Raw genomic sequence first — 72,089 nt, forward strand, 5'->3', positions numbered from 1 at the left:
ATAACTAGTTGGGTTCACACCCATTTCCACTAAAAGGGAAGATGCTTCTATTAACTACTAAGCCATCTCTCGAATGCCGGAATTAATTAAGACAAATCTACTGTCTATTAATATCATATCTATTTCAGGATTTGTTCTGGGAATTTTAAAGTTGACCTTGTGACAGATTAATGGTTTTTTATGGTTTTAATATGGTGCTAATATAGGTCAAAAAGACTGGACAAAACTGGACATAATTATTTATATCTAAAATCCACTAGTTAAATTCTATGGAAAAAATTTATTATTAGCATCATTTCACATTCTCAACAAGTATTAACTGAATTAAATATGGCTTGTAATCCTATAAATCCCTAAATGTAGACTATAACAAGGAGCTATATTGTTCAATATAACTATTAATTATGAGGACAATACCTTAAGAATGTAATCTGTGTACATCTCTTGTGCATGATTTCACCTTCAGCATGTGGATTAAAAAGAGTGGTGAGAACCTCATCGTTAATGCACGCACTTGCCTGTTCCATTGGAAATTTCATTTTCTGGACATGGGACACAATCAAAACAGCAAGCGGCTTTCCCTTCCTGAAGAGATTTTCTGAATCCAGGACAACTTTCACTGCATACAGAGACAGGAATCTGAGGATATTAGAGAAATGAGGACCTAAAGAATTCTCCTGGTAATTACAGGATTGGGTATATTACAGGATTGGGTATATTACAGGATTGGGTAATAATGAATTTAATATTGTGCATGCTCATTCTAGTTATTTATGTTAATTTATGTTACTAAAATACACATTATTTATATAATACTTATATACTTACCAACAGAATAAAGATATATATATATATATAATTAGAATTATGCATAACCCTGGTAAGAATGTGCTAATTCTCGTCAAAGGTAAACACATTAAGAAACACTTGAACATGGAAAGTAAGTTTGTAACTTTATCATTAGATTCATCTTTTAATTTATGAGGAGGCATCAGTCTCACCAAGGCATTTTTCATGATTTTTACCTGTGTTCTCTACAGAATAGTGTAAGATTCCACCCACCTGTTGCTCCACTCCTATGCTCCACTCTATCTTATCCTCAGAAATCGACAATTGTTGACCAGGTGGAAAATATGGAGAAAATGTTCCTCCTTTTACTTTATATGTAAGACCTTGTGGAAAATCCCAGAAGTTCAGAATGTCATAATCTATGTGCAAGCTCTCTGAAGGATTTAAAGATATCAGATCTCCACCAGGATTCATGAATTTAATGTTCTTCAGCAGGGAGTTCAGCTGAGGAAGATTTATGATTCATAATGGTAATTTTATAAGAGTCTGAATTATGTCACATTCACATATTCATTGATCCCAATTAAAAATGAAATAACATTAGGCGTATATGATTGGGAAATTTGTATACTTACATTTAGTTGACATCATAAATACCATAATAGTATTTTAACAGGATAGTTAGATAAATCTACTGTTCCTTATGCATCCTAATGATTTTCAGCACTGGTGAGCATAGTTTGTGATACATGGACATTTTGCATATGAAACTGATAGTCTACAGGCAACTGGTTTTGTGTTATCAGTGTAAAATTGTCTCAGATATTTTGTATTCTGATTATGTCTATGTGAGTTTCTGTCATTTGGGTTAAGTGAGGTGTGAATACCCATCCTTAATTAAAGCAGGTTCATTTCATAATCTGTGGCTGAACTGAATATACTGAAGGAAGCCAGCTGTGCAACAGCATACTCATAGCTTATTGGTCTTGATTATGGAAATTTATGTGGCAAGCTTCATTAAAATTCTGTCAAATTGAGCCCATCCTGATGCTGGTCTATAATGTCTTAGTTGAAGTTAATGAAATCATTTCTCATATATGGCCTTTGTCCACATATTTTATCAGAGCGAATGTAACAAATTTAAGAAATAATCTATAGTTGATTAGTTGATACAATTTAATGAGAAATTTTAAGAATATTTCACTTGCTGGTACTGTACAATTTTTAGGACCTTAAATATGATGTCACTCCTTTTCACATATAAGAACAAGGTGGGAAAAGAGTCAGATTTTACTGGTCAGAACCTTAGAAGGGTATGAGACTGACAGCACTTTTAACAGAAACATTTTTTATCTTGGTTTTTATTTCTATATGATTGGGAAATTGACTCTCAATTTCACCCAGGTATAGATTTTTCTTCCAGTCAGTTAAATAGTCTAGAAAACGTGTCTTCTAGAAAGATCCCCATTGTATTTGTTTAGAGTATGTGTGGGCCAATTTCAAAAAGTTACATTTGTGACAGTCTAGAGAATCAAAAGTAAAACCATTACCTTCAAGGGGGGAAAACCTATGCTTCCTCCGTTTTTCATTCCTTGTAGATCTACTTCTTGAGTAAGCATCTTGTGCATGGTGTGGGCCACAGCATATACAGCATTGTATACATGGTAACTGCCAATACTTACAGCTATGTCAAAGTGGTACCAAGGTAACAATCCCAAGTTACCTCTAGATGAACAATTTTCTAATGATTTACATTGCATTAGATATTGCACAATCAAAGTAAATCTCCCACAGTCTGGCAAGAAAAATGTCATCTGGGTATTTGGAAGGTCTCACTGTCTTTACAAACTCTTTAAAAGTAGAAATATCACCCTGTCGTTGTGAAAAGATGAGAGTCCCATGGAATGAGTCAAGAATTAAATGTCTCATAGAAGTGATGACTTCCCACTGTGAAGTGGTCACCCAGATTCTCCATGGAAGTATATATTCCCATCTTCTAAACAGCACACCTAAGGAAGAGTCAGTGTTAGCGTAAACGATAACAACTTTGGCTGGGTTTCTCATAATCCGAATAGGGTATTCATAAGCGTTATCCAGGTCCATCATGTGAGTAACTGGGATAAATTCCATAAAGGCTACACAGACTGTGTTTCTTTCCATTTGTGGAATCAAGTCTGTGACAAAGTTAACACCATTCTCATCCTGTGAGATGACCAGCCCCACCCAATTCCATTTGAAATGGACAAACAATGAGACCATGCCTAAGGCCAAAGAAGATTCTTTGGCAGCCATCTGATACAAAAAGGAAACTTCCCAGAGTTATTCATACTTGGTTCAAAAGTTCCAATGCTCAGCTGTAAAAATGGAAGCAGGGATAGCCATTAACGAAGAGGTTCTGGAAATCACAGAAACATTGAGTTAAAGTTTAGAAATCCAAATTTTTATTTAAAGTCAAGTCTAGTACTGGGATATGATTCTGGAAAATGAGTTGAAGTACTCCCATTTATTGTAGACACGTGTATATCTTAAGGCCTGTATGTACATTTCAAGCAGAAGAAATGGGAATATAGTCTAGTATCTCAAAGTATGTAGCTTTAAAGCTATGTATTTTAAAGGAATGTTTGAACAGTTGGTTCATTGACTCCCTCTCTCTCTTTCTCTCTCTTTCTCTCTCTCTCTCTTAATCTCTCTCTCTCTCTCTCTCTCTCTCTCTCTCTCTCTGTGTGTGTGTGTGTGTGTGTGCGTGTGTGTGTGTGTATGTTCATGTGCATAAAATTGTGTGTACACAGGTTTCTACAGTTCACACAGCATATGTGTGAACGCCCACATATACATGGATGTTGAACAATGCTCTACTCAATGATAACCTGGTCAAGGAAGAAATGAAGAAAGAAATTAAAGACTTCTTAGAATTTAATGAAAATGCAGGTACAACATAACCAAACTTATGGGACACAATGAAAGCTGTGCTAAGAGCTAAACTCATAGATCTGAGTACCTGCAGAAAGAAACAGGAGAGAGCATATATCAGCAGCTTGACAGCACACCTAAAAGCTCTAGAACAAAAAGAAGCAAATACACCCAGGAGGAGTAGAAGGCAGGAAATAATCAAACTCAGAACTGAAGTCAACCAAGTAGAAACAAAAACGAGTATAGAAAGAATCAACAGAAACAAAAGTTGGTACTTTGAAAAAAATCAACAAGACAGATAAACCCTTAGCCAGACTAATGAGAGGACAAAGGGAGTGTGTACAAATTAACAAAATCAGAAATGAAAAGGAAGACAGAACTACAGAATCAGAGAAAATTCAGAAAAATCATCAGATCTTACTACAAAAGCCTATATTCAAGAAAACTTGAAAATCTGCAGGAAATATACAATTTCCTAGACGGATACCAGGGACCAAAGTTAAGTCAGGAATAGATAAACCATTTAAACAACCTCATAACTCCTAAAGAAATAGAAGCAGTCATTAAAGGTCTCCCAACCGGGGCTGGGGATTTAGCTCAGTGGTAGAGCGCTTGCCTAGGAAGCGCAAAGCCTTGGGTTCGTTCCCCAGCTCCGAAAAAAAGAACCAAAAATAAATAAATAAATAAAGGTCTCCCAACCAAATAGAGCCCAGGTCCAGACAGGTTCAGTGCAGAATTCTATCAGACCTTCATAGAAGACCTCATACCAATACTATCCAAACTATTCCACAAAATTGAAACAGACGGAGCGCTACCGAATTCCTTCAATGAGGCCACAATTATTCTTATACCTAAACCACACAAAGACCTAACAAAGAAAGAAAACTTCAGACCAATTTCCCTTATGAATATCGACGCAAATATACTCAATAAAATTCTTGCAAACCGAATCCAAGAGCACATCAAAACAATCATCCATCATGATCAAGTAGGCTTCATCGCAGGCATGCAGGGATGGTTTAATATATGAAAAACCATCAACATAATCCACTATATAAACAAACTAAAAGATAAAAACCACATGATCATTTCATTAGATGCTGAGAAAGCATTCGACAAAATTCAACACCCCTTCATTATAAAAGTCCTGGAAAGAATAGGAATTCAAGTCCCATAACTAAACATACTAAAAGCCATATACAGCAAACCAGTAGCTAACATTAAACTTAATGGAGAGAAACTTGAAGCAATCCCACTAAAATCAGAGACTACAGAAGACTCCCCACTCTCTCCCTACTTATTCAATATAGTTCTTGAAGTTCTAGCCAGAGCAATCAGACAACAAAAGGAGATCAAATGGATACAGATTGGAAAAGAGGAAGTCAAAATATCACTATTTTCAGATGATATGATAGTATATTTAAGTGATCCCAAAGTTCCACCAGATAACTACTAAACCTGACAAACACCTTCAGCAAAGTGGCTGGGTATAAAATTAACTCAAATAAATCAGTAGCCTTCCTCTACACAAAAGAGAAACAAGCCGAGAAAGAAATTAGGGAAATGACACCCTTCAAAATAGTCCCAAATAATATAAAATACCTTGGTGTGACTTTAACCCAGCAAGTGAAAGATCTGTATGATAAAAACTTCAAGCCTCTGGAGAAAGAAATTGAAGAAGATCTCAGAAGATGGAAAGATCTCCAATGCTCATGGATTGGCAGGATGAATATAGTAAAAATGGCCATTTTACCAAAAGTGATCTACAGATTCAAAGCAATCCCCATCAAAATACCAATCCAATTCTTCAGAGAGTTAGACAGAATAATTTACAAATTTGTCTGGAATAAAAAAACCGAGGATAGCTAAAACTATCCTCAGCAATAATGTGACTTCCAGGGGAATCACTATCCCACAGAGCAATAGTGATAAAACCTTCATGGTATTGGTACAGAGACAGACAGATAGACCAGAGGAATAGAGTTGAAAACCCAGAAATGAACAGACACATGTCTATGGTCACTTGATTTTGGACAAAGAGCCAAAATCATCTAATGGACAAAAGGTAACATTTTCAGCAAATGGTGTTGGTTCAACTGGAGGTCAGCATGTAGAAGAATTCAGATATATCCATGCTTATCACCCTGTACAAACCTTAAGTCCTAGTGGATCAAGGACCTCACATCAAACCAGATACACTCAAACTAATAGAAGAAAATGTGGGGAAGAATCTCAAACACATGGGCAATGGAGAAAATTCCCTGAACAAAACACCAATGGTTTATGCTCTAAGACCAAGAATCGACAAGTGGGATCTCATAAAACTGTAAAGCTTCTGTAAGGCGAAGGACACTGTTGTTAAGACAGAATGGCAACCAGCAGATTGGGAAAATATCTTTACCAATCCTACAACTGATAGAGGGCTTATATCCAAAATATACAAAGAACTCAAGAAGTTAGACTGCAGGGAGACATATAACCCTATTAAAAGATGGGGCTTAGAGCTAAACAAAGAATTCACAGCTGAGGAATGCTGAATTGCTGAGAAACACCTAAAGAAATGTTCAGCATCTTTAGTGATAAGAGAAATGCAAATCAAAACAACCCTGAGATTTCACCTCATACCAGTGAGAATGGTTAAGATCCAAAACTCAGGCATCAGGAAATGCTGGCAAGGATGTGCAGAAAGAGGAAACTCCTCCATTGTTGGTGGGACTGCAGACTGGTACAACAATTCTGTAAATTAGTCTGTAGGTTCATCAGAAAATTAGACATTGCATTACCTGAGGACCCAGCTATACTTCTCTTGGACATATACCTAAAAGATGCTCCAATATACAACAAAGACACATGCTCCACTATGTTCATAGCAGCCATATTTATAACAGCCAGAAGCTGAAAAGAACCCAGATGCCCTTCAACAGAGGAATGGATACAGAAAATATGGTAGATCTACACAATGGAATATTACACAGCTATCAAAAACAATGACTTTATGAAATTCATAGGCAAAGGATGGAACCGGAAAATATCATCCTGAGTGAGGTAATCCAATCACAGATAAACAGACAAGGTATGCACTCATTGATAAGTGGCTATTAGCCCAAATGCTCAAATTACTCTAGATACACAGAAAACATGAAACTCAAAAAGGATGACCAAAATCGTGTGCTTCATTCCTTCTTTAAGAGGAGAACCAGGATTTGCTTGGGAGGGAATAGGGTGGCAATTTTAGAACAGAGGCTGAAGGAATGCCCATTCAGAGCCTGCCCCACATGTGGCCCATACATATACAGCCACCAAACTAGATAAGATGGATGAAGCAAAGAAGTGCAAGCTGACAGGAACTGGATGTGGATTTCTCCTGAGAGACACAGGCAGAATATGGCAAATAAATAGGTGAATGCCAGCAGCAAACCAGTGAACTGTGAATGGGACCCCCGTTGAAGGAATCAGAGAAGGGACTGAAAGAGCTGAAGGGGCTTGAGACCCCATATGAACAACAATGCCAACCAAGCTCTGCTTCCAAGGACTAAGGCACTACTCAAAGACTATACAAGGACTGACCCTGGGCTTCAACTGCATAGGTAGCAATGAATAGCCTAGTAAGGGCACCAGTGGAAGGGGAAGCACTTGGTCCTCTCAAGACTGATCCACCAGTGAACTCGATTGTTGGGGGGAGGGAGGTAATGGGGAGAGGATGGGGAGGGGAACACCAATATAGAAGGGGAGGGGGATGGGTTAGGGGGATGTTTCCCTGGAAACCAGGAAAGTTAATAACAATTGAAATGTAAATAAGAAATACCCAATTTAATAAAGATAGGAAATAAAATTGAAAAATTATTTAGAAAAGTGACAAACACATGTTGAAAAAACATAGCTGAGATTCATCTCATGTCCTGGTAGTATTCTGTAGTATTCTTATGCCATCCAAGTCCAAAAATAAAAAAGAAGTCATCACGAGAATAAAATAAGAATACAATACAAATGGGGAAGATTGTCGGTAAGCTACTGGCATGAACACTATTTGATAAAAGGAAATTAGTATATACCTGAAGATTCAAAGTTAGATGTGTGAAGAAAGGATCCATCTGGGAAGGGTCTCTCTCCATAAATAGGGAACAGTGCCCCACTCTTTGTTCCAGAGAAAGAGGGTCCTGTATAAAATCTTTAGTGGGGATATCCTGCTTTCACCAGGATTTCCAGTATCTTCACAGATTTCACATCGGAAGATCCTCATTGCCTGACGAATATGCATATATACATCATATATATATATATATGTATGTATATATATATGCTATATATACATTTACATCTGTGTGTACATCTACATAGTGTCACCATTTTCGATTAAATACTAAGGCAAGCTGAAACCAGTGTAGTTGTTTATTACTTTGTGATACCTGAGAATGTTTTTTAGGTTAGAAATTGTTGTGGAAGGATTTTGTAGTCCAAACATTTGTTTTCCACCTGATATATGCTGTTGTCTAAACAGTGAATGACATAGTATGTTACCTAACTTTGATACTAGTATGCTATTTTTAAAAATTCTTCTGTGGATCCTGTATAGCACATAGAAATTTCCTCTGAAGTTGTCCTCTGAGCTAAGAACCAAATATTCAATTTTTCCCACATAACATTTTAATAGATTCTCTTTGAGTTTTCCATGATCAACTCCTATCATCATCCCTTTTCAGTCCTTCCACTTTTTTTTCTCTTCCTTGTGACTCACCCTCCCCAAAACCAGCAGGTCCACTGATGTTATCTGTATCTTCACTGGAGCATGATCAAACACTCAGTAACCTGACTGTTTAAATAGTACTGTGTCCTTCCCCTTCCAGAACTCTACCAGAAGCCATCAGTTGATGAGAGCCACTTCTCATTAGTTCCATCACCATCACACTTTTAATAATTATCTCCTGTAGATTCTTGCCTAGTCTCCTATATCTTACAGTTTTATTTAATGTATTTTACTTTAAAAATTCACTTTACATCATCATCACAGCCCCTTTTCCTTCCTCACTTCTCAGTCCCACACGTACAAAAATGTCCACAATTGCCCCTTCTCTAGTTCTCAGAGGTGTCACTCCATCTTATGCCATATGGCCTCACCAGAAGTAGCCACATTCACTCCCACTCAGCCCCAATTAAGCAGTTCAAGTTGGGAGAAGGAGATCCAATGGCAGAGAAGAGAGACAGAGACAGCCTGTGCACTATTTGTTAGGGGACCCACATGACTACCAAGCTTCACATTTGCTACAAATGTGTAGAGGGTATAGGTTCAAGTACTGTATGCCTCCCAGTGGGTGGCCAAGGCACAGTGGGCACCCATGGCCCCAAGCTAATTGACTAGGTGAACAGTGTTGGCCTCACTGATATATTGACTTCTAGGCCCCAAGCTTAGCAAAGAGTCTCCAGACTCTGTCTGTTCTTTGATTTTGGGCTGCTGTATCTGCCTCCTTGGATATATTGTGGGTGATGGATTGATGTTCTTCTCCCTCCTCTAAATTCCTTCCTAACTACAGGAGGTTCCCAGTTCAGTCTCTATATCTCTTTCTGGTAACAATCTAAGATAAAGTCATCCACAAGATTCCCAATATCCTATTCCATCTGAGGCCTTCATAAAGTCACTAGAGATCACCCCAGTTTCTCTTCTTGGACTGATGCTTTGAAGTGTAGGAATTGTTATTAATGTCTTCCGTATTTCTTCCTTTTAACTCATCTGTGTCTCATCAATATCACTTCAAAAGTATCCTCCTTGTTACTCAAAATCAGCAACAGCTCTAATCATGCATCTCCACAGGTATTCTCATGGGAGTAGAGATCATGACCATGACACCTGCTGCAGCAGGATCCCCAACACAGACAAGACCCAGAACCCTGGAAATCAATATGGTCTTAGATAGCAGTGAAGTCTGCCCACATCAATGTGGCACCATGCAGTAGAACTGATTTCGGTGCAGCTTCAGGCAGAATCATACTTTAGGAACATCTGCACAGCTATTAGTAGTAAGATGGGACATAAGAGAACAACACACAACCTGGTTAAAATAACATCATAGACCAAGAAATGACCTTGGAAACACTGACTTGAATATAACCAAGACATGGCTTCAGGTGCAGCACTACTACTCTGCTCAGAATGACCCCAGGTGGCAGCAGGATTTACATACCTTGGAAAACCTTTAAGTGACAACTTAGGCGAGAGGATCCTGAATATCCTCTGGTGAGAATTCACACCTTGGCCATCAACAAAGATCCAGCTACTGTAGGTCCTTTAGCCCAGACATGGTACTTCCTGGCAGTAAGTAATCAGACATCACCGTAAACTCTGGTGGCAGCAGAGGGCACTCACATCAATATGGCCCTTGATGTCTGGAGGACAGTATGGCCTATGAATGTGCCTTTGGCTGAAGAGCAGACCACATATGTCTACATGACCTATTGTGGAATCATTTTCCATGCATACATGCCAATTCCCAGCAGAGTTTGACTGATTGAGTTCTTGGCAAGCTCTGGCCTGACTGTTTGGCCCAGGTGTCCCTACTTATACCAGGGCCTTCAGCGTTTTCTTGGTAGGAGCACAGAGACACAGAAAGGCTAACAGATTCAGTAGGAAAACTGAAGATTTTAATGTATGCTCATGTTACATAGGGTAAAGGAAAGGTTTTTCACCCGGAAGGATGACCCAAAACACAAATATAAATTCAATGATACTTACATTGATCAAAACATAGGGCAATGATGAAAAAAAGAAAAAGTGACACTGATTCCATCTGGGCTTATTCTTTGGATACACACCTCTACTTGCAATCTCAGATCTATGCTCTACTCTCCAGGCCATAGCTCAGCCTGCGTCCTGGGAGGCCTGCTGTCAATGAGTTCAACCAGAGAAGATACCCAAGCTCCAATCCCATGCTAGATGGTTCCAAGGCAAGCCCAGCAGGGTGTAAGAATGCTCCCTCTGCTCTGTGCTCCATCTTCTTGTCCACACCTCCACTTGTTATTGAGGATCTCCATTTCTTATCCAAGAATGACCTTGAAGTCCTACACATCCCCTTCAGTTCTTTGAATGCCAGGCAAGTGAGCATTCAAGAACAGGAACCACATCTTTAGCCTCAGTGATGGCCATGAGGATGCTCTCCTCCAGATTTCCTTTACTGTCTGCCATCTCTAGGTAAAGGTCACCTGCTTGTTAACCTACCTAAGAAGGGGCTGAGACTGACAATATTGTAATATGTCAGATGCTGGATCTAAGCATTTTTACACAATAGGCTCTGGTGAATTCACCAGGATCCTACTTGCCCCTTGTGGCCTTCCACACTGCTGCTATCTGCTGGCTCCTTAGTCCCATGTCATGGTCTCTGTCGTAGTGTCTGAACTCAGTAGAATCTTTTTGGGACCCTGCTCTTGGATATGATTCTGCCCAGTGTTGTTTAATCAGTCTCTGTGACTGCCATCCTGTTTTACCAATAGCAGTGACTCTGCCATGTAGCCATGTTGCTTTCTCAGGGGCAGGGCACTTTCTGTGGAAGTACAGCCTGTGGTTTTGCATGCACAGAGGGAGCTTTTGTGAACCATGTGACCATGGGGTATGTCTAATTGGAATGTGGGAACCCAGACACATGGGTGCCCTGCCTTGCACAGAAGAAATATTAAATGAAATGTAAACAGTTAAACCTATATTGGTCTAGGCATGTTCATGCATGCCCTCAATGGTCATATATGGGAGACAGAGACAAAGGATAGTAGATCCTTTTAAGTTTGATGATAGCCTGGTCTGCAAGGGCTATACAGTGAGATCTTTTCCCCAAAAACCAAAATAAAATTGAAAAGCAAAACAAGCAAACAGAAAAACCCAACCAAACAACAAAAGCTACTAACAAAAATCCAAGATGTCTATTCATGTTCGATGGTGTCCTGAGTAGTAATGCCTGAGGTTGCCCTCTGTCCTCCATATACATGAACACACTCTTGCACATACATGCATCTTCATGCTGACAAGAATCATGCAAGGACCCTTTCACAGCTTTTATGCCACCAAATGTCAACCAGTTTCCATCCTGAGTAACTACGGCCCCTCCCAGGCCAGGATCAGTGATTGTTCAGACTCCAGTGTTCACAGCATTCAGACTATCTGATTTTATACCCAACTTGGTTGTACCATGATAGCAGTGGGATAGAAGAGGCTGAACACTTCCTTTTTGTCTGTGAACCCTCCCATTCCAGAGACATCCCTCAAATACCACATACTGCAGTCTCTGTGGGACCTAACTCAGCAGATATCCTCATTAAGCACCCCGACCATTTTCTATTCTTGTCATCAACTCCATACCCACATGATCAATGATCTCATTTGCTTAGGGACAACACATAGACACAAAGTGGGTTTTTAAATTAAGCCCCCCAGATTGGGGCATGGGGAAAGTAGTGGAGATGCTAGAGAAGGTGGTGGAAGGAGGTAGCTGGTGGTGCAGACAGGAGGCTCAGGCTGAAGTTGAAGCTTTACAATTGCATAGTTGCCCTGCTGCCATCTGACTTCATGTTTCTCCCCTAGGATGATATCATCATCTTCATCTTCCTCATAACCTGCCCACCTCAGCATTAGTACCTGTCTGTACCTCTGTCCAGTGTAGTCCCCAAGAAGGGACTCTACACTGTTTGCTAAAACCCCAGTGAGTGCAAATGTTTCCAGCTCTGTCTCCTCTGGAATGAGGTCTCCCAACTTCTGCTGATTGCCAAGGACATTTACATGAATCATTGTGTTTGTGGTCACAGAAATAAAAAAACTCCCCCTCCCTCCTCATTGTTATGCACGTAGTTTAAAGAGCCAAACTAACACGAAAGAAATGAACAAAAAACAAAGCATATTAATAACCAGGCATGGCTGTCAGGACTTCATCCCATTCTGTCAGATGCAGCAGCGGGGATTCTCTGACTTCCAGGGCCACCTTAGAGACCCCATTCTCACAAACAAAACAAAACAAAACGAATCAAAAAACCAAAAAAAAAAAAACTAAGAAAAACTAAGATATTGACAGTCACCAACATTCTTTTTGTAAATCTGGAGAGATAAGTGTTAGGATCCTCGGTGTCTCCACCTCCAACCAAAAGGGAAATAACAGATGACCATACTCCATGACCTTTTTGATGATTTAGAGATTTGGTTTACTTTGTTGTTGGTTTCATGATGAGGTTTCATGTAATCCAGGCTGGCCTCAAAGAGGTGCTAAGAATAGCCTTCAATTCAGTAATTCTCTGCCTTCCCAATGTAGTGACAACTTTTCCCCATTTGGCTGACTACAATGATAAAATTAATTCATTGTTATTACATAACTGTCATCCATCTACTGTTGTGATCATAGTAGAAACATCTTGCATGCAGGATATCTGATATGCCACTCCTGTTAAAGGGCAGTTCTACCCTGTAAGAGGTTGTAACACACAAGTTGAGAAGCAGTGCTCAACTGATAATCTTCCCATCATTATCTGTTAATAGTTGGGATGGCGGGCATGTTATGATGCCCAATTTCCGCTGGTACCTTTTTCTACTGACTACCTCAGGCCAGGGAACACACATTGTAAACACTGTTTGCCAGTGCAGAAGCCAATAATTTTTCCCAGTTGGACCATAATGTTCACTTGTGGCAGATCAGAGATGCAGTCTCTTTAAGTGTCTTCAACAGGGGTTTAAGTATCTATGTGATTTAAGAATGTTGACTCTGTGTAAGTCTTCACTGTGAGCATTTCTGTGTTTTTCCATTTGAACAATGGGAAAAAACCTGGGAATCTATAAAACCATTTGAGCAATTTCTTTAAGGCACCTTGTTGGTGTGTGCAGATGCCTGTGGCATGGACCTAAAATATGGACTCCTGTAGATGACTGGACAGACCATGATCATGACATCCTGCCTGTGCATTTCATCTGTGCCTGCTGCATTTCCCACTGAGATATCTCACTAGCACATACTATTGTTTTTACAATAATATGTAATTTGAAATACTTCCCTTCAAATAAATTTAGAAAGTATTATGGCCATGATTTATCACCTTGAGTAATCCCCCTTGGTTTTTTTCTTTCCTTTTTGGTTTTTGTTTCATTGGATACTTTTGATTTGCATTTCAAATGTTATCCCCTTTCCTGGTTTCCTGTCCATAAGCCCACTAGCCCATCCCTCTACCCTTCTTCCATAAGATTGTGCTCCCTCCCCAAACACCTCCCATTCCTGCCCCTGTGCCCTGTCTTTTTTCTACACTGGGGTCTAGCCTTGGCAGGAGCAAGGGCTTCCCTTCCCACTGATGCCCCAAAATGCAAATGCTTCACTCCTTCTTTAAAAGGTGATCAAAAATACACATAGGAGGGGATATGCAGGCTAAGCGTAGACCAGAAACTGAAGGAACGGCCATTCAGAGCCTGCACCACATGTGGCCCATACATATACAGCCACCAAAACTAAATAAGATGGATGAAGCTAAGAAGTGCAGGCTGAGAGGAAACTGATGCAGTTCTCTCCTGAGAGACACAGCAAGAATATGTCAAATTTAGAGGCGAACGCCAGCAGCAAATTACTGACCCAAGAACAGGAGCCCATTGGAGGAATCAGAGAAAGGACTGAAAGAGCTGAAGGGGCTTGAGACCCCATAAGAACAACAATATCAACCAACTAGAGGTTCCAGGGACTAAGCCACTAACCAAAGATTATACATGGACTCACCCTGGGCTCCAAATTCTTATAACAATGAATTGCCTTGTAAGGGAACCAGTTAAAGGGGAAGCCCTTGGTCTGGCAAAGTCTGTACCCCCCATTGTACATGATTGATGTGAGGGGGCAGTAAGTGGGGGTGGGTTGGGAGGGGAAAACCCATATAAAGCGTAAGGGGAGGACTTAGGAGGCTGATGGACTGGAAACCAGGAAATGTAATAATATTTGAAATGTAAATAAGAAATATTCAATTTAATGAAAATGGGAGAAAAAAGAAGGAATTGATTTTATTAAATGATCAGTACTCCATTGTGTAGATGTACTACATTTTCTGTATCTATTCCTCTGTTGAAGGGCATCTAAGTTCTTTCCAGCTTCTGGCTATTAAAAATAAGCCTGCTATGAACATAGTGGAGCATGTGTCTTTGTTGTATGCCAGAGCATCATTTAGGTATATGCCCATGGTTCGTATAGCTGGGTCCTCAAATAGTTCTACATTGAAACTTCTGAAGAATCTCTACACTGATTTCCAGAGTGCTTGTAACAGTTTGAGATCCCACCAAAAAAGGAGGACTGTTCCTCTTTCTTCATATCCTTGCCAGCATCTGCTGTCACCTGAGCTTTTGATCTTAGCCATTTTGACTGGTTTGAGGTAGAATCTCAGGGTTGTTTTGATTTGCATTTCCCTTATGACTAAAGATGTTTAACATTTCTTTAGGTGTTTCTCAGCCATTCGATATTCATCAGTTGAAAATTCTTTGTTTATCTGTGTACCCCATTTTTCTCCATCTTTATTAAATTGGGAATTTCTCATTTACATTTTAATTGTTAATACCTTTTCTGGTTTCCAGGACAACATCCCCCTAAACCCTCCCCCTCTTACCATTACCGTCCTCACCCCAACAATCCTGTTCACTGGGGGTTCAATCTTGGCAGGAACAAGGGCTTTCCCTTTCACTAGTGCCCTTACTAGATTATTCATTGCTACCTATGAGGTTGGAGCCCAGGGTCAGTCCATGTATAGTCTTTGGGTAGTGGCTTACTCCCTGGCAGCTCTGATTGGCTGCTATTGTGGTTCATATGGGGTCTCAAGCCTCTTCAAGCTCTTTCAGTCCTTTCTCTGATTCCTTCAACGGGGTTCCCATCCTCAGTTCACTAGTTTGCTGCTGGCATTCGCCTATGAATTTGCCATATTCTAGCTGTGTTTCTCAGGACAGATCTACATCCAGTTCCTGTCAGCCTGTACTTTTTGCTTCATCCATCTTATCTAGTTTGGTGGCTGTATATGTATGGGCCACATGAGGGGCAGGCTCTGAATAGGCATTCCTTCAGCCTCTGTTCTAAACTTTGCCTCCCTATTCCCTCCCAAGTGTATTCTTGTTCGCCATTTAAAGAAGGAGTGAAGCATTTGCATTTTGGTCATCTTGAGTTTCATGTGTTCTGTGCATCTAGGGTAATTTGAGCATTTGGGCTAATATCTACTTATCAATGAGTGCATACCATGTCTGTTTTTTGTGATTGGGTTACCACACTCAGGATATTTTCCAGTCCCATCCATTTGCCTATGAATTTCATAAAGTCATTGTTTTTGATAGCAGAATAACATTCCATTGTATAGATGTACCACATAACATAATGCATTTATATACAAATAAAAACTGTTTAAAATTATATTGAGTTATAGCTGTCTGATTAAATGTCTAAAACAGCTCAAGATAATGTAGTCCTTGACATAAAACCACTGGATAGCTAATCACTCACTCAATCTTCTGGCATGTGTCCAAGATATGCAAGTCTGTAACCTGACAAACTTTATTTAGAGTACTCAAAACTCTAAAACTAATCTGAGGTATTCTAAAACCAGCTTACTTCCAATGAACTCTATTTCGTTGGCATTTCGATGAGTTCATGTCAGGTCTTGCAAGAATAATATAACATTTGGGGATAAAGATACAACCTAGAAGACCTGTGCTGGAGGCCAAGATGGAAAACATTTCCACAGCTACCATGCTCTTTCCTTTAGTACTGTGGTAGACAGGGAGAAATGTGATCCAAACACTGAGGAACACCAGCATGCTGAAGGTCAAGAACTTGGCTTCGTTGAAGGTGTCAGCCAGGTTCCTGGCCATAAAAGCTACTGTGAAGCTCACTAGATATAGAGCTCCAAGGTATCCCAGCACACAGTAGAAGGCTGTTACTGAGCCCTTGTTGCACATAATAATGATATAACCATGTTCAGAGTGTGCATCTCTGTCCACAAATGGAGGAGATATTCCCAGCCTGATTCCGCCGAGGACAATTTGTATTAGTGTACAGATGGGAATGATGAATTTCGATGCTCCTGATATAAGCAACCCCCTCAACCTTCTTCCTGGTGCTGTGCTCTTGAAGGCCAGGATGACTGTAGTGGTTTTTCCCAAGACAGTAGAAACAGCCACTGTGAAAACAACTCCAAATGTGGTCTGCTGCAGGATGCAGGTGACTGTGTTGGGCTGACCAATGAATAGAAATGAGCAAAGAAAGCAGAAGGTGAGGGAGATGAGCAAGATGTAGCTGAGAGTACTGTTATTTGCCTTCACCACAGAAGTGCTTTACAAAAATCCCCAGGACAAATGAGGTGAGGATAGAAAAGCATAGGGCCATGCTGGCGAGTGTCATCCCCAAAGGGGTTTTCATAAGCAAGAAATGTTACAGGTTTTTGGATGCAGAGAGTCCGAACTGTGTTGGCATACTGGTCTTCTGTACATTTCACACACTGATCAATATCTGGCAAGAAATGTATTGTGACATGATACTACAACCTCGACATCTTTCCTCTTTGTACACTACCATGCCTGAATGTTTCTCATTCTGAAATGTAAGCCAAGTACGTTTTTGTGCATAGAAGGAAAGTAGTAACATGTTTCTTCTTTCAAGACTATATCCAATTAATTAAAATCATGTAAAAAAAAGCAAATGTGCTTTCTTTTTCATTTCTAATGTGTATTCATGGCACTTTTTTCTTATCTCCTAATTAAAGCACTATATTTATTCTTATATACGGTATGATATAGTAATTTGTGCTGAGGAATCCATGAAGGGAAATATTATTTACTGTTGCATCTAGAGCATTGAATCTTATGTTCTCTGCAGCATGAAGACACCTGTTGGACAGTATTACTATATTTGTCTCATGTGGGAGAAAGTTAAAGACACAAAAACATGCTGAGGTCTTTGGGAATTCCATTAATTGGTATGAAGCCATAATGAACTAGCAACCATCCAAATTTGTATTTCCAAAATATCATCTCTGGTGCTGGTTATTGTTTTCTTAACTTAGAACAAAACGAAGGCACATTTGAAATGGGAATATCAAATGAGAAAATGCCTCCATCTGGTTGGCCATAGGCAAGTCTGTGAGGTATTTTCTTAATGATTGTAGTTGGTGGTTCTCCCCACTTGTGGCCTTTGCCAACCTTGGAGATTCATCCTCAGTTATTTTAACAAATACATTAAATGGGCTATGGGGAGAAAGGTAGTAAGCAGGTCCATGGGCTCTCCTTTAGTTTCTACATCCAGATTCCTGCCTTGATTTTATTCTATACCTTCCCTTTATGATAAATTGTAAGCTGGAAGGTGAAGTAAATTTTTTTAAGTTGATTTGGTGAAAGACATAATCAAATGTGAATATTGGAACAGTACAAAACACATTTTTTCTTGCACTAAGTTAGATTCCTAAAACCTAGACCCTGTTGGTTTAACTGAGGTACTAGGTAGTCATCTAAGTACCCCTCAGAAAACGATTTTCAGACTACCCGGAAATGAAAGGAAAATACACTATGATAAAATGGGGAGCGTGACTTTCCTTTACATGATTTTTAATTTCTACCACATAATGTTAATTTATTTTTAATTCATAGAAATTATTAATGGAGTGTGTTCATTATTCGAGCTTCCCCATTCCCATTTTATAATTTGGCAAGTTATCAACAGTATTTTGTGTAGTACTGAGACCAATGTGGTGTCTTCTGTCCACTTTAAAATAGCTATTTTACATGTAAAGTGTTTCAGCTTACCTTTGGGTACACATATTGATTAGCCCTTATGTACAGTTTTTGATATTACAGACAGATATATGTTGTACTAAACTTGTTGGTACTATGGCTGTTAAAATATTCCTTCCTCCTCTTTCAAAATGTTTTAGAAACCTTAGGTGTATGATTTCATGTGTGTTTTGTAGATATCTCTACTATTGGGATTGTCTACAGCTCTATATTCTGAGTGGTTGTGGTATTCTGTAATTCTATGGGTTGGAAAGTGATCTTCTTGATGATAAAGGGAGACTAAACTTAGGTGCGGGTATGACTATAATTCAATTTCAAATAAAGATATACTATCTATCTTCACAAGCCTATGTTATGTCCAGATATGGAAATTATGGACTCTATCAAGGTATGTGTAGTGACACAGAACCGACGGGGTCATCCTGGCATGCCAGTTGTTACAATGGTTCATAGGTATCATAGGTAGGTGCGGTTGTTGCTTCTCTTCTTCAGAAGCTTGCATGATGCCTTCTGTTATGAAAGCTTCTACTCAGGAGAAGACATTTATGTCAGTCCTAGCTCAGGAGACTCTGGACTGTTCATGAAGTGCTATGTATATTCAGCAATAGGAGCTTACCTTGCACCTCTGGGCCAGAACCCAGGTCAACAGAAGAGGCTATATACATTGGTAGACTTTTGGATACCCTTCAGCAACTAGTCAAAAGAAGGCTTTTGTGACCTAATATTGGGGTATTGATTAGGTGGTCTTTGACTCGATCATGGACCATGGAGCAACATGTAGAATGTGCTACTTACACTACAAGTCATACCATTAAAAATTGACTTTGCTTTTAATAGTTAGTTGAAAATACTAATAGCTTCTCAGATAATGGGGGCTCTATATCTTAACCGTACCATTGACTTCATTTCTGTTCTTGGTGTCTTGCTATTTGTCTCTGTATGCCTCTGTTTCTACCTTCTCCACCTCTCTCTCTCTCTCTCTCTCTCTCTCTCTCTCTCTCTCTCTCTCTCTCTCTTCCTTTTTCTTCATCTTTCCTGTGATGCCTCTGAATCAGAAGTAGTTTTGAGTGACAGCTAGAACATTGTAGTTTACAATATACTTCCTAGCTCAGCATGATTTTTTGAAGGGAATCTACTATGCTATGAAACTATGAGATGCTAAATAATTTCTTTTATATGCTGTCTTGGAAATCATTTTTGTCACACTACTAGACAAGTATTTGAGACATAATTCATAAACATCCAAAATCACAAGCTCATCTCAAAAGAGGTGATTAAAAAAACCTAGAAACTTGGAGATCATAGCACAGCTTCCTGACAATATCACAGGGTGAATAGTGTCTCCAGAAACCTCACATGTTTCTTGTTGTCTCATGGATCTGGGCTTATCTCTTTTTGCTTCACTGAGCTTTTATTTAAAAACGTTCTAACTTTAACCCTTCCTGCTTCTATTCATGTTGGGAGTGAGTGTTTTAATGGATCTGGACATTTTCACAGAGTCTCTGAAGGCATTAAAAGTGTTACATACTGAGATTAAGGATATTCACTGTGACATTTGTTACTTAAGCTGCTTTAGAGCTTCCTGTATCTTAATGACCTTCCCTCCATATTAGGTGTTTTCTCTCTGAAATTCCCTCTATACCACAATAAGCTTCTTCATATATATTATCCAAAATGTTGTGCTTAGACACCTTCTAATCTTCTGTCCACTAATCAGCAGGAAGAAAACCTTTAACTCAGTTTCTGTATGCTTTCTTGTTCTTTATGTCTCAGATATGTGATTTCTACAACAGCAATAGGAACTTAAGATTAAGTTGTGAGGAATTACCAAATATTTGGGGTTGTCTCTATTACTTCATTGACTAACCCATTGAAAGATTATAGCATATATGTGGCTTGTGGCTTTTTAGTTGAAAGCTAGTGGTGAATCTGCCATGCATTGTCTCTCCATATAGGATTACTCCAGTGAAATTCTGTGTCTGCAAAGTACAGGTTCTGAAGCTTCAGCAGGTGGGTTTATTTAGGACATTGTGAAAAGATATTCGTATTAGTTATGTTCTCCCATTCTTCCTCTTCTACTCTTCTAATCAATTACAGACACGCACTCTCCAAGTCCTTGTTTTTTCATTATTATATTTTTAATCATCTTTTCTCAGCATTATGAACCATTTGTAGTTTTGTGACTCCTATACATACTCAATTTAAAACCATATCTTAAGTTTTAAATGGTACATATACATATATAGATATATAGATAGATATACACACATATATATGATTGTTTATGGCCCTGTTATGTCTTTGTCTGCATTACCTCACGCAATTTTATTTGCATTAACATTCATTTTCCTGGGAGTGTAGTATTTTCATATTCATAGATAAAATATTCTTTTATGTGGATATGTATATAGTTTAATTATCCATTCATTAGTTGATGAATTTGGAAGATATTTCATTTTCTTGGCTCTTGTAAGTAAAAGAGCTATGATCCTGGATGAGCAGGTGTACATAGAATAGGTTATAGATTATGTGTATTGGGTTGCTTTTGGAGAAGATGCATGTGCTTGTTGATTTCTGACAACCTGACACAAATGTATAAACATCTGGAAAAAATAGTCTTACAAAAGGAAAAGCAATCATAAGGTTGACCTGTGGACAACGTTTTGGTGTATTTTCTTGATTGATGATTGATGTGGGATGGGACAGCTCAGTGTGGGTGTGGCTACTACTGGACAATTGATATAACACTGTTTCAGAAAGCATCCTGGCCAAACATGTGAAGCAAGCATGTAAGTTCCATTATCCCATGGGTTCTTTGTAATTTTCTGCCCCCAACTTTCTGCTCTCTATTTTTAGCCTGATTTCCTTAAGTGGTGGAGTTTAAGCTCAGAGCTAAAACATGAAACAAAGAATTTCTTCCCTTAACTACAATTTTAATGTTTTATCAGAGCAATACAGCCCCAACCAAGACACTATTCATTTGGAAGGGAGTTATTTTTAACTTCCAACAGGTTTTTCAATTACTTACTTCAGTGTTGAAATCTTTCCGTGTACTCCAGTTCCACTCCATAGTTTTAATTATTATAAGGTGTATTCAGTTCCCATTATTTACTTCCTGAGGAGTTTGTTTTTATTTAAGAAGCATTTTTCTCAGTTAATATTGTGTCTTGTTACTTTCCTGAATGTGTGCATCAGCTGTAGGATATTTCTGGTAAAGTCTTTAAGGTCTATTAGGCATATATCCTGTCTGTTTAAGTACAGATACTTTGAGTTTGTCTTTCTATTCTGCACCTCCTTTGTCTATTTCATTGCCCTACTTCTCAAGATAAGTTTCAAAAAATTTAGATCAAAAGTAGATATTGAATAATATTTTCTTGTGCCTGATTTAGTAGAACTAGTTACAGTCTCTTTTCTGTGAATATTATGTTAGCAGTAGGATTTATTTGCCTTTATCATGTCTATAAATACCTACATCTAAAGGATAGAGCCAACATTACATGATTGTCATCACATGTCTATTGAATATAATGCACCATTATATTATGTGCACAATTGCATGCATGCATTGTATGTGTGATATATAATGTATATATAATAATAATTGTATATACATGATTGAATTAGACATGGTTTCTATTACTGCACAAACATCAGCAAAAAGAGTCAAGTTGGGGAGGAAAGGGCTTATTCAGCTTACACTTCCACGTTGTTCATCACCAAAGGAAGTCAGGAGTAAAACTCTAGAAGGTCAGGAAGTAGGAGTTGATGCAGAGGCCATGGAGGGATGTTTCTTACTGGCTTGCTTACTCTGGATTCCTCAGTTTGCTCTCTTGTAGAACCCAAGACTTCCAGCCTAGGAATGCTATCACGCACAAGAGGCCCTCCCTCCTTGATCACTAATTAAGAAAATACATTACAGCTGGATCTATGGAGGCATTTCTTCAACTGTGGCTCCTTTCTCTGTGTTAACTCCAGCTTGTGTCAAGTTGACACACAAAACCAGTCAGTACAATGATATTCAAAAATTGATCTATTAAATTTTGGGGTGTGGGTTTTATTCAAGTAATACAATATTTACTGATTTAATAATTATACTCAGTCATATCTGACAATACTAAGAAACAGTTATGATGTCCTTTAGTCATCTTATATCCTGGTTCAAACGTTTTTAAAGAGCCATGATGAAGTCTTACATGTGTGTAGCATCACTTACTTCTTTCTGCCGGAATTTGCACATAACCGTAATTGTGCATCTCCACAGATTTTATTACCTACTTATTTGAACTACAGATATCAGGAAACAGGATTTTACATTGGAAGGATTTTTGCCATATATTGTTATATATGAGACATATGAATCTATTAGTACCCATGCTGTTTGGATTGAATATTTTTAATATATGTTGGTCTGTGCCAGAAATGAGCATGCTATCAAGATTGGTCAAAATGTGGTATCAGATCCTTGGGTATGGAATTACAAAGGGTTTCAAGCCATCATAGAATTAGTGGAGTTCACACCCATTTGCACTAAAAGGGAAGATCGTTCTATTAACTACTAAGCCATCTCTCGAATGCCTGAATTAATTAAGACAAATCTACTGTCTATTAATATCATATCTATTTCAGGATTTGTTCTGGGAATTTTAAAGTTGAACTTGTGACAGATTAATGGTTTTAATATATTGTAAATATAGGTCAAAAAGACTGGACAAAGTTAGATATAATTATTTATATCTAGAATCCATTTTTTTAAATTCTCTGGAAAAAATTTATTCTTAGCATCCTTTCACATTCTTAACAAGTATTAACTGAATTAAATATGGCTTGTAATCCTATAAATCCCTAAATGTAGACTATAACAAGGAGCTATATTGTTGAATATAACTATTAATTATGAGGACAATATCTTAAGAATGTAATCTGTGTACATCTCTTGTGCATGATTTCACCTTCAGTATGTGGATTAAAAACGGTGGTGAGAACCTCACCTTTAATGCATCCACTTGCCTGTTCCATTGGAAATTTCATTTTCTGGACATGGGACAGAATCAAAACAGCAAGCGGCTTTCCCTTCCTGAAGAGATTTTCTGAATCCAGGACCACAATTTTTACTGCATACAGAGACAGGAATCTGAGGATATTACAGAAATGAGGACATAAAGAATTAGCCTGGTAACTATAGTACAGGATTGGGCAATAATGAATTTAATATTGTGCATGCTCACTCTATTTATTTATGTTAATTTATGTTACTAAAATACACATTATCTATATATTATATATACTTATATATTATATATATATTTAGAATCATGCATAACCCTGGTAAGAATGTGCTAATTCTCGGGAAAAGGTAAACACATTAAGAAACACTTGAACATGGAAAGTAAGTTTGTAACTTTATCATTAGATTTATCTTTTAATTTATGAGGAGGCATCAGTCTCACCAAGGCATTTTACATGGTTTTTACCTGTGTTCTCTACAGAATAGTGTAAGATTCCACCCACCTGTTGCTCCACTCCTATGCTCCACTCTATCCTATCCTCAGAAATCGACAATTGTTGACCAGGTGGAAAATATGGAGAAAATGTTCCTACTTTCACTTTATATGTAAGACCTTGTGGAAAATCCCAGAAGTTCAGAATGTCATAATCTATGTGCAATTTCTCTGAAGGATTCAAAGATATTGGATCTCCACCAGGATTCATGAATTTAATGTTCTTCGGCAGGGAGTTCAGCTGAGGAAGATTTATGATTCATAATGGTAATTTTATAAGAGTCTGAATTATGTCACATTCACATATTCATTGATACCAATTAACAATGAAATAATATTAGGCATATATGATTGGGAAATATGTATACTTACATTGACATCATAAATACCGTGTTAGTATTTTAACAGGATATTGAGAAAAATCTACTGTTGCTAATGCATCCTAATGATTTTCAGCACTGGTGAGCACTGGTGAGCATGGACATTTTGCATATATGACTGATAGTCTACAGGCATCTGGTTTTGTGTTATCAGTGTAAAATTGTCTCAGATATTATGTACTCTGATTATGTCTATGTGAGTTTTTGTCATGGGGTTAAGTGAGGTGTGAATACCCATCCTTAATTAAAGCAGGTTCATTTCATAATCTGTTCCTGAACTGAATACACTGAAGGGAGCCAGCTGTTCAACAGCATACTCATAGCTTATTGGTCTTGATTATGGAAATTTATGTGGCAAGCTTCATTAAAATTCTGTCAAATTTAGCCCATCCTGATGCTGGTCTATAATGTCTTAGTTGAAGTAAATGAAACCATTTCTCATATATGGCCTTTGGCCACATATTTTATGAGAGCAAATCTAACAAATTTAAGAAATAATCTACAGTTGATTAGTTGATACAGTTTCATGAGGTATTTTAAGAATATTTCACTTGCTGGTACAATTTTAGGACCTTAAATATGATGTCACTCCTTTTCACATATAAGAACAAGGTGGGAAAAGATTCGGCTTTTACTGTTCAGAACCTTAGAAGTGTATGAGACTGACAGCACCTTTAACAGAAACATTTTTATCTTGGTTTTAATTTCTATATGATTGGGAAGTTGACTCTCAATTTCACCCAGGTATAGATTTTTCTTCCAGTCAGTTAAATAGTCTAGAAAACTTGTCTTCTATAAAGATCCCCATTGTATTTGTTTAGAGTATGTGTGGGCCAATTTCAAAAAGTTACATTGGTGACAGTCTAGAGAATCAAAAGTAAAACCATTACCTTAAAGGGTGGAAAATCCATACTGCCTCTGTTTTTCATTCCTTGTAGATCTACTTCTTGAGTAAGCATCTTGTGCATGGTGTGGGCCACAGCATATACAGCATTGTATACATGGTAACTGCCAGTACTTACAGCTATGTCAAAGTGGTACCAAGGTAACAATCCCAAGTTACCTCTAGATGAACAATTTTCTAATGATTTACATTGCATTAGATATTGCACAATCAAAGTAAATCTCCCACAGTCTGGCAAGAAAAATGTCATCTGGGTATTTGGAAGGTCTCACTGTCTTTACAAACTCTTTAAAAGTAGAAATATCACCCTGGCGTTGTGAAAAGATGAGAGTCCCATGGAATGAGTCAAGAATTAAATGTCTCATAGAAGTGATGACTTCACACTGTGAAGTGGTAACCCAGATTCTCCATGGAAGTATATATTCCCATCTTCTAAACAGCACACCTAAGGAAGAGTCAGTGTTAGCGTAAACGATAACAACTTTGGCTGGGTATCTCATAATCCGAATAGGGTATTCATAGGCGTTATCCAGGTCTATCATGTGAGTAACTGGGATAAATTCCATGAAGGCTACACAGACTGTGTTCTTTCGATTTGTGGAATCAAGTCTGAGACAAAGTTAACCCCATTCTTATCCTCTGAGATGATCAGTCCCACCCTATTCCATTTGAAATGGACAAACAATGAGACCATGCCTAAGGCCAAAGAAGATTCTTTGGCAGCCATCTGATACAAAAAAGGAAACGTCTCAGAGTCATTTATACTTGGTTCAAAAGGTCCAATGCTCAGCTGTAAAAATGAAAGCAGGTATAGACATTAATGAGGAGGTTCTGGATATCATTGCATATGTAACAGTGAGTTAAAGTTTAGAAATCCAAATTTTTACTTAAAGTCAAGTCTAGTACTGGGATATGATTCTGAAAAATGAGTTGAAATACTCACTTTTATTGTAGACACATGTGTATATCTTAAGGCATGTATGTACATTTCAAACAGAAGAAATGTGAATACAGTAATATCTCAAAGTATGTAGCTTTAAAGCTATGTATTTTGAAGGAATGTTTGCTCACTTGGTTCATTGACTCTGTGTGTGTGTGTGTGTGTGTGTGTGTGTGTGTGTGTGTGTGCATAAAAGTGTGTGTGCCCAGCTTTCTACAGTGCATATAGCATACGTATACATGTGAAGGCTAAAAGAGGGCAGCAGGTGTTCTCTACTTTTCTCCACATATTCTTCTGAGGTAGGGTCTCTCTTCATCCCTGGGCTTCATTTCTTTTGCCCTGGAGAGAAGATAAGGTGGACACAGGGATTATCTTTTATCTGGTTTGCTGTCATGAGGGTAAGTGTGAAGTTGGCATCTGAACTTTTATCCTCCTGGTTGCACTGTAATCATTCTTGAATTTTTTGCTGTATTCCAGACCAATACTATTATTTTGAATCATACAAAAATGAATCTTTCCCTTATGATTTTTCATGGTATACAAATTATGGAATCTAATGAGAATATTTTCCTTTCTTCTCATGCATCTAATCTCACCTGTGGATATTCATAAAGACCCAAAAATATTCCAATTAAGGAAGAAATTTCCTATGTTGTTCCTGTGATTGCAGCCAAAGATTTTTCATTGGTTTTGCATGTATAGTTTGGAATGAGTATGTTCTGCCCTGTGAGCCACTTGAGGAAACTTACTACTGTCTCACTTTCAATGGACCCAGCACTGCGTATATTATATCCAAGCGTCATGTTATGTAAAAGAATGGGGTTTCTGTTGATCTCCTCTATGGCAAAAATTAAGGCCATCACATATTGGTAGTTTTGTGGGTTAATCCTGTGTAGAAAACATAGGGATCATTAGAGCATAATCTCAAATCACCATTGTGTCGTTCAACTGAATACATTCACTTTTATGTACTGAATGAACAAACCCTCTCAGAGTTTCAATGTTTGACCTGCATCTTCTCTCTCAAGATTGCTCATGTGTCATTGGCACAGGTTCCTGTCTTGTTTAGCAGCTCCTATGGGGACTAAAGCCTTTGTAAATATTTGAGCGTAGATGAATACGTCTATATTCCTTTCAGGAAACAACCAGCAACTGTGCGTTCATCCTTAACATGGGATGTCTACCTGTTATAAGACTAAAAAATATATTTTATGTGTTTTGAGGGATTGGCAGTGTGTAGTTTGTAGAAGGCCAGACTGAACCAATACATACTAAGAGTTCCTGATGAAAGCTGAAATGAAAAAAGAAAAGTTCTATGCCCTTGTCCAAGGTTGTACTTGTCAAAGCCTGTCTAGGGCTAGAGAGAGTAATTATGAATTAGTGAAATTTGAGGTGTTTGGTGATATTTTCTACCCCTTATACTTCTTGTCTACATCAATGTTTCTGTTTTCAGATTATATAATTTTATAACTTATAAGATCTAAATAGTTTTGTATTTTGTTTTTTAAGTAAGTTGGTCATTTGGTTCATAATTATGAAATTCTATGTATTAAAAATTCTACGTATTCTTTCGTCTACATGCATTTATTTGGTAGTTACTATGTATTCTCATTTATCTTTTTCTATATTTGTATATACAACTAGATGCATAAATGTAAAAAAATTAATCTGCTCTGTTGTATAATGTTACTTGCATGCAATATTCAGAACATGATAAGAAATAGACATGCCAACATCTACAGGTAAAAGGCTGCGATACCTTAGCAAGATAAAATACAGCACATGTGAATGAGAAATACTGAGTTCAGGAGGCATAGTCTTCCCCAGGAAGTGGCTATTGGTTGGGCTTCCAATATCAAATGCTCAGATCTGAAAATGTTAATATGTAAGAGCCTATACAGTTTTTAATCTTTTTCTACCTCAATAGTCCTGATATAGTTTTGTAACTCCATGAGAAAACATTCTGTTTGCTCATTCTGTATCTTGTGTATTGTCCATTACTCAAGTGGGGGCTTAGAAGTTAATTCTGTCCTTTCATATAAAGTGTGTTTTCCTTTGTTTCAGTTAACAGAACTGTATTTCCTTGTGAGACTGATTTTTTTATTTCAAAGTTTTCCTTATTTACAGAGTATGATACCTAAAGAGTTGGTTTGTTACCCAGAACTGATCTTAGAAACCAAGTATTTTACAATTTTACATAAATTTATAAATTTGAATAAAGAGAATTCTGCAAGACAAAAACAAATGAATGAAATTAAGTGAAAACCAGGATACTAAGCAGTATAAAGGACCAAAGAGTTCCAAGAACTAGTTATTTGTAACTTGATTATGAAGAAATTTGAACACTTTGGGGTTCATGTATTTACAGAGAAAGAAATAAATAAAAACATTGAACCTAGCATCATCAAATTGGAAAGGGATTCACAAGGCAATGCAGTTTGTCTGTAGAGGAAATGATGATAAACCAAAGCTTTAAGTTTCATATTGAATAATGTAATATGAAAAACATTGAAGTAAAAATAATCAAACACACATTGTTCACTGCAAAGAAGGAAAGCACACTACACAGGATAATAAACAGAAAAGTCCAAATCAAGGAGGGTAACTACACTCAGAAAGTTATCTTACTGCAACAAACCAAGAAGAAGATAGCCACACAAATATAAATCCTCTTCTAACAAGAAATATAACAGGGGTGTTTACCGGAAGTCCCACACCCGCGGATCCCGGCCCGCAGCAGCTCTCTGCTCCCAGACCCGGTGAGAGAGAGACCCAACCGCCTGGTCAGGTGGGCACTCCTGAGGCTGCAGAGCGGAAGAGACCACCAACACTGCTCACCCCTGCCCACATCCCTGGCCCAAGAGGAAACTGTATAAGGCCTCTGGGCTCCCGTGGGGGAGGGCCCAGGAGCGGCAGGACCCCTGCACCTGAGACACCGCCGGACCCTGAAGGAAACAGACCGGATAAACAGTTCTCTGCACCCAAATCCCGTGGGAGGGAGAGCTAAACCTTCAGAGAGGCAGACAGGCCTGGGAAACCAGAAGAGACTGCTCCCTGCACACACATCTCGGACGCCAGAGGAAAAAGCCAAAGACCATCTGGAACCCTGGTGCACTGAAGCTCCCGGAAGGGGCGGCACAGGTCTTCCTGGTTGCTGCCGCTGCAGAGAGCCCCTGGACAGCACCCCACGAGCAAACCTGAGCCTCGGGACCACAGGTAAGACCAAATTTTCTGCTGCAAGAAAGCTGCCTGGTGAACTCAAGACACAGGCCCACAGGAACAGCTGAAGACCTGTAGAGAGGAAAAACTACACGCCCGAAAGCAGAACACTCTGTCCCCATAACTGACTGAAAGAGAGGAAAACAGGTCTACAGCACTCCTGACACACAGGCTTATAGGACAGTCTAGCCACTGTCAGAAATAGCAGAACAAAGTAACACTAGAGATAATCTGATGGCGAGAGGCAAGCGCAGGAACCCAAGCAACAGAAACCAAGACTACATGCCATCATCGGAGCCCAATTCTCCCACCAAAACAAACATGGAATATCCAAACACACCAGAAAAGCAAGATCTAGTTTCAAAATCATATTTGATCATGAGGCTGGAGGACTTCAGGAAAGACCTGAACACACTTAGGGAAGCACAGGAAAACATTAATAAACAAGTAAAAGCCTACAGAGAGGAATCGCAAAAATCCCTGAAAGAATTCCAGGAAAACACAATCAAACAGTTGAAGGAATTAAAAATGGAAATAGAAGCAATCAAGAAAGAACACATGGAAACAACCCTGGATATAGAAAACCAAAAGAAGAGACAAGGAGCTGTAGATACAAGCTTCACCAACAGAATACAAGAGATGGAAGAGAGAATCTCAGGAGCAGAAGATTCCATAGAAATCATTGACTCAACTGTCAAAGATAATGTAAAGCGGAAAAAGCTACTGGTCCAAAACATACAGGAAATCCAGGACTCAATGAGAAGATCAAACCTAAGGATAATAGGTATAGAAGAGAGTGAAGACTCCCAGCTCAAAGGACCAGTAAATATCTTCAACAAAATCATAGAAGAAAACTTCCCTAACCTAAAAAAAGAGATACCCATAGACATACAGGAAGCCTACAGAACTCCAAATAGATTGGACCAGAAAAGAAACACCTCCCGTCACATAATTGTCAAAACACCAAACGCACAAAATAAAGAAAGAATATTAAAAGCAGTAAGGGAAAAAGGTCAAGTAACATATAAAGGGAGACCTATCAGAATCACACCAGACTTCTCGCCAGAAACTATGAAGGCCAGAAGATCCTGGACTGATGTTATACAGACCCTAAGAGAACACAAATGCCAGCCCAGATTACTGTATCCAGCAAAACTCTCAATTAACATTGATGGAGAAACCAAGATATTCCATGACAAAACCAAATTTACACAATATCTTTCTACAAATCCAGCACTACAAAGGATAATAAATGGTAAAGCCCAACATAAGGAGGCAAGCTATACCCTAGAAGAAGCAAGAAACTAATCGTCTTGGCAACAAAACAAAGAGAATGAAAGCACACAAACATAACCTCACATCAAATATGAATATAACGGGAAGCAATAAGCACTATTCCTTAATATCTCTCAATATCAATGGCCTCAACTCCCCAATAAAAAGACATAGATTAACAAACTGGATACGCAACGAGGACCCTGCATTCTGCTGCCTACAGGAAACACACCTCAGAGACAAAGACAGACACTACCTCAGAGTGAAAGGCTGGAAAACAACTTTATAAGCAAATGGTCAGAAGAAGCAAGCTGGAGTAGCCATTCTAATATCAAATAAAATCAATTTCCAACTAAAAGTCATCAAAAAAGATAAGGAAGGACACTTCATATTCATCAAAGGAAAAATCAACCAAGATGAACTCTCAATCCTAAATATCTATGCCCCAAATACAAGGGCACCTACATATGTAAAAGAAACCTTACTAAAGCTCAAAACACACATTGCACCTCACACAATAATAGTGGGAGATTTCAACACCCCACTCTCATCAATGGACAGATCATGGAAACAGAAATTAAACAGTGATGTAGACAGACTAAGAGAAGTCATGAGCCAAATGGACTTAACGGATATTTATAGAACATTCTATCCTACAGCAAAAGGATATACCTTCTTCTCAGCTCCTCATGGTACTTTCTCCAAAATTGACCATATAATTGGTCAAAAAACGGGCCTCAACAGGTACAGAAAGATAGAAATAATCCCATGCGTGCTATCGGACCACCACGGCCTAAAACTGGTCTTCAATAACAATAAGGGAAGAATGCCCACATATACGTGGAAATTGAACAATGCTCTACTCAATGATAACCTGGTCAAGGAAGAAATAAAGAAAGAAATTAAAAACTTTTTAGAATTTAATGAAAATGAAGATACAACATACTCAAACTTATGGGACACAATGAAAGCTGTGCTAAGAGGAAAACTCATAGCGCTGAGTGCCTGCAGAAAGAAACAGGAAAGAGCATATGTCAGCAGCTTGACAGCACACCTAAAAGCTCTAGAACAAAAAGAAGCAAATACACCCAGGAGGAGTAGAAGGCAGGAAATAATCAAACTCAGAGCTGAAATCAACCAAGTAGAAACAAAAAGGACCATAGAAAGAATCAACAGAACCAAAAGTTGGTTCTTTGAGAAAATCAACAAGATAGATAAACCCTTAGCCAGACTAACGAGAGGACACAGAGAGTGCGTCCAAATTAACAAAATCAGAAATGAAAAGGGAGACATAACTACAGATTCAGAGGAAATTCAAAAAATCATCAGATCTTACTATAAAAACCTATATTCAACAAAATTTGAAAATCTTCAGGAAATGGACAATTTCCTAGACAGATACCAGGTACCGAAGTTAAATCAGGAACAGATAAACCAGTTAAACAACCCCATAACTCCTAAGGAAATAGAAGCAGTCATTAAAGGTCTCCCAACCAAAAAGAGTCCAGGTCCAGACGGGTTTAGTGCAGAATTCTATCAAACCTTCATAGAAGACCTCATACCAATATGATCCAAACTATTCCACAAAATTGAAACAGATGGATCACTCCCGAATTCCTTCTACGAAGCCACAATTACTCTTATACCTAAACCACACAAAGACACAACAAAGAAAGAGAACTTCAGACCAATTTCCCTTATGAATATCGACGCAAAAATACTCAATAAAATTCTGGCAAACCGAATTCAAGAGCACATCAAAACAATCATCCACCATGATCAAGTAGGCTTCATCCCAGGCATGCAGGGATGGTTTAATATACGGAAAACCATCAACGTGATCCATTATATAAACAAACTGAAAGAACAGAACCACATGATCATTTCATTAGATGCTGAGAAAGCATTTGACAAAATTCAACACCCCTTCATGATAAAAGTCCTGGAAAGAATAGGAATTCAAGGCCCATACCTAAACATAGTAAAAGCCATATACAGCAAACCAGTTGCTAACATTAAACTAAATGGAGAGAAACTTGAAGCAATCCCACTAAAATCAGGGACTAGACAAGGCTGCCCACTCTCTCCCTACTTATTCAATATAGTTCTTGAAGTTCTAGCCAGAGCAATCAGACAACAAAAGGAGATCAAAGGGATACAGATCGGAAAAGAAGAGGTCAAAATATCACTATTTGCAGATGACATGATAGTATATTTAAGTGATCCCAAAAGTTCCACCAGAGAACTACTAAAGCTGATAAACAACTTCAGCAAAGTGGCTGGGTATAAAATTAACTCAAATAAATCAGTTGCCTTCCTCTATACAAAAGAGAAACAAGCCGAGAAAGAAATTAGGGAAACGACACCCTTCATAATAGACCCAAATAATATAAAGTACCTCGGTGTGACTTTAACCAAGCAAGTAAAAGATCTGTACAATAAGAACTTCAAGACACTGAGGAAAGAAATTGAAGAAGACCTCAGAAGATGGAAAGATCTCCCATGCTCATGGATTGGCAGGATTAATATGGTAAAAATGGCAATTTTACCAAAAGCAATCTACAGATTCAATGCAATCCCCATCAAAATACCAATCCAATTCTTCAAAGAGTTAGACAGAACAATTTACAAATTCATCTGGAATAACAAAAAACCCAGGATAGCTAAAGCTATCCTCAACAATAAAAGGACTTCAGGGGGAATCACTATCCCTGAACTCAAGCAGTATTACAGAGCAATAGTGATAAAAACTGCATGGTATTGGTACAGAGACAGACAGATAGACCAATGGAATAGAATTGAAGACCCAGAAATGAACCCACACACCTATGGTCACTTGATTTTTGACAAAGGAGCCAAAACCATCCAATGGAATAAAGATAGCATTTTCAGCAAATGGTGCTGGTTCAACTGGAGGGCAACATGTAGAAGAATGCAGATCGATCCATCCTTATCACCCTGTACAAAGCTTAAGTCCAAGTGGATCAAGGACCTCCACATCAAACCAGACACACTCAAACTAATAGAAGAAAAACTAGGGAAGCATCTGGAACACATGGGCACTGGAAAAAATTTCCTGAACAAAACACCAATGGCTTATGCTCTAAGATCAAGAATCGACAAATGGGATCTCATAAAACTGCAAAGCTTCTGTAAGGCAAAGGACACTGTGGTTAGGACAAAACGGCAACCAACAGATTGGGAAAAGATCTTTACCAATCGTACAACAGATAGAGGCCTTATTTCCAAAATATACAAAGAACTCAAGAAGTTAGACCGCAGGGAAACAAATAACCCTATTAAAAAATGGGGTTCAGAGCTAAACAAAGAATTCACAGCTGAGGAATGCCGAATGGCTGAGAAACACCTAAAGAAATGTTCAACATCTTTAGTCATAAAGGAAATGCAAATCAAAACAACCCTGAGATTTCACCTCACACCAGTGCGATTGGCTAAGATCAAAAACTCAGGTGACAGCAGATGCTGGCGAGGATGTGGAGAAAGAGGAACACTCCTCCATTGTTGGTGGGATTGCAGACTGGTAAAACCATTCTGGAAATCAGTCTGGAGGTTCCTCAGAAAATTGGACATTGAACTGCCTGATGATCCAGCTATACCTCTCTTGGGCATATACCCAAAAGATGCCTCAACATATAAAAGAGACACGTGCTCCACTATGTTCATCGCAGCCTTATTTATAATAGCCAGAAGCTGGAAAGAACCCAGATGCCCTTCAACAGAGGAATGGATACAGAAAATGTGGTACATCTACACAATGGAATATTACTCAGCTATCAAAAACAACGAGTTTATGAAATTCGTAGGCAAATGGTTGGAACTGGAAAATATCATCCTGAGTGAGCTAACCCAATCACAGAAAGACATACATGGTATGCACTCATTGATAAGTGGCTATTAGCCCAAATGCTTGAATTACCCTAGTTCCCTAGAACAAACGAAACTCAAGACGGATGATCAAAATGTGAATGCTTCACTCCTTCTTTAAATGAGGAAAAAGAATACCCTTGGCAGGGAAGGGAGAGGCAAAGATTAAAACAGAGACTGAAGGAACACCCATTCAGAGCCTGCCCCACATGTGGCCCATACATATACAGCCACCCAATTAGACAAGATGGATGAAGCAAAGAAGTGCAGACCGACAGGAGCCGGATGTAGATCGCTCCTGAGAGACACAGCCAGAATACAGCAAATACAGAGGCGAATGCCAGCAGCAAACCACTGAACTGAGAATAGGTCCCCTATTGAAGGAATCAGAGAAAGAACTGGAAAAAAAAAAAAGAAAAAAAAAAAAGAAAAAAAAAAAGAAATATAACAGGTAACACAATTCCTTGGACTCAACTTGCCAATAAAAACACAGACACTTTGGCTGCATACTTGTAAAACAAAAATAATCTACAAAGATGGAGTCTCAATTCTGAACATCAATGTTCCAAAAGCAAGGGCACCAACATTTATAAAAGAAAATTTACTACAGCACAAATACAGTGCACCAAAGAAAGGGAGATTTCAACACATCACTCTCATCAATGGACAAATCATGGAAACAGAAATTAAATGGAGAGAAAATGAAGCTAACAGAAATTATGAAACAAATGGATTTAACAGACATCTACAGAACACTTCATCCTAAAACAAAAGAATATACCTTCTTTTCAGCACAGCATGGTACTTTATCAAAAATTGACCGAATAATGGGTCACATAACAGGCCTCAATAGATACAAGGAGATTGAAATATTCCTATGCATTCTGTCAGAACACTATGGACTAATATATTTCTTCAATAACAACAAAAACATCAAAAATCCCACATACACATGGAAACTGAGCAATCCTTAACTCAATGACAACTTGGTCAAAGAAGAAAGAAAGAAATTAATTACTTTTTGAATTTAATGACAATGAAGGCACAATATACCCAAACTTATGGGATACAATGAAAGCAGTGTTAATAACAGTTTGAGTGCCTCAAAAATGGAGAGAGCAGAGACTTACAGTTTGTCAGCACACCTGAAAGCTCTAGAAGAAAAAGAGGCTAATTCACCCAAGAGAGTAGACAGCAGGAAATAATCAAACTCAAAGCTGAAATCAACCAAGTAGAAACAAAAAGAACTATTCACTGGGTCAACAAATCCAGGAGATCGTCCTTTGAGATAAACCCTTAGCAAACCAAACCAGAAAGCAGAGAGACAGTATCCAAATCAACAATATCATAAATGAAAAGGGAGACATAATATAAGAAACTGAGAGAATTCAGAAAATTAAGATCCTACTGCAAAAGACTATACTCAACAAAACTGGTAAATCTGGAAGAAATAGACAATTTTCTGGACAGATACCAAATAACAAAGTATTAAGAGGCTCAGATAAACCAACTAAACAGTCCCAAAACCCTTAAAGAAATAAAAGCAGTCATTAAAAGTCTACCAACAAAAAAGTCCAGGACCAGATGGGCTTAGTGTATAATTTTATCAGACCTTCATAAAAGACCTAATATCAATAGTGTCCAAACAGTCCCACAAAATAGAAACAGAAAAAAACATTACCCAATTCATTCTTTGAAGCCGTAATTTTGCTTATACCTAATCCGCACAAAATCCCAACAAAGAGAAAACTTCAGACAAAGTTTCCTTATGAATATTGATGCAAAATTACACAATAATATACGTGGAAACCTAATCCAAGAACACATCAAATCATTCCTCCATCATGATCAAGTCTGCATCATCCCAGGGAGGCAGAGATATTTCAATATACAGAAATTCATCAATATACTCCACTACTTAAAAAACTCAAAGAACAAAACCACATAATCATCTCATTGGAAGCTGAGAAAGCATTTGACAAAATTCAACACCCCTTCATGTTAGAAGTCTTGGAAAGGTCACGAATTCAAGGTTTACATCTAAACAGTAAAAACAATATACAGCAAACTGGAAGCCAACGTCAAACGAAATAGAGAGAAACTTGAAGCAATTCACTAAAAACAGGGGCTGGACAAGGCTGCCTTCTTTCCCTTTACCTATTCAATATAGTACTTGAAGTTCTATTGAGAGCAAGTAGACAACAAAATCAGGTCAAAGGGATAAATTTGAAAGGAAGAAGTCAAAATATCACTATTTGCAGATGATATGATAGTACACTTAAGGGACCCCAAAAATTCCGTGAGAGAACTACTACAGCTGATAAACATCTTTAACAAAGTGGCTGGTTATAAAATTAAGTCAAACAAATTGGTAGCCATCTTCTACTCAAAGGATAAACAAGCTAAAAAGAAATTAGGGAAATGACACATTTCACAGTAGCCACAAATAGTATAACTATTTGACTCTAACCAAACAAGTGAAAGATCTGTATGAAAAGAACTTCAAGTTTCTGAAAAGAAATCAAAGATCTCAGAAGATGGAACGATCTCCCATGCTCATGGATTGGCTGGTTAATATAGTAGAAATGCCCATTTTGCAAAAAGCAATCTACAAATTCAATGCAATCACCATCAAAATTCCAATGCAATTCTTCATAGAATTAAAAAGAGCAATTTGCAGATTCATTTGGAAAAGGAAAGACACCAGGATAATGAGAACTCTTCTCAACAGTAAAAGCAGTTATGGGGGAATCACAATACCTGACCTAAAGTAGTATTACACATCAATTGTGATAAAAACTGCATTGTATGGGTACAGAGACAGGCAGATAGATCAATGGAATTGAATTGAAGATCCAGAAATGAACCCACACAACTATAGTCACTTGATCTTGGACAAAGGAGCTAAAAATATCCATGCAAAAAGACAGCCTTTTCAATGAATAGTGCTCGTTGAATTGAAGGTCAGCATGTAGAAGAATACAAATTGACCCATTCTTATCACCTTGTACAACGCTCAAGTCCAAGTGGAGCAAAGACCCGATATCAAACCAGATACACTGAAACTAATAGAAGAGAAAATGAGGATGAGCCTCAAACACAAAAGCACAGGGGAAAATTTCCTGAACAGAACACCAACGATGCATGTTCTAATATCAAAAATTGACAAATGGGACCTCATAAAATTGAAAAGCTTCTGTAAGTCAAAGGACACTTTCAATAGAACAAAATGGCAAACAACAGATTTGGAAAATTCTTTAGCAATTCTATATCTGATAGAGAGCTAATATCTAATTTATACAAACAAATCAAGGCAGACTCCAAAGAATCAAATAATCCTATTAAAAATGAGGTAAAGACCTACACAAAGAGTTCTCAGCTGAGGAATATCGAATGGCTGAGAACTGTCTAAATAAATGTTCAACATCCTTAGTCATCAGGGAAATGCAAATCAAAACAACCCTGAGATTCCACTTCACACCTGTCAGAACAGCTAAGATCAATAATGCAGGTGACAACAGATGCTGGTGAGGATGTGGAGAAAGAGGAACACTCCTCCATTGTTGGTGAGATGTGAAGCTGGTACAGCCACTCTGGAAATCAGTCTGGAGGTTCCTCAGAAATATCACCATAGTCCTAACTGAGGACCCAAATATACCAGTCAAGGGCATTCACCCAAAACATGCTCCAACATATCACAAGGACACCTGTTCCCCTATGTTCACAGCAGCCTTATTTAAAATATCTAGAAAATGGAAAGAACCTAAATGCCCTTCAACAGAGGAATGGATACAGAAAGTGTGGTACATCTACACAATGGAGTACTACTCAGCAATCAAAAACAATGTGTCCATGAAATTCATAGGCCAGTGGATGAAACTAGAAAATATCATCCTGAGTGAGGTAATTCATTCACAAAAGAACATGCATGGTATACACTCACTGCTTGGTGGTTATTAGACCAAAAGCCTGGAATACCTGAGAAAAAATTCACAGATCATATGAAGTTCAAGAAGAAGGAAGGCCAAAATGCAGGTGATTCATTCCTTTTTATAAAGGAGCACAAAATACTTTCAGGAAGAAATACAGGGACAAAGATTGGATTAGGGGCTGAAGAAAAGGCAATCCAGAGACTCCACACCTTGGGATTTATCCTATATGCTGCCACCAAATCCAGTCACTCTTGCTGATGCCAAGAACTGCTTTCTGACAGGAGGCAGATATACCTGTCTACTGAGAGGCTCTGGCAGAGCCCTACTGGTACAGATGAGGATGGTTGCTGATAACCATTGAACTTTACATGGGGAACCCAATGAAGGAGTTAGAGAAAATGATTAAGGAGTTGAAGGGGTTTGCAGCACCACAGGAAACAACCATATAAACCAACCAAACCCTACCAGACCTACCAGGGATTAAACCACCAAACAATGAGTAAAAAGGGAGTGAGCCATGACACCAGTCACATATGTGACAGAGGATGGCATTGTCCAATATCATTGGGAGGAAAAGCCCTTGGTCGTGTGAAGGCTTGTTTCCCCAATGTATGGTAATGCCAGTGCGCTGAGGATGGAGTGGGTAGGTGGAAATGGGAGCATCCTCATAGAGGCAGGGGAAGGGTTAAGGAGATATGGGAGAGGGCAGAAAGGGGATAATATTTGAAATGTTAATACATAAAATATCCATGAATAATAAAATTAATAAAAAGTTATATGATCTTGAGGAAGGCTGTATAATAAATGTAAGAAAAACCTTAGAAGAAGAAAAATTAAAAATATAATATCTAAATAATAATCAACACTGAAGCCATTGAAGATTTCACATCATGCAGTATTAAGTATTCAGGTTACATTTCACATTTTGTATATGAAACTAAGCACTCCAGCTTCAAAAGGATTTATAACTTATTTCTTTTCTTCTCTTTTTTCATTCTTTTTTTCTTCATCTTTATTAAAGTGGGTATTTCTTATTTACATTTCAATTGTTATGCACTCTCCCGGTTTCCAGGCCAACATCCCCTTAACCCTTCATCCTCCTCTTATATATGGCTGTTCCCCTCCCCATCCTCCACCCATTACTGCCCTCCCCCCCAACAATCCTGTTCACTGTGGGTTCAGTCTTGGCAGGACAAGGACTTCCCCTTCCACTGGTGCCCTTACTAGGCTATTCATTGCTACCTAGGCAGTTGGAGCCCAGGGTCAGTCCATGTACAGTCCATGTACGGGCTTAGGCCCTGGAAGCTCTAGTTCGTTGGCATTGTTCATATGGGGTCTCAAACCCCCTCAAGATCTTTCACTCATGTTCTGAATCCTTGAACCGGGATCAGATTACAGTTCCGAGGTTTGGTGCTTGCATTCACCTATGTCTTTGCCATATTCTGGTTGGGTCTCTCAGGAGAGATCTACATCCAGTTCCTGTCAGCCTGCACTTCTTACCCTCATCCATCTTATTTAGTTTGGTGCGTGTATATGTATGGGCCATATGTGGGGCAGGCTGCGAATGGGTGTTACTTCTGCCTCTGTTTTAAATATTGCCTCCCTATTCCCTGTGAAGGGTATCTTGGTCCCCTATTAAAGAAGGAGCGAAACATTCGCATTTTGATCATCCTTGTTGATTTTCATGTGTTCTGTGCATCTAGGGTAATTCAAGCATTTGGGCTAATAGCCACTTATCAATGAATGCATACCGTGTGTATTTTTCTGTGATTGGGTTACCTCACTCAGGATGATATTTTCCAGTCCCATCCATTGGCCTATGAATTTCATAAAGTCACTGTTTTTGATAGCTGAGTAGTATTTCATTTTGTAGATGTACCACATTTTCTGTATCCATTCTTTTGTTGAAGGGCATCTGGCTATTATAAATTAGGCTGCTATGAACACAGTGGAGCACGTGTCTTTGTTATATGTTGGGGCATCTTTTAGGTATATGTCCAAGAGAGGTATACCTGGGTCCTCAGGTAGTTCAATGTCCAATTTTCTGAGGAAGCTCCAGACTGATTTCCAGAATGGTTCTACCCAATCTGCAATCTGCAATCCCAGCAACAATGGAGGAGTGTTCCTCTTTCTCCACATCCTAGCCAGCATTTTCTGTCACCTGAGTTTTTGATCTTAGCCATTCTCACTGGTGTGAGGTGAAATCTCAGGGTTGTTTTGATTTGCATTTCCCTTATGACTAAAGATGTTGAACATTTCTTTACGTGTTTCTCTGCCATTCGGCATTCCTCAGCTGTGAATTATTTGTTTAGCTCCTAACCCCAATTTTTAATAGGGTTATATGTCTCCCTACAGTCTAACTTCTTGAGTTCTTTGTATATTTTGGATATAAGCCCTCTATCAGTTGTAGGATTGGTAAAGATCTTTTTGGTTCCGTTTTGTCCTAACCACAGTGTCCTTTGCCTTACAGAAGCTTTGCAGTTTTATGAGAGCCCATTTGTCGATTCTTGATCTTAGAGCATAAGCCATTAGTGTTCTGTTGAGGAAATTTTCTCCAGTGCCCATGTGTTCGAGATGCTTCCCCACTTTTTATTCTATTAGTTTGAGTGTATCTGGTTTGATGTGGAGGTCCTTGATCTACTTGGACTTAAGCTTTCAACAGGGTGATAAGAATGGATCGATATCCATTCTTCTACATATTGGCCTCCAGTTGAACCAGCACCATTTGCTCAAAATGCTACCTTTTTTCCACTGGATGATTTTGGCCCCTTTGTGAAAAATCAAGTGACCATAGGTGCATGGGTTTATTACTGGGTCTTCAATTCTATTCCACTGGTCTATCTGCCTGTCTCAGTACCAATACTATGCAGTTTTTATCACTATTGCTCTGTAATACTGCTTGAGTTCAGGGATAGTGATTCCCCCAGAAGTCTTTTTATTGTTGAGGATACTTTTAGCTATCCTGGGTTTTTGTTATTACAGATGAATTTGAAAATTGTTCTGTCTAACTCTCTGAAGAATTTCATTGGTATTTTGATGGGGATTGCATTGAATCTGTAGATCGTTTTTGGTAAAATGGCCATTTATTCTATATTAATCCTGCCAATCCATGAGCATGGGAGATCTTTCCAACTTCTGAGGTCTTCAATTTCTTTCTTCAGAGGCTTGAAGTTCTTATCATACAGATCTTTCACTTGCTTGGATAAAGTCACACTGACGTATTTTATATTATTTGGAACTATTATGAAAGGTGTCGTTTCCCTAATTTCTTTCTTGTCTTGTTTCTCTTTTTTGTACAGGAAAGCTATTGAATTATTTGACTTACTTTTATACCCAGCCACTTTGATGAAGTTGTTTATCAGGTTTAGTAGTTCTTTGGTGGAACTCTTGGGATCACTTATATGTACTATCATGTCATCTGCAAATAGTGATATTTTGACTTCTTCTTTTCCAAACCGTATCCCTTTCATCTCCTTTTGTTGTCTGATTGCTTTGGCTAGAACTTCAAGAACTATATTGAATAAGTAGGGAGAGAATGAGCAGCCTAGTCTAGTCCCTGATTTGAGTGGGATTGCTTCAAGTTTCTCCCTATTTAGTTTAATATTAGCTACTGGTTTCCTGTATATGGCTTTTACTATGTTTAAGTATGGGTCTTGAATTCCTATTCTTTCCAGGACTTTTATCATGAAGTTGTGTTAAATTTTGTCAAATGCTTTCTCAGCATCTAATGAAATGATCATGTGGTTTTTATCGTTCAGTTTGTTTATATAATGTATTACGTTGATGGTTTTTCATATATTAAACCATCCCTCCATGCCTGGGATGAAGCCTACTTGATCATGGTGGATGATTGTTTTGATGTGCTCTTGGATTCAGTTTTCCAGAATTTTAATGAGTATTTTTGCATCGATATTCATAAGGGAAATTGGTCTGAAGTTCTCTTGCTTTGTTGGGTCTATGTGTAGTTTAGGTATAAGAGCAATTGTGGCTTCATAGAAGGAATTTGGTAGCCCTCCATCTGTTTCAATTTTGTGGAATAATTTGGAAAGTATTGGTATGAGGTCTTCTATGAAGGTCTGATAGAATTCTGCAGTGAACCCATCTGGACCTGGGCACTTTTTGATTGGGAGACCTTTAATGAGTGCTTCTATTTCTTTAGGAGTTATGGGTTTGTTTAAATGGTTTATATGTTCCTGATTTAACTTTGGAACCTGGTATCTGTCTAGGAAACAGTCCATTTCCTGCAGATTTTCAAGTTTTGTTGAATATAGGCTTTTGTAGTAGGATCTGATGATTTTTTTATGAATTTCCTCTGATTCTGCTGTTATGTCTCCCTTTTCATTTCTGATTTTGTTAATTTGGGCAGACTCTCTGTGTCCTCTCATCAGTCTGGCTAAGAGTTTATCTATCTTGTAGACTTTCTCAAAGAACCAACTTATGTTCTGTTGATTCTTTTCATGGTCCTTTTTGTTTCTACTTGGTTGATTTCAGCTCTGAGTTTGATTATTTCCTGCCTTCTACTCCTCTTCGTGTGATTTTGCTTCTTTCTGTTCTAGAGCTTTTAGGTGTGCTGTCAAGCTGCTGATGTATACTATCTCCTGTTTCTTTCTGCAGGCACTCAGAGCTCATAGCACAGCTTTCATTGTGTCCCTTAAGTTTGGGTATGTTGTACCTTCATTTTCATTAAATTCTAAGAAGTCTTTAACTTCTTTCTTTATTTCTTCCTTGACTAGATTATTATTGAGTAGAGCATTGTTCAATTTCCATGTATATGTGGGTGTTCTTCCCTTATTATTTTTGAAGTCCAGCTTTAGCCCATGGTGGAATGATAGGACGCATGGGATTATTTCTACCTTTCCATTTCTATTGAGGCCTGTTTTATGACCAACTATATGGTCAATTTTGGAGAAAGTGCCATGAGGTGGTGAGAAGAAGGTATACCCTTTTGTTTTAGGATAGAATGTTCTATAAATATCTGTAAGTCCTTTTGGTTCATGACTTCTCTTAGTCTGTCTATGTCTCTGTTTAATTTCTGTTTCCATGATCTGTCCATTGATGAGAGTGGGGTGTTGAAATCTCATACTATTATTGTGTGAGGTGCAATGTGTGCTTTGAGCTTTAGTAAGTTTTCTTTTATGTATGTAGGTACCCTTGTATTTAGAGCATAATTATTTAGGCTTGAGAGTTCATATTGGTTGATTTTTCCTTTGATGAATATGAAGTGTCCTTTCTCATCTTTTTTGATGACTTTTAGATGAAAATAGATTTTATTTGATATTAGAATGGCTACTCCATCTTACTTCTTCAGACCATTTGCTTGGAAAGTTGTTTTCTAGCCTTTCACTCTGAGGTAGTGTCTGTCTTTGTCTCTGAGGTGTGTTTCCTGTAGGCAGAAGAATGCAGGGTCCTCATTGAGGATACAGTTTGTTAGTCTATGTCTTTTTATTGGGGACTTGAGTACATTGATGTTGGGAGATTTAAGGAATAGTGATTGTTGGTTTTGTTATATTCGTGTTTGGATGTGAGTTTATGTTTGTGTACTTTGTTTTGTTGCAAAATGATTAGTTTCTTGCTTTTTCTAGGCTGTAGCTTGCCTCCTTTTGTTGGGCTTTACCATTTATTATCCTTTGTAGGGAAGGATTTGTAGAAAGATATTGTGTAAATTTGGTTTTGTGATGGAATATCTTGGATTTTCCATCTATGTTAATTGAAAGTTTTGCTGGATACAGTAACCTGGGCTGGCATTTGTGTTCTATTAGGGTCTGTATGACATCTGTGCAGGATCTTCTGGCTTTCATAGTCTCTGGTGAGAAGTCTGGTGTGATTCTGATAGGTCTGCATTTATATGTTACTTGACCTTTTTCCCTTACTGCTTTGAATATTCTTTCTTTGTTTTGTGCATTTGGTGCTTTGACTATTTTGTGACAGGAGGAGTTTCTTTTCTGATGTAATCTATTTGGAGTTCGGTATGCTTCTTGTATGTTTATGGGCATCTCTTTCTTTAGATTAGGGAAGTTTTCTTCTATGATTTTGTTGAAGATATTTACTAGTCCTTCGATTTGGGAGTCTTTTTTTTAAAATTAACTTGAGTATTTCTTATATACATTTCGAGTGTTATTCCCTTTCCCGGTTTCCGGGCAAACATTCCCCTCCCCGCTCCCCTTCTTTATGGGCGTTCCCTACCCATCCTCCCCCCCTTGCAGCCCTAACACCCAAAAATCTAGTTCACTGGGGGTTCAGTCTTAGCAGGACCCAGTGCTTCCCCTTCCACTGCTGATCTTACTAGGATTTTCATTGCTACCTATGAGGTCAGGGTCCAGGGTCAGTCCATGTTTAGTCTTTAGGTAGTGGCTTAGTCCCTGCAAGCTCTGGTTGCTTGGCATTGTTGTACCTATGGGGTCTCGAGCCCCTTCAAGCTCTTCCAGTTCTTTCTCTGATTCCTTCAACAGGGGTCCTATTCTCAATTCAGTGGTTTGCTGCTGGCATACGCCTCTGTGTTTGCTGTATTCTGGCTGTGTCTCTCAGGAGAGATATACATCCGGCTCCTGTCGGCCTGCACTTCTTTGCTTCATCCATCTTGCCTAATTGGACGACTGTATATGCATGGGCGACATGTGGGGCAGACTCTGAATGGGTGTTCCTTCTATGTCTGTTTTGATCTTTGCCTCTCTATTCCCTGCCAAGGGTATTCTTGTTCCCCTTTTAAAGAAGAAGTGAAGCTTTCACATTTTGATCATCCGTCTTGAGTTTCATTTGTTCTAGGCATCTAGGGTAATTCAAGCATTTGGGCTAATAGCCACTTATCAATGAGTGCATACAATGTGTGTTTTTCTGTGATTGGGTTACCTCACTCAGGATGATATAGTTCCGACCATTTGCCTACGAATTTCATAAAGTCATTGTTTTTGATAGCTGAATAATATTCCATTGTGTAGATGTACCACATTTTCTGTATCCATTCCTCTGTTGAAGGGCATCTGGGTTCTTTCCAGGTTCTGGCTATTATAAAGAAGGCTGTGATGAACATAGTGGAGCACGTGTCTTTTTTATATGTTGGGGCATCCTTGGGTATATGCCCAAGAGAGGTATAGCTGGATCCTCAGGCAGTTCAATGTCCAATTTTCTGAGGAACCTCCAGACTGATTTCCAGAATGGTTGTACCAGTCTGCAATCCCACCAACAATGGAGGAGTGTTCCTCTTTCTCCGCATCCTTGCCAGCATCTGCTGTCACCTGAGTTTTTCATCTTAGCCATTCTCACTGGTGTGAGGTGAAATCTCTGGGTTGTTTTGATTTGCATTTCCCTTATGACTAAAGATGTTGAACATTTCTTTAGGTGTTTCTCTGCCATTCGGCATTCCTCACCTGTGAATTCTTTGTTTAGCTCTGAACCCCATTTTTTAATAGGGTTATTTGTCTCCCTGCGGTCTAACTTCTTGAGTTCTTTGTATATTTTGGATATAAGCCCTCTAACTGTTGTAGCATTGGTAAAGACCTTTTCCCAATCTGTTGGTTGCCGTTTTGTCCTAACCACAGTGTCCTTTGCCTTACAGAAGCTTTGCAGTTTTATGAGATCCCATTTGTCGATTCTTGATCTTAGAGCATAAGCCATTGTGTTTTGTTCAGGAAATTTTTTCCAGTGCCCATGTGTTCCAGATGCTTCCCTAGTTTTTCTTCTATTAGTTTGAGTGTATCTGGTTTGATGTGGAGGTCCTTGATCCACTTGGACTTAAGCTTTGTACAGGGTGATAAGCATGGATCGATATGCATTCTTCTACATGTTGACCTCCAGTTGAACCAGCACCATTTGCTGAAAATGTTATCTTTTTTCCATTGGATGGTTTTGGCTCCTTTGTCAAAAATCAAGGGCCCATAGGTGTGTGGGTTCATTTCTGGGTCTTCAATTCTGTTCTATTGGTCTTTCTGTCTGTCTCTATGCCAATACCATGCAGTTTTTATCACTATTGCTCTGTAATACTGCTTGAGTTCAGGGATGGTGATTTCCCCTGAAGTCCTTTTATTGTTGAGGATAGTTTTAGCTATCCTGGGTTTTTTGTTATTACAGATGAGTTTGCAAATTGTTCTATTTAACTCTTTGAAGAATTGGATTGGTATTTTGATGGGGATTGCATTGAATCTGTAGATCGCTTTTGGTAAAATGGCCATTTTTACTATATTAATCCTGCCAATCCATGAGCATGGGAGATCTTTCCATCTTCTGAGGACATCTTCAATTTCTTTCTTCAGAGATTTGAAGTACCTCGGTGTGACTTTAACCAAGCAAGTAAAAGATTTGTACAATAAGAACTTCAAGACTCTGATTTGGGAGTCTTCACTCTCTTCTATAACTATTATCCTTAGGTTTGATCTTCTCATTGTGTCCTGGATTTCCTGTGTGTTTTGGGCCAGTAGCTTTTTCCATTTTTGCATTATCTTTGACAGTTGTGTTGATGATTTCTGAGGAATCTTCTGCTCCTGAGATTCTCTCTTCTATCTCTTGTATTCTGTTGGTGATGCTTGTATCTACAGCTCCTTGTCTCTTCCTTTCATTTTCTATATCCATGGTTTTCTTCCTTTGTGCTTTCTTTATTGCTTCTATTTCCATTTTCAATTCCTTCACCTGTTTGATTGTGTTTTCCTGTAATTCTTTCCATGATTTTTGTGATTCCTCTATGGGCTTCTACTTGTTTATTTGCATTTTCCTGCATTCTCTAAAGTAGTTCTTTATGTCTTTCTTGAAGCCCTCCATCATCATGATCAAATGTGATTTTAAATCTAGATCTTGCTTTTCTGGTGTGTTTTGATATTCAGTGTTTGCTTTGGTGGGCGAATTGGGCTGCAATGATGTCATGTAGTCTTGGTTTCTTTTGCTTGGCTTCCTGTGCTTGCCTCTTGCCATCACGTTGTCTCTGGTGTTACCTTGTTCTGCTATTTCTGACAGTGGTTAGATCGTCTTGCTTTTCTGGTGTGCTTGGATATTCTGTATTTGCTTTGGTGGTAGAATTGGGCTCCGATGATGCCATGCAATCTTGGTTTCTGTTGCTTGGGTTCCTGTGCTTGCTTCTCAACATCAGGTTGTCTCTGGTGTTATTTTGTTCTGCTATTTCTGACAGTGGCTAGACTGTCATATATGCCTGTGTGTCAGGAGTTCCGTAGACCTGTTTTCCTGTTCTCTTTCAGCCAGTTATGGGAACAGAGTGTTCTGCTTTCAGGTGTGTAGTCGTTCCTGTCTACTGGTCTTCAGCTGTTCCTGTGGGCATGTGTCCTGAGTCCACCAGGCAGGTCACTTGGAGCAGAAAAGGTGGTCTTACCTCTGGTCTCAGGCATGAAGTCTCTCCTTAGAGCTGGGTTTCAACTCTCCAGGAAGGAAGCAACCAAAAGGGCCTGCCCGGCCTTTTCATGGGTCCCAGAAAACGTCATAGGCGTTTTTCCTCTAGAGTCAGAATTGTGGGCAGAGAGTAGTCTCTTCTGGCTTCCCAGGCATGTCTGCCCCTCTGAAATTCTAGCTCTCCCTCCCACGGGATTTGGGTACACGGAGCTGTTTGACTGGGACTCTTCAGATCTGGGTGCAGTCTGGACCACAGCCTGGACCCCAGCATTCCTGCAGCTTGAGTGCCCCTATCTTCCTATTCCCAGAGGCCCTATACACCTTCGTCTTGGGTCAGGGATGTGGTACTGGAAGTCTCTCCTGCCCTGCAGTCTCTGGAGTGTCCACCTGTCTGGGCGATGAGCTGTCTGCCCCATGGGGTTTGGGAGCCTATAACGTATTTTTAATACATGGTCAAATTTTATGTATACTAAAAATTTTGTTAAAATATATTCAGGATTTGTTGCTAGTACCTGTTTGTTTTACATTATTAATATTTGTATGATTATACATTCAAGGTTATATAAAAATTTCTTACTAAGAATGAGAAGCCATAAAAGGAAAATGTTGAATATATATCCATCCATCCATCCATTGGATGTAGGAATAAATTGCAACAGTGACTTTCATGATAAGGCCAACTTTTCAAGTATAATTAAGATAATAACTCTGATTCTCTGTGTTATGTATTATCCGAAGCTTTGGAACGGAATGATGTCCTCATTGTACTTAAAGAATGAATTCCTCAGCTGGACTATATTCAATAATTAGGAGAAAAGATTTAGTTTATCATTTCCTCCACAGAAAAACTGCATTGTCTTATGAATCCCTTTACAATTTGATGATGCCAGATTCAATATTTTCATTTCTTTCTTTCTCAGTAAACATATGAACCCCCAAGTGTTTGAAACTCTTGATAATCAAGTTAAAAATCAGTAGTTGTTAGAACACTGTAGGATCTTTATATTGATTGATGTTCTGGTTTTCACTTGAATTCATTCATTTATTTATGTCTTGAGGAATTTTCTTTATTAAATTTATCAATTAATTTAAAATTAAAAATACAAGCTTTCTAAGGATTTATGAGCACTTATTGTATCAAGTGAGAGATGTAAAATTTCTGGAATATGGCTATGGTTATGGGCTCACTCAATCCTTTGAAATTGAAGTTCATCAAATGTACTGTGTGTATATTATCAGGATTAAACAGATTTCTCTGGACAATTAATTACCACTGTCAATAAAATGTGTGAGAAAAGAAATCATCCTTTTCTTTTAATGATTAACTTGATTAATTTCTTTAATTTGACAAATAGATAGATACCAGTGATGGTAGGAGACAGGTTCTACTGAATCAGGTATTCGGAATGTGAGATTCCCAATGATCCTGGCCTTTCCCAACAGGTCTGTGTCTATAGCACACTTCACAGTTCCTGAGGTCCACATATTGGAGCAATGAGATAAATATGAATATTGTAAACCTCTAGCGATGGAATGCATACTCTTTTCCTCTATCATATCTTACAGGAGAAACAAATGTTTGAAATCCTAGAAAATAAAAAGTTCATATTGTGGTTGCAGAAATGGTGTGGCAGCAGACCACACAAAACTCAAGAATAAGGATGACCAAAGAGTGGATGCTTCAGTCCTTTTTAAAAGGGGGGACAAAAATATTCATAGGAGGTGATATGGAGAGAAAGTTTGGGGCAGAGACAGAAGGAATGTCCATTCAAAGCCTGCCCCACCTGGGGATGCAGTCCATATATATACACCCAACAATACTGGACAATATTGACGAAGCCAAGAAGTGCCTGCTGATAGGAGCCTGAAATAGCTGTCTCCTGAGGGGCCCAGCCAGAGCCTGACAAAGAGACAAATGCTAGCAGCAAACCATTGTACTGAGAACTGGGTTCCCGTTGGAGGAGTTAGAGAAAATATTGAAGAAATTGAATGTGCTTGCAACCCCATAAGAACAACAATACGAACCAACCAGAACTTCTAGGGACTAAGCCACAACCCCAAGACTAAACATGGACATCCCCATGGCTCCAGCTGCATATGTAACAGAAGACAGCCTTCTTTGGCATCAACAGGAGGAGAAGCCCTTGGTCATGCCAAGACTTGATCATCCAGTGTAGGGGAATGTCAGAGGAGGGAGCAGGGAAGGGGGTCTGGTTGGGGAGGGAGAACACCCTTATAGTAGCAGGGGAGGTGAATGGGTTAGGGGGTTTAAGAATGGGAATGCTGGAAAGAGAATAACATTTGAAATGTAAATTAAAAATGACCACCACAAAAAAAGAAAGGAAGGAAGGGAGAGAGAGAGAGAGAGAGAGAGAGAGAGAGAGAGAGAGAGAGAGAGACAGAGAGAGAGAGAGAGAGAGAGAGAGAGAGAGAGAGAGAGAGAGAGAGAAATTATGTGGCAATTAAGAGAACTGGCCACCTTTTTGGATAACCTGTGTGAAAATTTTTATACAGTAATCCCAACATCACGAATACAAAAAAATATTCTGAACTCCACAAATAGCCTGATATCACACCGTCCATGGATAGACACATGCGTGCACACACACACACACACACACACACACACACACACACATCCTCACATTTTTATACATTCTTAAACATAAACTGGTTGACAACTAACACTTATGAAATTCTCAGATTTATATTGACACCCACTCCCATACAACTTCTCACACAATAACAAACCACAAGCACAGGTAATCACACTATAAATTCACACATATACACACCTTCTCCTAAATATGTTCCCAAATAAACATATTTACATACACACATTACACACATTCATACATGCACTCAGACATCCATAAAGATTTTTAAAGGAATGATAATAAATTACTGAAATTGATAAAATACTTCTTTTAAAAAAAGAAAAGTAATGAGTCAAATTCTTTAAAAAACATTAAAATAAATGAAATGGGAGACATAACAACAGAATCAGAGGAAATTAAAAAAATCATGAGATCCTACTACAAAAGCTTATATTCAACAAAACTTGAAAATCTGGAGGAAATGAATATTTGCATAGACAGACACCATGTACCAAAGTTAAATCAGGAACACATAAACCATTTCAAAAACCCCATAACTCCTAAAGAAACAGAAGCAGTCATTAAAAGTCTACCAACCAAAAAGAGCTCAGGTCCAGATGGGATCAGTGCAGAATTCTATCAGATCTTCATAGAAGACCTCATATCAATACTATCCAAAATATTCCACAAAATTGAAACAGATGGAGCGCTACCGAATTCCTTCTATGAAGCCACAATTACTCTTATACCTAAACCACACAAAGACCAAACAAAGGAAGAGAACTCCAGACCAATTTCCCTTATGAATATCGATGTAAAAATACACAATAAAATTCTTGCAAACCGAATTCAAGAGCACATCAAAACAATCATCCATCATGATCAAGTAGGCTTCATTCTAGGGACACAGAGATAATTTAATATACAGAAAACCATCAACATAATCCACTATATGAACAAACAAAGATAAAAACCACATGATCATTTCATTAGATGCTGAGAAAAGATTTTACAAAAGTCAACACCCCTTCATTATAAAAGTCTTGGAAAGGACAGGAATTCAAGGCCCATACCTAAAAAGAGTAAAAGCCATATACAGCAAAGCAGTAGCTAATATTAAACTAAATTGAGAGAAACTTGAAACAATCCCACTAAAATCAGACTAGACAAGACTGCCCACTCTCTCCCTACTTATTCAATATACTAATTGAAGTCCTAGCCAGAGCAATAATACAACAAAAGGAGATCAAAGGGATACAGATTGGAAAAGAAGAAGTCAAAATATCACTATTTGCAGGTGATATGATAGTATATTTAAGTGATCCCAAAAGTTCCACCAGAGAATTACTAAACCTGATAAACACCTTCAGCAAAGTGACTGGGTATAAAATTAACTCAAATAATTCAGTAGCCTTCCCCTACACACAAGAGAAAGAAGCCGAGAAAGAAATTAGGGAAACGGCACCATTAATAATAGTCCCAAATAATATGGAATATCTCGGTGTGACTTTAACCAAGCAAGTGAAAGATCTGTATGATAAGAACTTCAACTCTTTGAAGAAAGAAATTGAAGAAGATCTCAGAAGATGGAAAGATATCCCATGCTCATGGATTGGCAGGATTAATATAGTAAAAAGGGCCATTTTACCAAAAGCGATCTGCAGATTCAATGCAATCCCCATCAAAATTAGAATCCAATTCTTAATAGAACAGAACAACTTGCAAATTCATCTGGAATAAGAAAAAACCCAGGATAGCTAAAACTATCCTAAACAATAAAAGGACGTCTGGGAAAATCACTCTCCCTGATCTCAAGCAGTATGACAGAGCAATAGTTATAAAAACTGCATGGTATTGGTATAGAGACGGGCAGATAGACCAGTGGAATAGAATTGAAGACCCAGAAATGAACCCACACACCTATGGTCACTTGATTTTTGACAAAGGAGCCCAAACCATCCAATGGAAAAATGATAGCACTTTCAGCAAATGGTGCTGGTTTAATTGAAGGTCAGCATGGATAAGAATGCAGATCGATCCATGCTTATCACCCTGTACAAAGCTTAAGTCCAAGTGGATCAAGAACCTCCACATCAAACCAGATACACTCAAACTAATAGAAGAAAAGGTGGGGAAGAATTGCGAACACATGGGCACTGGAACAGAGGGGGGGACACTGTTCCCTATTTATGTAGAGAGGCCCTTCCAGGATGGATCCTTTCTTCACACATCTAAATTTGAATCTTCAGGTATATACTAATTTCATTTTATCAAATGGGGTTTGTGCCAATAGCTTTTGGACACTTGTAGAAGAGCCGATCTTCCCCATTTGTGTTGGATTCCTATTTTATTCTTGTGGCGACTTTTTTTTTATTCTTGGACTTGGATGACATAAGAATACTACAGAATACTACGAGGGCATGAGATGAATCTCAGCCATGGATTTTCAACATGCATTTGTCATTTTTCCCGAAGACCTCAGCTGTGAAGCCTGAAGGTACAAAGTGTTGGAATTTTCTCCAGGGGACTGGAAAAAGCTGTCTTGCAATGACTAGTTCAAGGGACTTCTGTGTCTGTAACTTTTATAAACACACAGAAGGGCCCACACATTCAGCTGCTGAAAGTGAGCACCTGGCTTCACAGCCGATTACGTTTGTGCTCTAAGAAACCCTGACAATGCCCACTTGGGTTTTTTTTCTTTTTTACCCTCAAGCTTCCTATGTTCTTGTGCAAATTGCTCACCCATGAGTGTTTTGTTTCTTCCACAGACAATGTATACCATGATGGGGATTTGGTGATCAGTGCGTTCTTACCCCTTTATACCTATCAAACCTCCCAACTCACTGAAGGGGCAGAGAGCATAGATGTCAGTCCACGGTAAGTGTCTCCTGCTTGATCTACCTAACCACATTCTCCAGTGTGCACCCTTAACCCATCTCATTTTTTTATTCCCAACAGCACTTCTTCCATTACAATAAGATTTTCTTTCCATCCATTATCTTCTATTTTTATGGGTTTAGTCTGAGAAGAAAATCAATCTCGAGCCAGGTCCAACACTTCTGTCACACAGGACGAATGATGTAACTTAGAATCCTTTCTTGTGGGACAGGTACAGTTCAGCACTTGGGTTGACAAAACAATGTCCATTTTACAAATACTTCCACTGAATATTTCTTCTCTGCACTTCCTAATGTTGGTACAGTTGGGTGGGACTTTGCTGACTGTGCCATATTTCTCAGGAGACTACCTACTCTATTTCATTATTTCAAACTCTTTGAAGATAATTATTTCCTTCCAGCTCTCTTCCCACACTTTGGTATTACAGGATAGTCTAGGCACTGTGAGCAGACACCAGTGAACTCTGAATTTTCTCTAGTCTCTGAAGTATACCTGTACAGAAACATTCATTTGATACTTAGAAATGTCACCACAGCAATCAGAGAACTGTTTATTAAAAGAATGAAACAGACTTGCACAGAATTTGAACAGGTGACTTCTGGTGCTGTGAGCAGAGAAGGTGCCACAGAGAGCAGTAATTGCTCCTCTTGTCAGACACAGATGTGTCAGGTGTTGCCTTTCTAGATATCTAGAAAGAAATACAACTTATCTATTTAGGTTATCTGATCTTCCCCCACAACTCCTAACTTTCTGCTGATATATTTGCCTTCTCTTTTACTTTCTGTCATGCCTGTTTCCATTTTACTATCTGTAATTCTGCCGGTGGCATATGCTTGCTATTGTCATTGTGCTGTTTAATATCTTTCTTCTCTCTCTCTCTCTCTCTCTCTCTCTCTCTCTCTCTCTCTGTCTGTCTATGAGAGTAAGAGAGGCAGACAGAGACATAGAGAGAGTGAGGTATAGAGAAAGTGTTAGAGAGTCTGTGTATCTGTGTGTCAGTGAGGACACATGTATGCCACATGTCACATCAGGACGAACTTATATGATTCCCTGATTTCCACAATATTTGAAACATTGTTTATTTCTCTATTCAGTGTTTGCTGGAAAACTAACAAAGGAAATTTGGCTATATTCCCATCACATATGTCTTCAAAAATGCTACGTTACAAAAGCATGTTTAAATGATGCCAATTTTGTTGGTTACTGGAATTAAAATTCCTGTCCTTACACTTTCACTGCAACCATTTACCTATTGAGCTGTGTCACGCTCAGTGACCCCTGTATTAATTTTAATTCATATCCATGTCCAATCTTTCACATTTACTCACTACTACATATACATTGAAATATATATTTATATATTTGTAAGGATATAAATTCAACCCATTATTTCTTTATGTGATTATATTCATATTTCCAATGCTGACCATGTGTTATTTATTACCTAATCAATTGGTGTGCTGCCTCCTGCAGAAGAATATTTCTCTCACTCTCAACATTCTTTGTTTGACTGTAGCTATTAGTCTTGTGTTCAGAGCTCATGAACTTTCCCCTGTCACCATTATCATGTCAATTGGTGTCATCATACCTTAGGTCATGTTTAGGCAGACAGGAGGCTTGTTTTTGTTCTGGATGTAACACTATAGGAACTGAGCCATTTTTCAGTCCAAAATTTCTTTATCATATTGCTCACAAACATATTTTAACTCCACAAAACATATATAATACTTCTTTATATTTAATTTGTGGAACACTATAATTTTTACAATGCACCGTGATCACATTCATCCCCTGTAAAATCTCATCCTCCTTCCAGCCCCACCACTGCATCTTCCAATATCGTTCCCCTCTCATCACATTGTCACACACTTGTTCAGCCAGGTTCATTCCCTTTCATCCCCTATATTACTCCTACCTTTTTCATGTTCTAGAATGCATTCCTGCATGTACTCATGACAGTTTAATTAACCTGAATAAATATTCTTAACCTTCATATTTCAGCTATTTCAAAATTCATTCAGTTCTGCTTGAGATTTGAATTTTTTCCCTTAAGAACTCTGTGAAAAATCCATTGCAATATTTTTATAATTTTCCATTTCATTTGCATTAGATAATTCTGTTATTATTGTAAATGAAATTTACCCATAAAATGAAGGGAGAAATTTTCTATTTTCTTGAAAAAACATTAAATGTGTCTGGTTTTTTTTGTACATATTATCTTTAAATACTGGTTTCATAAAATAAATTTATTCATTCTTTTCTTAGGAGTTTATTTTAATGTTTTTTATCTTATTAACTTTTTGTAAGGAGATATGTTAATTGTAAGACAAGTCAGTTACAGATTCGTGTATTTGCAATACAGAGTTCCCCCCATACAATACACTAAGACATTGTATAAAATAATGTTTTCACAATGAAAATATTAAAAAATATATAAAATAGATAAAAGCACAGAATAAATATTGAAAGATGGGAGAATGGATATTTACTGATTCTGAGTAGAATTTTAGACAGAAACTAGAAGCCATCAAGTATGCTAATGTAATAGAACTAAACAAGTGGAAGACAGCAAGCATCCAGCAAAACTACGTTGGGAGGTGTTTTTTTCCTTTTAGTGGATATTTTTTAATTCAAATTTTAAATGTCATCCCATTTCACAGTTTCCACTCCATAAACCAGCTATCCCATCCTTCCTCCCCCTGCTTCTATGAGGATGCTCCATCACCTATCCACCCAATCCCTCCCATCTCCCGCCCTGGCATTCCCTTACACTGGGGCTTTGAGCCTTGACAGGACCAAAGGCCTTTCCTCCCATTAATGCCCAACAAGGCCATCCACTGCTCCATATGTGGTTGGAGCCATGGGTCCATCCCTGTGTACTATTGGGATGGTGGTTTTGTTCCTGGATGCTCTGGGGGGGGTTGTTGGTTGATATTGTTGCTCTTTTTATGGGGTTGCAAACCCCTTCACTTCCTTCAGTCCTTTCTCTGACTCCTACTCTGGGAACCCCGTTCTCAGTCCAATGATTGGCTGCCAGAATCACCCTCTCTATTTGTCAGGCTGTTGCAGAGCCTCTCAGGAGACAGCTATATCAGGCTCCTGACAGCACGCACTTCTTGGTACCCACAATATTGTCTGGGTTGGATGTCTGTATAAGGGCTGGATCCTCAGGTGGGGCAGGCTCTGGATGGCCTTTCCTTCAATCTTCACACTTTGTCTCCATATTTCCACTTGTGAGTATTTTTGTTCACCCTTCTTAGAAGGTCTGAATGATCCATACATTGGTCTTCCTTCTTGAGCTTCATGTGGTTTGTGAATTGTATGTTAGGTATTCCAAGCTTTTGGGAAAATATCCACATATCAGTGACTGCATACAATGGTGTTCTTTTGTGACTGGCTTACTTCACTTAGAATGATATTTTCTAGGTTTTTGTTATTCCAAATGAATTTGTAAATTTCTCTTTCTCACTCTATGAAGAATTGTGTTGGAATTTTGATGGGGATTGCATTGAATCTGAGGATTGCTTTGGGCAAGATGGCAAGTTTTACAATATTAATCCTGCCCATTCATGAACATGGGAGATCTATCCATCTTCTGAGATCTTCTTCATTTTCTTTATTCAGAAACTTGAAGTTAACATACAGATCTTTCACTTGCTTGATTAGAATTACCCAAGGTATTTTATATTATTTGTAACTACTTTGAAAGATGTCTTTTCTGTAATTTCTTTCTCAGTCTGTTTATCCTTTGAGTAGAGGCAGGCTACTGATTTGTTTAACTTAATGTTTTTTTCCGTTGGTGATTTTTTTCTTCATCTTTTTTAATTGGGTATTTCTTATTTACATTACAATTGTTATTCCCTGTCTGGGTTTCTGGGCCAACATTCCCCTAACCCCTCTCCCTCCCCTTCTATATGGGTGTTCCCCTACCGATCCTCCCCCAATTACCACCCTCCCCCCCAATAATCCTGGTCACTGCGAGTTCAGTCTTTGCAGGAAAAGGGCTTCCCCTTCCACGGGTGTCCTTACTAGCCTATTCATTGCTATCTATGAAGTTGGAGCCTAGGGTCAGTCCATGTATATAGTCTTTGGGTAGTGGCTTAGTCACTGGAAGCTCTTGTTGGTTAGCATTGTTGTACATATGGGGTCTCAACCCTTCAAGCTCCTTCAGTCCTTTCTCTGAATTCTTCCATGGGGGTCCCGTTCTCAGTTCAATGGTTTGGTGCTGGCATTCGCCTATGTACTTGCCATATTCTTGCTGTGTCTCTCAGGAGAAATCTACATCTGGTTCCTATCAGCCAGTACTTCTTTGTTTCATCCATCTTATCTAGTTTGGTGGCTGTATATGTTTTTGTCACATGTGGGGCAGGCTCTGAATAGGCGATCCTTCAGCCTCTGCTCTAAACTTTGTCTCCATATTCCCTCCCAAGGGTATTCTTGTTCCCCTTTAAAGAAGGAGTGAAGCATCCGCAGTTTGGTCATCCTTTCTCAGTTTCATGTGTTTGGTGCATTTAGGGTAATTCGAGAATTTGGGCTAATATCCACTTATCAATGAGTGCATATCGTGTGTGTTTTTCTATGATTGGGTTACCTCACTCAGGATGATATTTTCCAGTTCCATCCATTTGCCTATGAATTTCATAAAGTCATTGATTTGAAAGCTGAGTAGTATTCCATTCTGTAGATGTACCACATTTTCTGTATCCATTCCTTTCTTCAAGGGCATCTGGGATCTTTCCAGCTTCTGCTGTTATAAATAAGCCTGCTACGAACATAGTGGAGCATGTGTCTTTGTTATATGTTGGGGCATCTTTTATGTATATGCCCAAAAGAGGAATAGCTGGGTCCTCAGGTAGTTCAATGTCCAATTTTCTGAGGAACCTCCAGACTGATTTCCAGAATGGTTGTACCAATCTGCAATCCCATCAACAATGGAGGAGTGTTCCTCTTTTTCCACATCCTTGCCAGCATCTGCTGTTGCCCTAATTTTTGGTCTTACCCATTCTGTCTGGTGTGAGGTGGAATCTCAGGGTTGTTTTGATTTGCATTTCCCTCATGACTGAAGATGTTGAACATTTCTTTAGGTGCTTCTCAGCCATTTGGCATTCCTCAGCTGTGAATTCTTTGTTTACCTCTGATCCCCATTTTTAATAAGGTTATTTGTCTCCCTGCAGTCTAACTTCATGAGTTCTTTGTATATTTTGGATATGAGCCCTCTATCAATTGTAGGATTGGTAAAGATCTTCTCGGAATCTGTTGGTTGCCGTTTTATCCTAACAACAGTGTCCTTTGCCTTACAGAAGCTTTGCAGTTTTATGAGATCCCATTTGTCATTTCTTGATCTTAGAGCATAAGCCATTGTTTTGTATAGGAAATTTTCTCCAGTGCCCATGTCTCGAGATTCTTTCCCACTTTTTCTTCTATTAGTTGAGTGTATCTGTTTTGATATGGAGGTCCTTGATCCACTTGGACTTACGCTTTGTACAGGGTGATAAGAATGGATCAATCTGCATTCTTCTAGAGGCTGAACTCCAGCTGAACCAGCACCATTTGTTGAAAATGTTATCTTTTTTCCATTTGATGGTTTTGGCTCCTTAGTCAAAAATCAATTGAGCATAGGAGTGTGGGTTCATTTCTGGGTCATCAATTCTATTCCACTGGTCTATCTGCCTGTCTCTGTACCAATACTATTCAGATTTTTTTAAAGATTTGTTCATTTATTATATATGACTACACTGTATCTGTCTTCAGACACACCAGAAGAGGGCATCAGATCCCATTACAGATGGTTGTGAGCCACCATGCGGTTGCTGGGATTTGAACTCAGGACCTCTGGAAGAGCACTCTGTGCTCTTAACCACTGAGCCATATCTCCAGCCCCCTACTATACAGTTTTTATCACTATTGCTCTGTAATACTGCTTGAATTCAGGGATAGTGATTCTCCCAGAAGTCCTTTTATTGTTGAGGATAGTTCTAGCTATCCTGGGTTTTTGTTATTCCAAATGAATTTGCAAATTGTTCTGTCTAAGTCTCTGAAGAACTAGATTTGAATTTTGATGGGGATTGCATTGAATCTGTAGATGGCTTTTGGTAAAATGGCCATTTTTACTGTATAAATCCTGTAATTCCATGAGCATGGGAGATCTTTCCATCTTCTGAGATCTTCTTCAATTTCTTTCTTCAGAGGCTTGAAGTTCTTATCATACAGATCTTTCACTTGCTTAGTGAAAGTCACACTGTGGTATTTTATATTATTTGAGCCTATTATGAAAGGTGTCGTTTCCCTAATTTCTTTCTCAGCTCATTTCTCTTTTGTGTAGATTAAGGCTACTGATTCATTTCAGTTAATTTTATACCAGCCACTATGCTGTAGGTATTTATCAGGTTTGCTATTTCTCTGCTGGAACTTTGGGATCACTTAAATATACTCTCATACTATCTAGAAATAGTGATATTTTGACTTCTTCTTTTCCAATCTCTATCCCTTTGATCTCCTTTTGTTGTCTGATTGCTCTGACTAGGACTTCGAGAACTACATTGAATAAGTGGGTAGAGAGTAGGCAGCTTTGTCTAGTCCCTGATTTGAGTGGGATTGCTTCAAGTTTTTCTCCATTTAGTTTAATATTAGCTACTGGTTCGCTGTATATACCTTTAACTATGTTTAAGTATGTGCCTTGAATTCCCATTCTTTCCAGGACTTTTATCATGAAGGGGTGTTGAATTTTGTCAAATGCTTTCTCAGCATCTAATGAAATGATCATGTGGTTTTTATATTTCACTTTGTTTATATAGTGGATTATGTTGATGGTTTTCTGTATATTAAACTATCCCTGCACTCTTACGATGAAGCCTACTTGTTCATGATGGATGATTGTTTTGATGTGCTCTTGGATTCAGTTTGCAAGAATTTTATTGACTGTTTTTGCGTTGATATTCATAAGGGAAATTGGTCTGAAGTTCTCTTTCTTTGTTGGGTCTTTTTGTGATTTAGGTATAAGAGTAATTGTGACCTCATAGAACAAATTCGGTAGCTCTCCATCTGTTTCAATCTTGTGGCATAGTTTGGATAGTACTGGTATGAGGTCTTCTATGAAGGTCTGATAGAATTTTGCACTGAACCCATCTAAACATGGGTTCTTCTTTGTTGGGAGACTTTTAATGACTGCTTCTGTTTCTTTAGGAGTTATGGGGTTGTTTAAATGGTTTGTCTGTTCCTGATTTAACTTCGGTACCTGGTATCTGTCTAGGAAATTGTCCATTACCTCCAGATTTTCAAGTTTTGTTGAATATAGGCTTTTGTAGTAGGATCTGATGTTTTTATGAATTTCCTCTGATTCTGTTGTTATGTCTCCCTTTTAATTTGTTTTAATGTATTTTTAAAGAACTTGATTCATTATCTTTCTTTTTTTAAAAAGTATTTCATCATTTTCAGTAATTTATTATTATTCCTTTAAAAACCTTTATGGGTATCTGAGTGCATGTATGAATGTATGTATGCAAATAAGTGTGTTTAGGAAAGTATTTAGGAGAATGTGTGTATATGTGTAAATGTATAATGTCGTGTGTTTGTTGTGTGTTACTGTGTGTGAAGGTATATGGGAGTGGGTGTGAACCTGAATATGAGAGTTTCATGAGTGTTAGTTTTTAACCAGTGTATGTTTAAGAATGTATAAAATGTGAGTGTTTGTGTGTGTGTGTGTGTGTGCGCGCGCGCGCGCGCACGCGCACATGCCTATCTGTGGGTAGTTTAATATCAGGCTATTTGTTGAGTTCAGGAAACTTTTTGTATTTATGATCTGGGATTACTGTATAGAAGATTTCACCCAGGTCATCTGAAAAAGTAGCCAGTTCTCTTAATTGTCTCATAATTTCTCTCTCTCTCTCTCTCTCTCTCTCTCTCTCTCTCTCTCTGTCTCATTCCCTCTCTCTCTCTCTCTCTCTCTCTCTCTCTCTCTCCCTCCCTCCCTCCCTCCCTCCCTTCCTTCCGTCTGTTCCTTTTTTGGGGGGTGGATATTTTTAATTTACATTTCAAATGTAGTTCCCTTTCCAGGATTCCCTTCCATAAACCCCCTATCCCAGCCACCTTCCCTGCTACTATAAGGGTATTCTCCCTCCCCAACCAGCCCCCTTCCTGTCTCCCTCCTCTGACATTCCCCTACACTGGATGATCAAGTCTTGGCATGACCAAGGCTTCTCCTCCCGTTGATGCCAAAGAAGGCTGTCTTCTACTACATATGCAGTTGGAGCCGTGGGTATGTCCATGTTTAGTCTTGGGGTTGTGGTTTAGTCCCTAGAAGCTCTGGTTGGTTGGTATTGTTGTTCTTTTGGGGTTACAGGCAACTTCAGTTCCTACAATACTTCCTCTTAATCTTCCAACGGGAGCCCAGTTCTCAGTACAATGGTTTGCTGCTAGCATTCGCCTCTGTGCTTGTCATGCTCTGGCTAAGCCTCTCAGGAGACAGCTATTTCAGGCTCCTATCAGCATGCACTTCTTGACTTGGTCAATATTGTCTAGTATTGTTGGGTGTATATATGTGGGCTGCATCCCCAGGTGGGGAAGGCTTTGAATGACCATTCTTTCGGTCTCTGCTCCAAACTTTCTCTGCATATCCCCTCCTATGAATATTTTGTCCTCCCTTTGGAGAAGGACTGAAGCAACCACACTTTGGTCATCCTTTTTCTTGAGTTTTGTGTGGTCTGCTGCCACACCATTTCTGCAACCACAATATGAACTTTTTATTTTCTAGCATTTTGAATGCATTTTCCCCTGTAAAATATGATAGAGGAAAGGAGTATGTATTCCATTGCTAGAGGTTTACAATATTCATATTTATTTCATTGCTCCAATATGTGGACCTCAGGAAATGTGAAGGGTGCTATAGACACAGACCTGTTGGAAAAGGCCAGGATCATTGGGAATCCCGCACTCAGAATATCTGATTCAGTAGAGCCTATCTCCTACCATCACTGGTATTTATCTATTTGTCAAATTAAAGAAATTAATCAAGCTAATCATTAAAAGAAAAGGATGATTTCTTTTCTCACACACTTTATTGGCAGTGGTAATTAATTGTCCAGAGAAATCTGTTTAATCCTAATAATCTACACACAGTGTACTTGATGAACTTCAATTTCAAAGGATTGAATGAGCCCATATGCCATAGCCATATTCCAGAAATTTTACGTCTCTCACTTGTTAAAAATAAGTGCTCATAAATCCTCAGAAACCTTGTATTTTATAATATTAAAATAATTGATAAATTTAATAAAGAAAATTCCTCAATACATAAACAAATGAATGAGTGAAAACCATGACATTGTATAAATGAGTATAAATAGCCAGAAGCTGGAAAGAACCCAGATCCCCTTCAACAGAGGAATGGATACGGAAAATGTGGTACATCTACACAATGGAATTTTACTCAGTTATCAAAAACAATGACTTTATGAAATTCATAGGCAAATGGATGGAACTGGAAAATATCATCCTGAGTGAGGTAACCAAATCACAGAAAAACATATATAGCATGCACTCATTGATAAGTGAATATTAGCCCAAATGTTTGAATTACCCTAGATGCACAGAACACATGAAACTCAAGAAGGATGACCAAAATGTGAATGCTTCACTCCTTCTTTAAAATGGGAACAAGAATACCCTTGGGAGGGAATAGGGAGGCAAAGTTTAGAACAGAGGCAGAAGGAACACCCATTCAGGTGGTGCCCCACATGTGGCCCATACATATACAGCCACCAAACTAGATAAGATGGATGAAGCAAAGAACTGCAGGCCAACAAGAACCAGATGTAGATCTCTCCTGAGAAACACACCCAAAATACAGCAAATACATAGGCAAATGCCTGAAGCAAACCACTGAACTGAAAATGGGACCCCATTGAAGGAATCAGAGAAAGGACTGGAAGAGCTTGAAGGGGCTCGAGACCCCATATGAACAACAATGCCAACCAACCAGAGCTTCCAGGGACTAAGCCACTACCCAAAGACTATACATGGACTGACGCTGGGCTCCAACCTCATAGATAGCAATGAAAAGCCTAGTAAGGGCATCAGTAGAAGAAGAAGCCCTTGGCCCTGACAAGACTGAACCCCCAGTGAACGTGATTGTTGGAGGGAGGGTGGTAATGGGTGGAGGATGGGGAGGGGAAGCCCATATACAAGGGGAGGTAGAAGGGCTAAGGGGATGTTGGCCCGGAAACCGGGAAGGGGAATAATAATCGAAATGTAAATAAGAAATACTCAAATTACTAAAGATTTAAAAAAAAAGTCCAACAGTTTTCTAACAACTAGTGATTTGTAACTTGATTATCAAGAGTTTTAAACACTTGTGGGTTCATCTATTTACTGACAAAGAAAGAAATGAAAATATTGAACCTGGTATCATCAAATTGGAAAGGGAGTCACAAGGCAATGCAGTTTGTCTGTGGAGGAATGACTCTTTTTTCCTAATTATGGAATTTAGTCCAGCTGAGGATTTCATTGATCAAATACAATGAGGACATCATTCCGTTCCAAATCTTTGGATAATACATAACATGGAAAATCACATTTATTATCTTACTTATACTTGAAAAGTTGACCTTATCATGAAAGTCACTGTTGCTTTTATTCCTACATCCAATGGATGGATGGATATATATGTATACAGGTGATTTATAATATACCAGGAATTCAATATTTTCTTTTTATGGCTCCTCATTTTTAGTAAGAAATTTTTATATAACCTTGAATGTATACTCATACAAAATATTGATGATGTAAAACAAGCAGGTACTAGTAACAAATCATAAATATATTTTAAAGAAATTTTAGCATACATAAAATTTGAACCTCTATTAAAAATAAGTTATAGGGGCTGGGGATTTAGCTCAGTGGTAGAGAGCTTACCTAGGAAGCGCAAGGCCCTGGGTTCGGTCCCCAGCTCCAAAAAAAAAATTTAAAAAAAAGTAAGTTATAAATACTACTGAAGCTGGAGTGCTTAGTTTCATATACAAACTATGAAATGTAACTTGAATACTCAATACTGCATGATGTAAAATCTTCAATGACTTCAGTGTTGATTATTATTTAGATATATTTTTCATTTTTCTTCTTCTAAGGATATTCTTACCTTTATTATACAGCTTTCCCCAAAATCATATTTTATTAATTTTATTTTTCTTGGATATTTTATGTATTTACATTTCAAATGTTATCCTCTGTCTGCCCTCTCCCATATCCCCTTCCCTCTCCTCCTGCTTCTATGAGAATGCTCCCATTTCCACCCACTCACTCCATCCTCAGCTCACTGGAATTAGCATGCATTGGGGAAACAAGCCTTCACAGGATCAAGGGCTTTTCCTCGCACTGATATTGGACAATGCCATCCTCTGCCACATATGTGACTGGAGTCATGGGTCCCTCCATGTATACTCATTGGCTGGTGTTTTAATCCCTGGGAGGTCTGGTAAGGTTTGGTTGGTTGATATTGTTGTTTCCTGTGGTGTTGCAAACCCCAACTCCTAAAGCATTATCTCTAACTCCTCCATTGGGTTCCCCATGTAAAGTTCAACGGTTAGCTGCAACCATCCTCATCTGTACCAGTAGGGCTCTGGCAGAGCATTTCAGTAAACAGGCATATCTGCCTCCTGTCAGAAAGCAGTTCTTGGCATCAGCAATAATGACTTGGTTTGGTGGCAGCATGTGGGATAAATCCCAAGGTGTGGAGTTTCTCGATGACCTTTCCTTCAGTCCCTAATCCACTCTTTGTCCCTATATTTCTTCCAGAAAGTATTTTGTGCTCCTTTTTAAGAAGGAATGAATCATCTGCATTTTGGCCTTCCTTCTTCTTGAACTTCATATGATCTGTGAATTTTTTCTCAGGTATTCCAGGATTTTGGGCTAATATCCACCTAGCAGTGAGTGTATACCATGCATGTTCTTTTGTGAATGAGTTACCTCACTCAGGATGATATTTTGTAGTTTCATCCACTGGCCTATGAATTTCATGGAGTCATTGTTTTTAATAGCTGAGTAGTACTCCATTGTGTAGATGTACCACATTTTCTGTATCCATTCCTCTGCTGAAGGGAATTTAGGTTCTTTCCATTTTCTCGATATTTTAAATAAGGCTGCTGTGAACATAGTGGAATATGTGTCCTTGTTATACGTTGGAGCATGTTTTGGTCTGTACTTCATATTTAATAGGATTATTTGATTCTTTGGAGTCTGTCTTGAGTTGTCTGTATATATTAGATAGTAGTCCTTGATCAGATATAGAATTGGTAAAGAATTTTCCAAATCTGTTGGTTGCCATGTTGTCCTATTGAAAGTGTCCTTCGATTTACAGAAGCTTTGCAATTTTATGTGATCCCATTTGTCAATTTTTGATATTAGAACATGCATCGTTGGTGTTCTGTTCAGGAAATTTTCCCCTTTGCCTATGTGTTTGAAGCTCTTCCTCACTTTCTCTTCTATTAGTTTCAGTGTATCTGGTTTGATATCGGGTCTTTGATCCACTTGGACTTGAGCTTTGTACCAGGTGATAAGAATGGGTGAATTTGCATTCTTCTACATGCTGACCTTCAATTCAACCAGCACTCTTCATTGAAAAGGTTGTCTTTTTCTATGGACATTTTTAGCTCCTTTGTCCAAGATCAAGTGACCATAGTTGTGTGGGTTCATTTCTGGATCTTCAATTCAATTCCATTGATCTATCTGCCTGTCTCTGTACCCATAGCATGCATTTTTTATGACTATTGCTCTGTAATAGAGCCTGAGGTCAAGGATGATGATTCCCCAATAACTTCTTTTATTGTTGAGAAGAGTTCTCATTATCCTGGTGTCTTTCCGTTTCCAAATGAATCTGCAAATTGCTCTTTTTAATTCTATGAAGAATTGCATTAGAATTTTGATGGTGATTGCATTGAATTTGTAGATTGCTTTTGGCAAAATGGGCATTTTTACTTTATTAACCTGCCAATCCACGAGCATGGGAGCTCATTCCATCTTCTGAGATCTTTGATTTCTTTTCAGAAACTTGAAGTTCTTTTCATACAGATCTTTCACTTGTTTGGTTAGGGTCAAATAGTTATACCATTTGTGGCTATTGTGAAATGTGTCATTTCCTTAATTTCCCTCTTAGCTTGTTTATCCTTTGAGTAGAAGATGGCTACCGATTTGTTTGAGTTAATTTTATAACCAGCCACTTTGTTAAAGTTGTTTATCAGCTGTAGTAGTTCTCTCATGGAATTTTTGGGGTCCCTTAAGTGTACTATCATACCATCTGCAAAGAGTGATATTTTGACTTCTTCCTTTCAAATTTATCCCTTTGACCTGCTTTTGTTCTCTACTTGCTCTCGATAGACCTTCAAGTACTATATTGAATAGGTAAAGGGACAGTAGGCAACCTGTGTTTGATTATTTTTACTTCAATGTTTTTCATATAACATTTACTCAATATGAAACTTAAAGCTTTGGTTTATCATCATTTCCTCTACAGACTAACTGCATTGCCTTGTGAGTCCCTTTCCAATTTGATGATGCTAGGTTCAATGTTTTTATTTCTTTCTTTCTCTGTAATACATGAACCCCAAAGTGTTCAAAATTCTTGATAATCAAGTTACAAATAACTAGTTCTTGGAACTCTTTTGGCCCTTTACACTGATTAGCATCCTGGGTTTCACTTAATTTCACTCATTTGCTTTTGTCTTGCAGAATTTTCTTTATTCCAATTTATGAATTTATGTAAAATTGTAAAATACTAGCTTTCTAACATCAGCTCTGGGTGCCAAACCAGCTCTTTAGGTATCATACTGTGCAAATAAGGAAAACCTTGAAATAAAAAAAATCAGACTCACAAGGAAATACAATACTGTTCACTGAAACAAAGGAAAACACATGTTATATGAAAGGACAGAATTAACTTCTAAGCCCCCACTTGTGTAATCGACAATGCACAAGATACAGAATGAGCAAAAGGAACATTTTCTCAGGGAGTCACAAAACTGTATCAGGAATGTTGAGGTAGAAAAAGATTAAAAACTGTATAGGCTCTTACATATTAACATTTTCAGATCCAAGCATTTAATATTGGAAGCCCAACCAATATTTCAATTCCTGGGGAAGACTATGCCTCCTGCACTAGCATTTCTCATTCACCTGTGCTGTATTTTGTCTTACTAAGGTGTCATAGATTTTTACCTGTACCTGTTAGCATGTCTATTTCTTATCATGTTCTGAATCATGCAAGAAACATTATACAACTGTGCAGATTAAATTTTTTATACACACACACACACACACACACACACACACAAACACACAAACATAGAGAGAGAGACAGAGAAAGATAAATGAGAATATGTAGTAGCTACCAAAGAAATCCATGTAGATGAAAGAATATGTAGAATTTGGAATATATAAAATTTCATAATTATGAACCAAATGACCAACTTACTTAAAAAACAAAGCACAAAACAATTTAGATCTTAAAGGTTATAAAGCAATATAATCTGAAAACAGAAACATTGATGTAGACAAGATGTATAAGGGGTAGAAAATATCCTCAAACAACTCAAACTTCAGTAATTCATTTTTTATCTTTATTAACTTGAGTATTTCTTATTTACATTTTGTTTGTTATTCCCTTTCCCTGTTTCCGGGCCAACATCCTCATAACCCCTCCTCCTCCTCTTCTATATGGGCTTCCCCTCACCATCCTCCACCCATTACCACCCTCCCCACAACAATCACGTTCACTGGGATTCAGTACGGAAGGGTCATGGGCTTCCCCTTCCACTGGTGCTCTTACTAGACTATTCGTTGCTACCTTTGAGGTTGGAGCCCAGGGTCAGTCCATGTATAGTCATTGGGTAGTAATTAGTCCCTGGAAGCTCTGGTTGGTTGGCATTGTTGTTCATATGGGGTCTCGAGCCCCTTCAAGCTCTTCCAGTCCTTTCTCTGATTCCTTCAACAGGGGTTCCGTTTTCATTTCAGTGGTTTTCTTCAGGCATTTGCCTATGTATTTGCAGTATTCATGGTGTGTCTCTCAGGAGAGATCTACATCTGGTTCCTGTCGGCCTGCAGTTCTTTGCTTCATCCATCTTATCTAGTTTGGTAGCTGTATATGTATGGGCCACATGTGGGGCAGGACCTGAATGGGTGTTCCTTCTGCCTCTGTTCTAAACTTTGCCTCTCTATTCCCTCCCAAGGGTATTCTTGTTCCCGTTTTAAAGAAGGCGTGAAGCTTTCACATTTTGGTCATCCTTCTTGAGTTTCATGTGTTCTGTGCTTCTAGGGAAATTCAAACATTTGGGCTAATATTCATTTATCAATGAGTGCTTTCCATGTGTGTTTTTCTGTAATTGGGTTACCTCACTCAGGATGATATTTTCCAGTTCCATCCATTTGCCTATGAATTACATAAAGTCGTTGTTTTTGATAGCTGAATAATATTCCATTGTGTAGATGTACCACATTTCCTGTATCCATTCCTCTGTTGAAGGGCATCTGGGTTCTTTCCAGCTTCTGGCTATTATAAAGAACGCTGCTATGAACATAGGGGAGCACGTGTCTTTGTTATATGTTGGGGCATCTTTGGGTATATGCCCAAGAGAGGTATAGCTGGGTCCTCAGGTAGTTAAATGTCCAATTTTCTGAGGAACCTCCAGACTGATGTCCAGAATGATTGTACCAGTCTGCAATCCCACCAACAATGGAGGACTGTTCCTCTTTCTCCACATCCTCGCCAGCATTTGCTGTCACCTGAGTTTTTGATCTTAGCCATTCTCACTGGTGTGAGGTGAAATCTTGGTGTTGTTTTGATTTGAATTTCCCTTATGACTAAAGATGTTGAACATTTCTTTAAGTGTTTCTCAGCCATTCGGCATTCCTCAGGTGTGCATTCTTTATTTAGCTCTGAACCCCATATTTTAATAGGGTTATTTGTCTCCCTTCAGTCTAAGTTCTTGAGTTCATAATACTGTCTCTAGCCCTAGACAGGCTTTGACAAGTGTAACCTCAGACAAGGGCATAGAATTCTTTTTTTTTTCATTTCAGCTTTCATCAGGAACTCTTAGTATGTATTGGTTCAGTCTGGCCTTTCACAACTTACACATGGCCAATCCCTCAAACCACATTAAATATGTTTTTCAGTTTAATAACAGGTAGACATCCCATGTTAAAGAAAAACATGTAGTTTCTGGTGGTTTCCTGAATGAAATATAGGCTTCTTCATCTATGCTCAAATATTTACAAAGGTATTACTCCCCATAGTTGCTGCTAACCATGACAACGACCTGTGCCAATTACACATGAACAAACTTGGGAAAGAGGATGCAGTTCGAACACTGAAGCTCTGAGGGGGTATGTTCATTGAATACATAAGAGCAAATGCACTCAGTTGAACGACCCAATGGTGATTTTAGACTATGCTCTAATGATTCCTATGTTTTCTACACAGGATTACCTCACAAAACTACCACTTTGTGATGGCCTTAATTTTTGCCATAGATGAGATCAACAGATACCCCATTCTTTTACCTAACATGATGCTTGGATATAATATTCACAGTGCTGGGTCCATTGAAAGTGAGACAGTAGTAAGTTTCCTCAAGTGGCTCACAGGGCAGAACAGACTCGTTCCAAACTATACATGCAAAACCAAGGAAAAATCTGTGGCTGCAGTCACAGGAACAACATGGGAAATTTCTTCCTTAATTGGCATATTTTTGAGTCTTTATAAATATCCACAGGTGAGATTAGATGCATGAGAAAAAAGGAAAATATTCTCATTTGGTTCCATAATTTGTGTACCATGAAAAATCATAAAGGAATGATTCATTTTTGTATGATTCAAAATGACAATGTTAGGCTGGAATACAGCAAAAAATTCAAGAATGGTTTCAGTGCAACCAGGAAGATAAAAGTTCAGATGCTAGCTTCACACTTACCCTCATTACAGCAACCCAGATACAAGATAATCCCTGTGTCCACCTTATCTTCTCTCCAGGGCAAAAGACATGAAGCCCAGGGATGAAAAGAGACCCTATCTCAGAAGAATATGTGGAGAAAAGTACAGAACACCTGCTGCCCTCTTTTAGCCTTCACATGAATACATACTCTGTATGCACTGTAGTAGGCTGGGCACACACACTTTTATGCACGCCCGCGCGCGCGCACGCACACACACACACACACACACACACACACACACACACACACAGAGTCAATGAACTAACTATCCAAGCATTCCTTTAAAATAAATACCTTTAAAGCTACATACTTTGAGATATTACTGTTTTCACATTTCTTCTGCTTGAAATATACATACAGGCCTTAAGAAACACACACATGTCTACAATAAAAGTCAGTATTCCAACTCATTTTCCAGAATCATAACCCAGCACTAAACTTGACTTTAAATATTAAAAATTTGGATTTCTATACTTTAAGTGACTGTTTCATATGCAATGTTTCTGTGATTTCCAGAACTTCCTCATTAATATCTATCCCTGCTTGCATTTTTACAGCTGAGCATTGGACCATTTGAACCAAGTATGAATAACTCTGAGAAGTTTCCTTTTTTGTATCAGATGGCTGCCAAAGAATCTTCTTGGGCCTTAGGCATGGTCTCATTGTTTGTCCATTTCAAATGGAATTGGGTGGGGCTGGTCATCTCAGAGGATGAGAATGGTGTTAACTTTGTCACAGACTTGACTCCACAAATGGAAAGAAACACAATCTGTGTAGCCTTCATGGAATTTATCCCAATTACTCACATGATGGACCTGGAAAACGCTAATGAATACCCTATTCGGATTATGAGAAACCCAGCCAAATTCGTTATCATTTATGCTATCACTGACACTTCCTTAGGTGTGCTGTTTAGAAGATGGGAATATATACTTCTATGGAGAATCTGGGTTACCACTTCACAATGGGAAGTCATCACTTTTATGAGACATTTAATTCTTGACTCATTCCATGGGACTCTCATCTTTTCAAAACGCCAGGGTGATATTTCTACTTTTAAAGAGTTTGTAAAGACAGTGAGACCTTCCAAATACCCAGATGACATTTTTCTTGCAAGACTGTGGGAGATTTAATTTGATTGTGCAATATCCAATGCTACCTGTAAATCATTAGAAAATTGTTCATCTAGAAGTACCTTGGGATTGTTACCTTGGTACCACTTTGACATAGCTGTAAGTACTGGCAGTTACCACGTATACAATGCTGTATATGCTGTGGCCCACACCATGCACAAGATGCTTATTCAAGAAATAGATATACAAGGAGTGAAAAATGGAGGCAGCATGGATTTTCCACCCATGAAGGTAATGGTTTCTCTTTAGATTCTGTAGGCTGTCACCAATGTAACTTTTTGAAATTGGCCCACACGTACTCTAAACAAATACCATGGGGAACTTTTTAGAAGAAAATTTTCTTGAGTATTTTACTGACTGGAAAAAAGTATATGCCTGGGTGAAATTGACTGTCAACTTCCCAATCATATAGAAATAAGAACCAAAATGTTTCTGTTAAACGCTCTGTCAATCTCATTACATTCTAAGATTCTCAACAGTAAAAAAAAAATCAATCTTTTCCCACCTTGTTCATATATATGAAAATGAGTGACTTCATATTTAAGATCTTAAAAATTGTCCAGTACCAGCAAGTTAAATATTCTTAAAATATCTCATGAAACTGTATCAACTATAGATACTTTCTTAAATTAGTCTCATTGGCTCTCATAAAATAGGTGGACAGGGGTTGGGGATTTAG

At 38.4% G+C, this 72,089-nt stretch overlaps 3 pseudogenes; 1 reads left to right on the forward strand and 2 right to left on the reverse strand.

Moving 5' to 3' along the window:
• Positions 1-3,238, reverse strand: part of Vom2r-ps103 (vomeronasal 2 receptor, pseudogene 103) — a 10,019-nt pseudogene extending 6,781 nt beyond the window's left edge.
• Positions 16,271-49,293, reverse strand: Vmn2r116l-ps8 (vomeronasal 2, receptor 116 like, pseudogene 8; annotated as a pseudogene).
• Positions 69,773-72,089, forward strand: part of Vom2r-ps101 (vomeronasal 2 receptor, pseudogene 101) — a 10,937-nt pseudogene continuing 8,620 nt past the window's right edge.

Source organism: Rattus norvegicus, chromosome 12 (assembly GCF_021556685.1).
Source record: "Rattus norvegicus strain SHRSP/BbbUtx chromosome 12, alternate assembly SHRSP_T2T, whole genome shotgun sequence".
In the NCBI taxonomy this organism is placed as follows: Eukaryota; Metazoa; Chordata; class Mammalia; order Rodentia; family Muridae; genus Rattus; species Rattus norvegicus.